This window comes from Centroberyx gerrardi, chromosome 9, assembly GCF_048128805.1.
Source record: "Centroberyx gerrardi isolate f3 chromosome 9, fCenGer3.hap1.cur.20231027, whole genome shotgun sequence".
Lineage (NCBI taxonomy): Eukaryota > Metazoa > Chordata > Actinopteri > Beryciformes > Berycidae > Centroberyx > Centroberyx gerrardi.
Window position 1 is genome coordinate 5,286,430 of NC_136005.1, and position 72,089 is coordinate 5,358,518.

The window sequence follows — 72,089 nt, forward strand, 5'->3', positions numbered from 1 at the left end:
GGCCGAAAACCTAGCAACCGGGTAACATTTTTTTTCACCTTTTCATCAAACCAATTGCCTCAGTTTCCATTTCTAAGCTGAAGAAATGAACTCAGAAGCATCAGTCGACCCAACACTGTCACCTTGGACATAGCCAAATACATTTTTCTGCTATTTAACAGTGCATGGTTTCATTTTATAACTGCAAAGGGGAAATACTGACAAAAGAGATATAATTATCAAAAATGCACAGCACTCCCGATGTGCATCTGTTTTTCCTTTGCTTCACTGGCATCACTCATTTCACACATGCTCTACCATGACATTGTTCTGCTCACAGACCTTGAGGAGGCCATATCTGGAGCTTTTTGACTTTCCCACATTTCATAACAGCAACCCGCTCATTTCTGTGCTTTAGTGAACACGGTGAGCAGGGTGCCAACCGAGTAAAGCCCAAAATAATGAGGAAAGCGTATTCGTAAAACTCGCAAAGCATCTGGGAGTGGTTGTGGAGGACGAGGCATCATCAAGGGGTCTCTGGCACGGCGAGTCTATCTTGGATACGCATTCTTTCCAATATCCCGCACACAAAAACAAAAAACAAGTGCTTCGGCAGGACTGCAGGCTCACTGGGAAACACCACCATAAACAAGGAATTCAAATGGAAAATTACCCCGTCACTGCTCGAAAACTTGCCCAGGACTCCCTTTTTCATGTGGATCAGCGGTGCGCCGTTAAAACCACGACCAGAAAGGCCTCAGGTTTTTACAGGTACAATGGTTTTGATTTGGCAAGTAGCGACTGCAGCAGAGGGGAAATTAACCTTGATCTAGTTCAAATGTTTTGGTAAATTAATTTTTACAGCTTCATGTGGGCTTGCCTCCTCCATCGCCAAAATAACAGACGAATGTGGCTTGAAGGACCCATAATGAAGTGTCTAACTTTTATCACTGTGATAATACCTGCGAGGGATGGAAAGGTTTGAATACTGTTAAAATAGATGATTCCAGGGATTTGGTGGACATTTCTGGGATCAGACAATGTAGTATAAATCCACGTGCACAAAATCACAGAATAACAATAAACTTTATTTGTATAGCACCTTTCTAAAAACGAAGTTTACAAAGTGCTTTACAGAAAACAAGAGAAACAACTCATAAAAGACAGACAGTATAGAAAGCACAGGGTTTAAAACAAGTGTGTCTTCCTCTGTGTGTCTCAAGAAGTCCACTATCTATTTTATAAGTTATGTTAGACAAAAAATATGTACTTATATATGTACTAAACCCTTATTTAAACAGCCATGTTTATACCAGTGGCCGGGGAAAGAGGTTTCAAGGGTAGGGAATGAGAAACACACACACACACACACACACACACACACTCTGAGCTGCACAGTAGAATCACAGTCTTCTACTGTCGGGCTCTACTGCAGCGGCTGGCAGTGCCTTGCTCAGTGGCACCTCGACAGCAGCTGCTGAGGGAGGGGAACCCATGTCTTGTTCACTTCCCCTGCTCAGATTTTCCCAGTTAATCCAAGAATTTGACAAGTGACCTTCCAGCCGAAACCCTCTCTCCTCTAACCATTACGCTTTTGTCTACTACTCACTTTTTCTCTCATTATCTAATGGTCACCCACTGAGCAGAAAAGTCAAGATTTTTCTCTTTCAGTCTCTTACATAACGTACAGTCTGAGCGCTTATTCGAGAAATCAGATTGCTTGGCTGGAACTATCTATTGTATAATCCATAATTAATCACCGAAACTCCTTTTTTTAGACTGCAATAGGTTCCATTCAGTCAGTCGGTTAGCAGATGCTTGATGCTATCTCCTGATGTTAATGTGCATGTGAGTGAGGTTTTTTTTTTTTTTCCAGGCACAATCGTGGATGCAAACATTAGCATTTGTAAAGTTCAATTATAAAATTCTGTATATCCATTTTGGAAAATAACAAACATTCTCCAAGTTTTCCCAAGTTTATTGTTTTGATATCTCAGAAATATAGAGGATTCAAAGTAAAATCCTCTGTGAAAAGGCTTTACTACTGTGAAAGTAGTAAAGCCTTAGTACCACAATTTCTTTTAATTTTGTAACATTTACAGGTGTCACTTTTTTCCTTTTGTCCTCTCATTTTGGAGTAACACTATTAATTTTGACATATGATGGGTTGAGACAGTTAAAAAAATATATTTGTAATTTCCATTTCCATTTCCTTTTTAGGAATCTGAATATGACCACTAATGATTTATCGAAAAAAAAGAAGAAAAATCGAATTGCCTTCAATTAATCAAATGAAATGGCACGGCGTATGCGTCATCACGGGTCCATATAACAATTCTCCGGTCAGAAAATCCCTTTGTCTCGTTACGTGGTTGAAAGCCACGTAACGAGACAAAGAAAGGCCACACGGTCTTGAGGAAGTGGAGTCAGCAGATAACAGACATGCGCCTATTGTGCGTCTGAAAGCTTTGTTCTCTACTCCAGCCCATTCACACCCAGGACCTTCTGACTTTTTGTGCTGAGGATGCACAGATAATGAGTGTGAGGGTGGATCAACTCATTCACCGCCTTTATCATGGCCTGCCATGCTGCAGACTCTTAAAGATACACTTATCAAGGGGGTTGAATAATTGGGGAGAAACCAAATCCCTGTCTCAGTGTCTGCTCTTCATTCTCTTGAAAAAAAAGGCTCTAAAATTGCCAAAGATGGAATAAATGCTTTGCAGTGGAACAATAACTTAATAAAATAAGGTAGACCTATCATGCACTTAACAGTAGAATTATTATAGATAATCTGTAGCAGCATAGTAGCACCTTGCTGTGATTTGGGGTCTACATTTATCTTGTTTTTGTCTTAAGTTTCTAAATGAGAAGGAAAGACAATGATGACAAAACCTCAAAACCATTTCATAGTCCGCCTAGTCTGGACCCAACATGATGAGTCATAATGAACACTAGATTTACAAAAGCTTACATGTATTTGACCTGATTTAGCTCTGGCAAAAAACGGCCTGGGAAATTCGATTTTTTATATTTGGGGGCCTCTTTTCTGTAGTTCGGCCTCATACTATTTATAGAAGCTTTGTTAGGGTCTTCTCCAGTCTCACAACAATCAGGTTTTTTCCATGTGTTTTGCTCAAATTTCCGACACACTTTATGGTTACACTTAATAACCTGATTATTTGTCTTCCCATATCAAAAACAGATTTTGACCCAACAAATTCTTTCCCTTGGATGCCAAAGTGTGATTCCATTAAGGCTGCTTCTAATCTGAGATGGGTTATTAGGAGAGAAAGTGCTGGTATCAATTAAAAAGCACTACAGACTTCACACCAAGGGGAATGTGCTTTGATGTAGTTACTTCACATGGGAAACCTGTAGCTTGTGCACATTCTGCACGCTGTTAAAACATCACATACTCATAGTAAGCTACCCAAGCCTGTAAGTGACCATGTCCTCTATATGTCCACAAAACACAAGTATGGCAGACAATATGCATGCGTATTGGCACTGTTCACCACACAGGCAACAGCAGGATGCAACTCTTATTTCCAGATGCTGCAACCAATTAACCAATAAAGAAGCATGCATTTTCTGAAGTCCTCCATAAAAGACATCAATTAAAAGCATGATTCATTATTTCCTCAATGCCACTGTTGCCCATTAAAGAGAGGGATGGAGACAAAGAGGCCTCCACAGCTGGCATGCAGCAAACTGATAAAACCAACATGGCAACCCTTTCCTGTCTGAAAACCACCAGGCTCGACTCCAGATCGCGCCTCCAGTCAAGGCCCGCTAAAACACCTATCAAAGCCTGCCAAGGTCGATAGCCATTACGAATATATTATTCACTGCTGACAAGAAAATATAAGGAACCCCATATTGGCTCCACCGTGGGCATCCAGGCTCCTCATGTTGCAGAGTTGCTTGAATGAGGTGCAGTGTGCGTTGGGTCGGTGTGCGGACCCCCAAGCCTGTTCTGTGAGTGAGCGTTGCCAAGCTTCAATGACAGAAAATCTTTATGTGTACCTGTACATCATCAGGAAAAGGTCAGTGAGTTCTCTCCAACAAAGATATATTGAGCATTTGCTTGTTGTGGTAACTATGAGAGGAAAACAGTCATTGGCTTAAGTTCTGGGCCCTTTGATTTCCATGCAAATTTCAATTCCTTGCATGCAAATCATGGGCAACCCCTTTCTGGACTGAATTACAGCCATTGTCCAAAGTGTAAACACTCTTAAACAGAAACAGTTTGCAGGGGGAAAAACGGAATCCCCTGTTAAATGAACGAAACTGCTGATTCTGTAATAAACAAATGGCAGGTAAGGGGCCAAACAGTGAGCGGAGGTGCTAGGAAAGAACGCTAACATTTAACAATCTGCAGTGTGTGTATGTTTTTGGGGTTGTTTTTTTTTGCCCCGTCCTTTCCGTATCTAAAGTGCGTGCCACTGGAACAAGCAAACACAGAGCAGTGGAAGCTTCTCAAATGCCACCAGGTCTGGAGAGTGTGCCACATTCTTCCACCCCTTCAAAGTATTCAAGGAGTTGGAAGGGAGGGGTTGTTTTTTCGGCACCAGAAGTGGAAAACCCAACGAGGAGGCGCCCCTCGCCGAGCCCGTAACGAGCAGTTGTTGAAGCTTTTCGGGGGGCTGCTGGGAATGTGCGGCCAAGCGAGGGAATCCCCCGGTGTTTTCAGAATGAGAATACTTCCCAAGACGCTGCTTCAGGGAGAGAGATGACGATGATAATGAAGACAGATAGTCAGGCCTTCTCCAGCTGATCGAAAGGGGACAGCTGCTCACGAAAACGACTGCATGCAGGGAACAGTGTCATTAGGATGAACGGCCTTTCTCATGAATCAAAACTACTGGAGATATGGAGAACAGGTACATTTTGAGTATAAATGGAAGACTTTCATAGTGCAGACACTGTATAAACGACCTATCCATGACCACAGAAAGCAAACATCCCCTCCATATAGCTTGAGGTTGGATCCTGAATCGTAGGAACCCGAGAACTCGACATCACCTTGACATGTCATCACCTGTTCGTTTCCATATATAAAGTACACATTTGGTACAATTTAGATACCTATGGATATGTCTCTCCTTGGATTACGAAGTAGTGAATAGTGAAGTTTCCTTTGTCATCGATTCTGCCTCATGAGTTGGGATCTATTTCCTCATGATAAAGAGCTGAATGTCAGAGAGGGCACGTAATGCGAGGAAAGCCTGGGTACGATTATGATTGAACCTTAAAATAGACCAGTCTCCAGAGAGTGAATGAAATACATATTTAGAAATACGGCAAATCCATATGTGAAGGAAATTGATTTCACATCTGTGCCATGTCAGTTTAATATGTTTCACTTCAGAAAATCTACCTCAGGATCTGATGAAGTATATCTAATCACACTGGTTGGATTGTGGTGGGCTTACTGTACAAATAGAGAATGTCGCCCACGTGAAGAAAAGCGAGCTGAGAGGTTTGATTTCTTGATGACGACTGAAGATGGAGATGAAGTTGTTACTGAGAAATCTGGTGAATCGGATGGAAGGTTTCTCAAAACCTTCTAAAATCATAACTTTATTTTCATACACTGAAGAATTAAGTGCCATTTCTGCCATATCTTTGTGATTCATTTGAGAAAGCATACATTTGTTACTTTTTTTTATACCCCTTTTATAGCCCTATATTTTCCTTTTCCTTTCGATTTTATGTCTTTTGTCTGCAGATAACTGCTATAATACTATTAGTATTTTTTTGAACACAACATATTTTTATGACAACTAAAATATGTTGCATTGAAAACTACCCTAAAAGTGTCTTATCCCACTGAGAAGTAATGACAATGAAACATGCTTTTTGCAAGCGCACTGTACCATATGAAATGGAGTAAAACAGTTAATGTACCGTTGGTATGAAGAGCTCCTCCATGGGACAGGAGTTGTATTGAGGACTTCCAATATGGCTGCCACATGACCTGAAAGCCCTCTATCCTCTTTTGTCTGTCTGATGTCCTCTACTGTCCCCTTCCTGTACATATTGCTGTGAATACTGTGATCATATGTACAGGTAAAGGCAAAGGTGTTGATATGTCTCTGCACCAATGCAGCTAAGAGAATATACAGTATATGTTATGTATGCAGTATATTTTTAATGTTCTTAGCAAATACAGTGATTCTGATTCTGATATAGGGTATTAAAACTCTGAGGATGGACCTGATGTTGATAAAGGTGATAGGAAGATGAAACTTTATTGATCCTCGTGGGGAAATTAGGTTGTGCAGAAATAATAAAATAATAAAAGCAATCAAATAAAATAGAAACAATTGTGGGGTTATGTAAACATGCTGCTGACAATTTCAACACGTTAGGTAGACTGCAAGTGTGGGAAGTATAGATTACTGATATATATCGATTAACTTTCAGTTGTCTTGATATCTTATTTAAATATGGTTTACTAAATATGAAATATGCGTATATAGTAAATAAGTATAATTACACATATGTAAATCTAAGTACATATAATATATTTGCTATATATATGTATAAATCTAAGCATATATAAACACAATGTTGTGAAATATAAAAATATCAACATGTATACAGTATGAAATGGTATACTACAATGAGATAAGCTGATATGAAATCCTCTTGTGTGATTTGAGTGCTGCATAAATCAAACACACACACACACACACACACACACACACACACACACATCTATCAGACCTGCGGTTTCAAGCCTGTTCTCTTCCAAGTGGATCCCAGCCACAGGGAGCACTACCTGAGAATTAAGTGAAGGCAGATTGGAAGCCTGACGAGAGATTTCCTACTTCGGAGGTTGCATGGAACAAATTACAGCGTCTTGTAATGCTTGCAGATCCTAGAAGATATTCTAAGACTCTTTGGCCTGATGAGGCTCTTGGATCAAACACGCTCGCTAACCAGACAAGCATGACGGACTGACCGGCCCGCATGCTGCCTGTGTACTGCTGGTAACCCAACACAAACACAGAACGCACACACACACACACACACACACACACACACACACACACAGAGAGAGACAGAGAGAGAGAGAGAGAGAGAGAGATCACACAAACGGGGGCAGTCGATTTCAGATGATTCATCGTTTGCACAAGTCCATAGGGAAATCTCAGTGAATCAGCACTCATTTTCCTATCAGCTCTAATTCTTCGCTCACCACTAACAGTGCACTCTTACTGATGCTCCCTCGGGGGTAAGTGGCTCAACATGCCTCCAATGTTTTGGTGTCTGAGGTCACATCCTCCAAGGAATTAAAGGCAGGCCTATACTGCTCCCCCCCCCCCCCCCCCCCCCCAAACACACACACACACACACACACATTTAAATGCATTGATCTCACTTCCCCGAAGCCAAACTTACAAGCAGCCCCAGCTTTCAGCGAACAGTGGTAGCTTTGGGGGGGGATCGTTTGGGAGTCTCAGCCGCAGGTGCGACAGTTGCCTGTAAAAGAGGAAGAGACGTAAGAATTCGTTAGATATGGCAGTTGAAACTAGGGTTAGACCTTATGGACTTTAATTAAATATCGGATATCAGATATAAAAAACAAAACAATTCTTTGCACTTTTTATTTGTTCATTTAATTGTGTAATAAAGTATTTTGTAAATTCAAATGTATCCCAGATTTTTCTCTACCACTGAATACGTGGGCTGGGTCATTCTGCCTTGAGAAGCTGCTATATGAGAGTTTTTAGTGTCCCATGATGGTCTAAATGCTGTCAGAGGCTGGAAATAACAAAATTGTGGGGGAAACTACTTGCAATTTTTTGGCATGAAAAAGGTCAAATTTAAGGATATTGAATATCACATTCATAAAATATCAGCTGTTGTGAACTTCAGTTTAAAAATATCAGTAATGGTACTGGCATTCAAAAACCCTTATCGATCAAACCCTAGTATTTCTTAATATATTAGTATTAGTATATTTCTTATACTGGTAGAGGCAGCAGTAGCTTTGTAGTTAGAGAGGTATGCAAATGAACCACAGGGCTGCTGGTTTAAATCCTTTCTGGGAATCTGGGTGGAGGAAATGAGCGAAGCATGTTCTCCCTGACCTCATCAACTACTGTCAAGGCGCCCTTGAGCAAGGCAATTAAACCCCACTTACTCCAGTGGCCAACAGTAAAAGATGGGGCAGCTCCCAGGTGGTAATATTTGTATCTGTAAGTGAATGATAGTGAAACATTACACTGCTAAAAAAAAAAAAGAGCATACATGTTCAGCAAATCTTTCCCAGGTAGATGAAGGTTTAAAGAAATACCTTTTGATGTCGCCTTTCATCTGCTGCAAGGATTTATCTTCAGCACGGACATGGCTGGAGCCTCGCACAGCGTCATCCCCTGCATCTCCTCGTTTCCACTCCTCTCACGGCTGCATTAGACAGACAGTAATTTGTCTGAATTGCTTTGTAATTAGGCCTATCTCTTATACAGCTACAGTCTCCGACAGCTGCATCTCGTTCCAAGCCCGGAGACTGGCATGTCCCTTTGAGACAATCGTTTTTCAAAGCACATAATTAGAGCAATTAGCCACATTGTACCTAACTACCTACTGTCGTTTAGCCTAATGATATTACTTATAAACACCCTTTTAAGGAAGATAGAGCTACTTAGTGTGGCTCCAACTTCGGTGCTTAGGCCAACAAATGAGGCCATACCAGCTGTTAAGCAGACTTTGGTGCTCATGATTTTGAAGAACCTACGCCAGCCTTCTTCAGTTATGATGGCACTAATAGAGGATTTATTGTACGCTTACAAATGTGACGTTGACAGACTTGGCAAAAGAATCATTGCACGCATAGACGAACAGGCTGTTCTGCGGTGCTGCTCAGCCCGCTGCCCATTTCAACTGATGAACAGCCTCCGCGAGTGAAGACAGAGACAAGCCACAGCTTGAGGATTACAGGTATCCTGTCTCTGAAATCTGGCACTGCTGCTTGTTAAGACAGCAGGCAGGAGAGAGAGACAAGTGGCAAACTGACTAAACCACATCGCCAAGGCCTTTAATGTCAAAGGGCGATGTTATTCCATATCGCTAAACAGGCCATATATATTTGATTTTCTGCTGTCTTTCGTCTACCCCAAACGCAGGTAAGCCGTTTATTGTTCTGAGCCAAATGGAAAAGGTTTGAAGTGGCATGTTAGAGTGTTGAAGTTAGGAAAAAGAGGGGATTCAGACTTCGACAGAGCCAGAGTTCTGCCTGGTTGAGATGTGGGCTGTAAACACTGCTTAATTTGCCAGTCACACTGTTATGGAGCAGATCATTATGGCAACGAGCATCATGCCAGGCTCCAGTCTCACTCTCTGACCGTTAACCAAGTGGTAAGAACGAACATCGAGGACGACAGCGGCTTAAAGGATAAAGACGTGGGCTTGTGATGGAAAGGCCACTGGGGTGAACTCCTGGACAAGGTGGGAAAATCTTGGGGAAAAGACAGTGAATGGATAACACACTCCTCCAAAACAACCAGTGAGGCAAATACTTCCTCTAGAGCTGCTCAGTGACCATCATTAGGACAATGTGGTTATTCTGGGCTGCTCTCAGGTGTGAATATTTGAACTTGGTGCAGAAAAGGAGCATGTGTGCTGAGCAAAAGCTTCGACTGGATAAATAAAGGTTAATGAAACAGTCAGTGCATATTGATGCTGTGGTTTCACTGATTTTATTTGCCAGGAGTCTAAAACAAGCCTGATTTGTGACTGATCTTTGTCTTTGGCTCTCCTTTAACTTGTCTTATTTTACTGCAGGACAAACTACTGTATTGTACAACATGAAAACAGATTAAGGAGTTCTCATAAACCTGATTACTGAATGTATGCATTTCTGTGACTTTGAACAGAACCATGCGATCCATCTGCACGATCATAAGAGCATTTCGGCAAGTAATTCAAATATGAAAATGGGGATTATGCAATGGGATTTTCTAGAAGAACTTAGCTAGATAAAGGGCTGTGGAAAACATACACACACACTGTTGTCTGTGCAATGAAAGGGAAAATGTCCTTAGTGTGTATTTTGTTTTGATTTGTATTATGTGTTGCACACTGATGACTGATCCCTGAATCCGTATATATATGTGTATAATTTTTCACCTTGAGTGGACAATAAAGTTCTAGTGAAAGTTCTGCTTATTCATCTTTCATTGTTTCATTCTCTCTGATTATATATTTTGTGGATGAAGATTTCCTGCCAGTTACCATAGACCTCACCAGAATTTCATTTGGGCAAATAGAGCGAATCTGCATGGTGTCAGTTTAGTGGGGATGGGACGCTCTTCTCTGTTGCTGTAGCCCCACATTGTGATTTAGGCTGATAAGACACGTGTATTTTTACATAAATATTTTGCCTAGTGCAGGTTTAAGATTAGACATTTGACACAAAAGTATATTCTAGGTGTAGCAGATGTGCAGGTTTGGCGAGCCTTCACTCATGGTGGCCCCTTTCCCCACTGAGCGACCCTCCACAGTCTCCACGTCGACTGAAATCACCCTCTTCACTCCGATTCCTTCTCTTTACTCCTCTCTTCCATTGCACGCTAATTGCCTGAGAACTGTCGAGTCAGTAGCAAAACAAAAATACAGTCAACCTTTTGATAGAGATTGAAGAAGTCTCTCACACTTGCCAAGACATCAAAGCGCCCCAAGGGTGAAAACAATACCGGGCTTACCGCCAACCCAGGACAGGTTTTTAGCTAATCATTATGAGGCTGCAATTTTGCTCATAATCATTCTTCAATCTAAGGGGGGAACGAGGGGGTTTGGTAGCACAGAGCAAGGAGGTCTTGTTACCATAATCTAGTGAGAAAAGACCCCTGCCAGATTTTCCCTCTTTTCTATCAGGCCTGTAATCTACTCTGAACTCTTGGTACTTGAGAGTGCTGGTCACTACACTCTAAAAATTAAAAAAGCTTCAAGGAACCATAGACTGTAAAAAAAAAGATGGACGTAGTGATGTTACCCATATGAAGGGCCGTTTTGAAGCCTGGAGATTGTATTTATGGTCAGCACCTTGTTGACAATTTTTTGGAGCTGGAGCAGCCGAAGCGAGGCCGAGGGTTGTCCACAGAGCCGCAGCTCCGCCTACTATTGGCCCAGTATTGGCGACCTGTCAAGGGTTAGGGTTAGTTTTATATCCATTATATCCCGTTAATGACACAATTATTTTGAAAATCGCCATAAGGACACACATTAGAAGAAGTGAAATTAGCTACTGAGACCATAACCTCTTGTCGAAAAAATTTTGGGCAGTTTGGAGTCTTTTTGGAGCCAACCTCTGGACGTTAGAGGAACTGCTGCTGCCGCCACTTCAGTATTGGCTTCAAAATTCATCTGTGGCTTTGGGGATTCTTCAGATTGCAATTAAAGGGGAAACCCAGAGTTCCTTGAGGAACCCCTTTGGAGGGGAGTAACATTCTTCAATGAACTCTTTAGAGATATTTTTAGTGAGGAACTCTAAGATGCTTATTTGTTCCCTCTGAAGAAACCCAGCTGAAACCCTCGTTTTTAGAGTGCAGGTTCCCCGCTGACAACAGTGAAAACAGAGGGAGGGAATGGAAGTAATTATTGAGTGTTTTTTTTTTTTTCCAAGTACCTCGCAGTATCACAGCACTTTGAAAGGCTTTATCATACAGAGGTCAGGGGGTTGAAGATTGTTTTTGTGTTGAAGTTTTACTGTCAAACTATTTTTTAAAGCTTTCTTCATCCAGAGATAGTTGACTGAGCAGACATGATCTTTTTCAGCACCGTCCTTCTTCAACCACAGTCAGTTACACACATTTATAATCACAAGTAGATTATCAATACCAGGAATTCCCGGTCGATACCTGTGTCCTTGGGGAGGATGAACTTCTCAAGAACTCAAGAACTGCATCTTCACAGTTTGAGATGGGCTTTGTGCTTGACGTCGCATCATCAGTAAGACGCACAGATGATCATTTTCCCAGCTGCTTCAACCAGCTCTGCACTTTACACTATAGCTCTGTTTACCTGTTCCAGCTAGTTTGGACGTTCTCGCAATGAATCTTGGGGCTTTCCATTCGTTCTCGTCAGCCAAATCGCCGTCCGATGCATCCTTGATATTTTGCAGTTGGCAAGTAAACTTCGGGGATCTTTACCTGTCCTCCGTTCTCCGTGCTTTCTTGTTTTGGAATCGTACTTTGGCCATTAGATATCACGTCAAATGCGTCTGGGATGACAAGAACGGACGCAAGAACGCAGACTGAGCAGGTTGGGGTTAAGTGTCTCTCATCCATCTCATCTACTCATTTCTCACTTTGCTCATTTATCACCATGCTGATGGATTGTACAGGCTCTATCAACTCCCTCAGGTACAAAATAATACAATTTGAGCAATATTCATTCCCTGGAAAAAGGCATTAGAGTGTTAGTGCGACCCAGACATAACGCTGTATGGATGGGAAATTGATTTCACTTTTTGTCCTGAAATGCCTCTTAGCATTAGATATACGCTTATATGTTAACTGACAGTGAGGCCACATGCTGTTTGATCTGTGCTACATGCTATAACTCTGTTTATTTGTTCCAGCAAGTTTGGATGTGATGCGTCGTTCTTGCAATGCATCCTGGGGTTTTCCATTCCTTCTCATCAGCCAAGTCACCATCCGATGCATCCTTCATATTTTGCGGTTGGCAAGTAAACCTTGGGGATCTCTACCAGTCCTCAGTGTTTTAGAATCACATTTTGACCAATTGATTGGGGTTAACTGTCTCTCATTCATCTCATCTATTCATTTCTCACTTTGCTCATTTATCACCATGCTGATGGATTTTGCAGGCCGTATCATCAAAATAATGCATTTTGAACAATATTCATGACCTGACAAAAGACAGACCCTTCTTCAATAATGTGTGTTAGTTCGACCCAGACATAAACCTGTAGGATGGTGAATTTATTTGTTTATTTCTGAAATGCTTTCTTTTTTTTTAGCACATCCAAGTTAATTTTAGCATCCTTTTTTTTTTAGCAATAGCTATATGTTTATAGTATGTTTATTTCTGAAAATGAGGCTACATGTGTGATAGCAGAGTATTCTGTATTAATTCAAAGCCATGATTAATATGATACATTAATTCAGTACATGATGGTTAAGTCATCATATACTGATAACACGGAAAAGATGAAACTGATCCTTTGACAAAGCCAGGCAGGAGAAGTTCCCTTAGTTTCCTTAATGATTAAAGTTTTGCGCACACAGAGATTTCCAGAACATTATCATTATCTCCAACACAAAACACTGCTAACCTCTGTAAATTGCCCATGTCCTAATTTCTCTCTCTTCAGTAACGTCTGAGAGTTGCCGTTGTTGGCTAAGCATAACATCTTTAGACTCATTTGACCTCCCACATGTTTTCCTACTACTTTTCCTCCATTTAACCTCATTTACTTTCTCATGGCCCCAAAAAGACTTCCTTAATTTGGGTTATTAAAAGATGCATCATATGAATGAATATTTCCCAGTTTCCATGGCAGTAAGGATTGGGAATATTGACAATGCGAGAAAATGATGTAGTATTGTTAGAGGGACAAAATGATGCTGTAATAAGCGTGACACCGCATGTCATTACATCTGATGTAAGCTTTTCACATCTGACTTGTTTAGCTTGATGGCAAACTTTTGTTTTGGGCAAATCTGTTGCCTAGCAGAACAACAGGCTCACCTATATTTCATAATGATTTGTTCAAAGACTGTGTACACTAGCTGTCGCGGCTGTTTACAACGGCCAATATGTTATTAGCAAGCCGATGAAATTTGTATTATGACAACATCACAAAGTCTCCATGACCAAGCTACTCAATACACATTAGTTGCCAACTTAAGGTGTGTGTGTGTGCATGTGTGTGTGTGTTTATGTCTGCATGTGTGCATGGAACACCACTGAGAATCCCTGTCAACATCCCACTATAGTTGGCAGATTAACATGTTCGCTAGAAGTATTTAAGTCATTCAGATACTTTATTTCCCAAAAATCTTGAAATGAGAAAAATAAGTGTATTTTTCCTTCTCTAGCCCTTTCCAGTGCATAGATTACATTACAGTACATTCATTTTGGAGTATAGTTATATAACGGCAATTAAGAAATTTCAGCCTATTCAAACATTCATATTAACTAAATGATTTTGACATTTATACATGCTTTCTGGCAATATCTGGTAATAAACTAAATCAAATACTTTTTATTGAATGTCAGATCAATTTCACAACATGCCATGCATTAATAGCCACATGTAAACAGCTTTCTATGAACGCACCTGTTCAATGCCTCCAGGTCTGAGTGACCCCAAAAGACACACTTGCCTTTATTAGGTCCAGATGATAAGGTTTCCATTTCTCTCTGAATTTAGAAATAAAAGTGGTGAGCTGTTGGGTTAGCTAATCCAAACAGATTATTTTTGGAAACCCCACTAAATATTTCTGAGTGCCTTGAGTCAGACTTGGCTCAGTAGAATTGTTAATCTGGCACATACAATACAATCACATCTTTCATCTGCTGTCTTCTCACAATTGTTTCATGTTTTATATCAGCGCTGACACTTTGGCACTGGTTTCAATATTGCGCTGTGCCTGTCGCTACCGATTAATTAATCAAGTGCACAAAGACTGTGCAGAAGGTTTTCTTTCTTCCCTCCCAAGCTTTCTGAAGCAAAGTTAAAAAGTAGCCTAGCTCTCATCAAATGCTTCCAGCTAAACTGATCTCACTTTCTAATTTGACAGCTTTTTAAATAAACAGCTTGCTAATAATAGTGCAGGTGCTTTGTATGGTAAATGCAGCCAGCAGGATGGATGGTTACACTGTAAGAGTGTCATCATTTTGGCTTACATTTGGAGACAACTGAAGTCACTTCACTCTGTCATCAAAAGCTGAATGCCCTCACAGTTTGAGGGCTCGGTTTACTGGTCATGCGTACCGCTGAATAAGCTGTGATAAAGTGTTCCTCGACCGCACACTCACACACACACTTCCCTTTTTAATGAGTGCGGGTCACTAAAAGACGTGGCCCTTTTAGTGCAAAGCTCCAGTCAGTCTTGGAGTATAAATAGCCCTTTAACATTTCTTCCAGTTTTGTGGGGAAGGAAACGGGCAGCGTTCACCTTATGGCAAGCACAGAGGCTGTCGTCATGGGAATAAGAACAGGGAATTTGTGTCACGGTTCCCTTCCTGTTCGCCGGGCCAACGGCAGACCTTAAACCCCGAGATAAGACCTCTAAGCAGCCCCAGCTCCGCTTTATTGCCGCAGCCTAGCTCAAAAACCAAAGCACTTCATGAACTGGAACTTGCTTGCCTGTGCTGCCCAGGCAGCTGGCCATCTCTCCTCTTCCCATCGCATCAACAACAAGAGACAGGAACGGAAGCTTCGAGGGGAATTCCTGGAAAGGTCGGCATGGGGAGAGCCTGGGTCTGTTTTACATTACGGACGTCTGCCATGTTTTGGCGGTTGACAAGAGCCAAAGGAAGATGATACAAATGACTATCTGCGATTCCAAAACAAAGTAGGTCTACCCAAAGCCACACCTCCGAATTGGTTCCATGGTGAGCCGGAGGTTTGATTATCTCATAAGTTTACGTTTGCTGTAGAAGTACGCCGCATCGTGAGCCACATTGGTGAGTCATTAGTTACTCAGTAGATGGCAGGAATGGTAACCATAAACAGAGACGTGCTGTTTGGGTCTGAGGCATTGTTTTCCTTCATCAATGCTCCTAAATAATGGTACACAATCCTTATTCGGATGATCAGTTTAGACACGTCCGATCGCTTTGAGCCAACAACAATGGCCATAGTTTTGGAGTTCTGGTTCGCCGTACTTTTATGAATGTAAACACTGACAATGATGACACTTTGGAAAAATATTTTGAGGTGTACCTTCAAGGCAAGTTGCAACTTATAGACTATTCAAAGCATCACCATGGAGGATGCGGTTGCCAGACAGTACATAGCATCACAGTGGGTCGGTTTAAGGCCTATAGACACATATGAGCCATCCACACTTGCGGGGTAAAGCTAACCTGCTAGTGATGCTACCAGTCTCTCTTTTTAACATCATAAAGTTCTGTTAACTTTATAAAGTTCTTGCCGTTTCAAAGTCTCTTGACAGCGGAGACAGCCAAGCATGTAAATGTCAACATCATGACGAAATAGATGTTTAGATTTGGTTCACTGATGATCTTCTAGCTGTGTAAGCCCCCCACCTTTTATTTTGTCTTTTCTTTGCTTGGACCTGCCTCTCTGTCTGAGATCTATAGGAACTTCTGCCTCCACTCTTGGCTCGTTCCCAGTGGAGCACATTACACCAACAGGCAGAACAAATCTCGACTTCGAGTGACCAGGGTTAACGCCAATTAACTTGCCCCATGTATAATGGAAATCTGGATTTCATATTACAATGGGAGTGTCCATTGGCGACACAAGTCCTGTGTTTTAGTCTCCGACTAGAGATGACAAAAAGTCTAGAGCTAAAGCACATGCCTTCTGAAAGGAAAATCTGATCAGACCCTAAACTTTGATTGGTTGCATAATAAGCATTAAAACATACATGGAATTTTTTTTGGGGGGGATATGCTTAACCGCAGTTGTGAGGCCTCAGGATGTCATACTTTATATTGTGTATTGTGCATTTTAGGGCATTTAGCTGATGCTCTTATGCAGTCATTCAGTGAGTTAGTGAATGCAACAGCAAAATGAGCTTCAATTCGTAGATCACCAATCATTTGAGGCAACCAGTAGTAAAAAGTATTCCTGTCGCCCAATAATAATCATCTAAGAGAGAAGAGCTAGAAAAAGAGATAAGACCTAAGGTGAGAGATAGAAATAATGCAAGTTGATTTTATGGCTCTAAAAAAGACATGAAAGCTAAGTTTTCATACAGATGACTGCTGGTTCTTGACACAAGAGAGTATGAGAACTAAGACTTTAAACTATCTGTGCACTTCAGTGTTAATGGGAACACCAACAAATATTTTACATCAGTTAGATAATATTCCCTCTGAACAAATGAGAGGAGGGAAAAACCAAATAGTTAGCAGTGAGCCTGAGTGAAGTTTTAAGTGGCTGGTGACTATTGCCCAGTGCGGTCTGCCGCATGTGTTTTAACACGGAGCTCTGAGGTCGAGAACAGCACACCTGGGACGCAGCGCACACGGCTGGAGGAAGTGGTCCTCCGCCAAAATAAGCAATAGAAATTTCCAGCTAATTCACCAGTCAACTGAGACCCCCCCTCCTCTTTTTTAACCCCCCCCTCCTTTCTAAAGAGTGAAAATAATATCTCTAATTGGAAGTTTTTATACTGTAGAACAATTTATAGATGCTTTTATCACAATTACCTGTTATTGATAAAGTTCGGACAGCAGGCGAATCTGATTTCAAATCTGATCTTTAAGGCTGATTTTTCACACTGTAATTCACAAGTGACCAGATTGGATTTGTGTGTTTAGACAGTTGCAACACTGGCTAAACTTCAATAGGAAGAACGCACACACAGCGAGGTGCAGACATGATGAAGTGAAATCAAGTCACACACTCTTTTCTTTTAGTTTTGTGTTTTACTGATTCCACCAAACGTAAGTAATGGCCTTGACGAAGGCCATGTAGCTGAAAACGTTTGGTAACTAAAAGAAAGGAGCGTGCAACTTGATTTTTCTTCATATTGCAACACTGGCTGTCATAGTAACGACTCGGCGCATGACTAGTTGTGCCACATTCACGTCATGTCAGATTTACCGTAAATACAGGCTGCCGACTGGGAAAAACAGTTCACTTGAGCCACCTAGTGGTAACTACAAGTAGGACATGTTGGAATTTTGTCAGCAGTCCAAGGTCATAAAATCCAAATGATCAGTTATATTCACACTGATACAATCAACTCTGCTTACAAAAAGCGAGGAATATCTGCTGCAGTTAATGGTTGATTTTAAATTCATGAATAAAAATGATTTTGAATCCTCGTTAAACTCAGAAAATTGGCGGAAACAAGATCCCAACTCGCCGCTCTTCCGCATCCTCCAATATGACGTGAAAGGGCGTTTTCTGGGTGCTGCAACATGCTAGCTTGTCTTTGCTTATTCTGCCGGTTTTATGACACCATTTTCTCATCACGGAGCAATACACAGACTGTGTCAACGACGTGTTCAGGAGGCATGAAACCTCTTAGTTTGACCAGACGGTGGTTTTCTCTTGCTGGCTCTCCTCCATGTTTGTTGTTCTCTGCTCTCCTTCTCGCAACATGTGACATACGTGTTATGGGGAGTGACGAAAAACCCCACTTGAATCTGATTGGTCAGACTGAGTTGCATTTTCAGAGATGTGATTTAAGTCACATTTCAAACCACCTACAATGTGTTTTAAATCGGATTCCATGTGGTTTTCCACTGTCTCTTTCTGCATATATCTCTTGTAAAAGAGAGGTGAGGCATTGTTTAGCAGTGGAGAGTTTACTGAATAGGGTTGGTAATAGGTTACATGTATGAGATTACCATGCTGTATTGTAATGTTTCAAGATAGAAAAAAACGACGCAGCATCTGTGACTTAGATCAAATAATGATGATTATGATGTGATTTGCAAACCCTCCATTTCATCCCTTTTCCAATATTCAATGTCAAGCCACAGACTGAGGGGAAGTAGAATGGCCTCCAAGTGAATATTGGCTGTTTTGCTGCATTCATCAGAGGGGGAGAGGAGGAAAAACGTTATGTCTCCTCAGCTTATCTCATCCAGTCAAAAATCACCACAGGCAGGTTAGAGCGCCCCCCCCTCCCTCCCTCCGATTCCATTAAAGAGACTGCCTCTATATTGAACAGTTCATGTCTTTCTTCCAATACCTGCGCCCATTTCCACATGTAGTGACTGGGCGAGTAATAGTGCTCATCCATCAAAACGCAGACCCACAGGTTGAATTCCGACTGAGTGTCCGATGAAATTACTATTCACATTTTTATAGACTATATCTGTGCAGGCCATTGGTTTTAATGCCAAGCACTTTGTTTTTATGTTGAGCTCTCCCATGGTTGCATTTTGAAGCCTATATAGAACTTTTGAGGATTATATCCTGTAATGTTTCATACTTCACTTTGTTTTTTTCCCCGAGGCTTGGCCAATTTCACAGCGTCGGGTCTCATTTCTCCCTACAAAATTTCTGTAATGGAGAAAGTGCTGATATGGATTTTTATTTCTTTTCAAATGTGGTTTGTGTACAAGACAATTTGTATAACTTTCTCCGCGTTGTGACGTTTAAACACGCAGACAAGCCTGAATATGAAACAGGTTTACTGCACATGGGTGGCTGTTGGGCAGAGACAATTAAACCCTCATCTGGAACAGTTAAGAGTCGTACCTACAACGCTGCAGGTGCTGTAAAAGTCTGTGCGCTCTCTCAGGTTTATTTTGATAGGATTAAATTGACTCTGAACGCAGACGCCGACCCCGACGAGGCCACGGGGGAAAATGTGAAGCAGAAGTTGTCACTGTAACAAATTCTTGTGGTTTCCCTTTGCTAATTGCAAGCTGAGCTTCACAGTGTTTGGTCTCTGGTGTAGTCTAATGTTAATATGTTTGTCTTTTTTTCTTTTTAATACTTGTTGCAAATAGATGGATTTGTTCGATTACAACTTTAGAAATGCTGGATGTTAGATTAGAATTTAAAAGGGGTTTCGGGGGGAAAACTTGATTAATTTTGACTAGAAAATGTTTATTTGGACAAAAATGCAATTGAGTAATGTGCCCAAACCATGCCCAATTTTTCTACATGGCCCAGGACTAAATGTCACACTCTAACTTAACTTATAGCATTGGTGAACATTCAATTCAAAACAACTTACAGTACCATAAGTGCATACATTTCAGCAGGTTCCCAGTGGTTTCCAGTTCCCTAACCCTAACCTTGGCAGTGTTAATGCTATTCCCAACTCCTTGAGTTGTACCACAATGTGTTTTATCAGTGACAGCCTCATACTGAGTCATAGGACCTGTGGTTGACATATAGTAGTAGTAGTAGTGACCTTATGATTGTGCACTTTCCTTTGAGATCAAAATTGCAATAATCGATGATGGAACTGCAGACCTTTTCCTTTTAACTCGCTTCTCTAAATAAAGGGAGTGGGGAAAAACCTCAAGTTCATGCTGCTAAGAAAAGAATGAGTAAGACTGAGTCCAGGAAACACAGTGGCCATTCCTGTTACCAGTTCACCGGATGAAAGTGAGACATGGAGGTGATTAATGTCAAGTATATAATGTCAAGTCTCCATTTAGATCAATGGAATGAGAGAGAAAAATGATGCATTCTGGTGTACCAGACAGCCATAAGATGGATATTTCTTTCCAAAGTTGAGCATCACAGCACAGAGCGAAAACGCTATTCAAAACACTTGATAGACATCAACACTGCTAGTAAAATACATTTTGAAACTTGAGTAAAGAGACATGTGACGAAGCCAGGGAGAAACAAAAAACAAGGTGGGGCGGATCGAGGATAAAGGCCATCCTTCTGGGTGGGAGGAATAAAAAGAGGCACTTGTGTTCCCCACCTCCTCCCTATTGTGAAAGTTCCTGATTTGTAATGATTTGGTGTGAGTTCTTCCTGTTCTGTGTTATCTTTTGGGAAGGGAAACCACGCTGAGTTGCTCTTACTCTGGCGTTACTCAGCAAACTGTGCTGAAGGGCCTCCAGCTGGGGGGCGAGGAACGCCCCGGGTGACTGCAAGGCCAGGATAAAAATATCGGAAGCCCCTGATGCCATGACAACTTTAGGTTTCTAAATCATGAAAAGAAGTGAAATATATGGCCTTCAAAGATGCTTTCTCTCAACATCTCAACAGAATGCAAAGGATTCAGGTACAAAGATGAGGGGCAGAAAATACTGTCACCAACATTTCCTTTTGGTGTTTCCAAGACTAGAATTATCCGTTATTTATAAGGTTTGAAGCTGGTGGGATGCTAAATCATTATAATGTAAATACATGTTAGCAGATAAGGGTCAGCCTGGATTTTTTCCGCAAACACAGCTGTGTCCTGTGAAACACCATGAGCCAAACCTTTAGACGGGACGAGCGTGACAGAATATTTAGCTATAGGGTTTATTGTACAGGAAGCGGCTCATGGTGACATTTCGCTGCCAGTTGGCTCCACTGGTCCCGTCGCTCAAGAGCCGGCAGGAACTCCCTCCAGGTCCTTTGTGTCCCATATCAAATCCTCACCACTCCCACTGGGAAAGCACGCTCTTATCTGAGAGAGAGCAAAATGTTTATGTTGTCATTTTCCCTGAGCGTTTGTGGGAAGAGAAATATGTCATTTCCTCACAACCTTCTGTGACGCAGTTTGCATTAACGGTAAAGCAGGTGCTGGTCATGAACAGATTTTTTCTACATCAAAACGCACCTTTTCATTTCATCTCACACTGTTAAACCACCTAGAGAATATTTCTTAGCCTTATATTATGTGTTTTTCAGATTTCAGGACTTTAAGACTCCAGAGAGACTCATCACATGATGCAGTGACACATTGTGTTCGCTCAGCACACACTGCTGGAGGTGCTGCAGCCCGGCTGGACAGGAGATAAAACATAAATCCCTCTTACATTGTTCCTTCCCTTCAAAAGTTTGCCCACCATCCCATATATTTCTAAGGTTTATCTTTACTCACTTTATTCCTCGGTGCAGCATTTGGTGGCAGGAATTCCTGCTTTTATGATTGTGGAATGGTTTGTAATCAAGAGCATCACCCACTCCGACAACCAAGTGTTCCATATACAAATATCTTCCTTCATATCAGCCTAGGTATCGTTCCATTACATATTGGCAAAGGCCTTAATTCAAGAAAGGCAAAAGCTTCTGACATTGTTTTTTAATGTTTTGTGATCTCATACTGTGCTGGCATCAGTGACACTGCACATGCAGAGAGGTGCCTTCCAGAGATGATAGAGATGATTCTGATGAAAATTAATGATTTTGTCCCAAACCACCAGATATCCATTTTGGAAAAACTTTGCTACCCAAGTCATATTTCCGAAACAAATGCGATTCTAGCCTCAAAATCGAACTATTTTGCAATCAAATGTCTTATTTTGACTAATAGCTTTAATACTAACCCATAATGTGCTTTGCATTCATGCCAGTAATCACTTTGCACGGTTGATGTCACTTTTTCAAGAGGTGGATATCTCATTTTGAAATGAAACTCCTCTAATGGAGTGTGAGGATGCCTTAAAGGGGTAGTAAATAAGATTTGACTGGCCCCATGGCACAAAATGATATTATCTGCAGGAGTTTGATGGTGTTATTCATCAATACCAGTGACTCAACAATTACTTCGCCAGGTGCTGACATTTCTGGCTTTCAAAACTCATTTTCTTATTCTGTTTTGGAACACAAACTCCCCATTCATTGGCATTTCAAGAGCCCCCCCCCCCCCCCCACCCACCTACCCCCAACCTACTTGCATTTTCAGCTGCTCAACAACACAGGACAGTGCTATGAGCAAGCAACTGGCATCGCAAGACATTCAGTTTTCAAGCCACAAAGCAAATGACAAAGCAGTATTATTATTATTATATTATAGCATTATTATTCCAGTGTTTTGCATAGTGATATATTATCTCTTCACCAGACGTTTCTGCTGGATCTCTGCTCTAATTAGCTAGTCTACTTGTCTCTATTGTGACATTATTGTTGAATGAGGCTCTCTTCAGTCTCTGCTGAAGACACACAGTGGGTCCTAGCATGATCCCCCCCCACACACACACACACACACACACACTCACATACACCCCACACCCCACTCCATGTAGTGGTGGTATTACTGATACACGATGCTGTGGCGGGAGGCTGTGTGTGTGTGTGTGTGTGTGTGTTGGGGGGGAGAGGGGTTGGCTTGAACACATGCAGCATAATTGGAGTTGATCACAGCTCTCTGAAGCACATTAGCACAGAGCCACACTGTACCAGGTCCAGAGAGGGCAACACAGCTGCACGTCAAGTACCACAAAAACAGGTATATGGAAAACTGAGCTGATACAAAGCAGAGCCGTCTGAACAGAACAACAAGGGAGGTGTGTGTGTGTGTGTGTGTGTGTGTGTGTGTCGGGGGGGTAGTCTCCATCCGTGAGCAGGGAGCGGGGACCACCTCGAAAGGGACCTGGGGAATCCAGCGGGAGGAAAAGTTGATCTATGCCAAGGGATTTGTACACTGTGCATGCTAGAATTAAAAAGATCTTGACTCAGCTTTTTTTTAAATCAGACAAGTGACAGACTGATCTTTTAGTTTTCTTCGCCTGAAGGATGTGCAGAGCGTCGCCATGTAAATCGGTTTGATTTGACTTTGATTGGGTGCTGAGTGTTAAAAGAAAGATTGATAGGCTTTGGTAATGATAATAGCTTCCTGAAAGCAAACAACTGTGCACATTAATCATTTAAGCTTAATCTTTCAGACCTGTGGTAATTGTAAGCATTCAGAGTTACAGATCAGTGTGAATGACTCTGCTTTGATTACCGAGGAACTCAAAGCTTCCTGTAACTCCAATAATGCCATGTCAATTCTCAGCCGGCCTCCAGTTTTGCCTTGGTTAAAGTAATAATGTGTCATTTTCATATAAATAAATGTTTTCCTACTTTCTATCTCTGATTGATATAACACTCCTAATAGTGATTCAGCCTATAGCTAGTTCAGGAAAAGCTTTAACATTTGCTGTTCTAAACACAAGGTGTAAGTCTTTCCTGGGAACACACACAGGAAGTGATGCGTTTTTGTTTATTTGTTTGGAATAAACAGAAGAAGAAGAACTGGGTAGTTAGCATGAGCAGCGATAGCCACCATGACTGAACAGACAAAGAAAACAGCGCCACCTACAGAAACTCAAACTTCACCAACAGAAAATCCAAGGAAAAAGATGCCACAGTCCCGCCCACACTGTTTGATTGACAGGTGATCTCTGGGAAGTGCAGTGCAGAAACACCACCTTGTGGATCACCACTTTAACTTTGAACCAGATGAGCACAGACAGACATAAAAAACCAAATGAAGTGCATTTCTTTCAGCGTGTTATATCATCACCGCTGTCATAACCATATGCTCATGAAACCAGAGTGCAGTTACACGTTCTGTGATTACACACATATGGTAGCGATTAAGCTCATGCCAGTCGGGGTTGGCTCTTTGTGGCTAGACCCTGTGGTAGTCACACCAATTTGACTGAAGTCATAGTGCCAAGTATGGTTAGTGTCACAGCGGATGATTTGAACCTGACGCAGCCATGTCTTCACTTCAGAACGAGCGCCGTAGCTGTCTGGGCCGGACGGTTATGTGCCGGATGACTCTGAAGTCGGATCGGTCTAATATCGCTGTCTGAGAAACAGTTTCCAAAGATGTTAAGAGCAGTTTGATGAGCTTTTTCCTGCTGTCCTAAGGGGACGTTTTCCTGCCTCAAGGTTTGTGGTTGACCGAGGAGGGCGGGACCAGAGACACCGATTTCCTCGCGACAAAACACTGAGTCAAGTGAAGTGATGCAGGCTGGCCCGTTCATCCAGAGGGCGGTGACTGCATACGTGCTGAAGTGCAGAGGCGCTCGTGCTTTTCCTTTCCTAAAATAGTCTCTTTCCTGAATTAGAGATCACATGACGTTTATAGTCAGTCCTCCTCAATCAATTCAACATGAGCTGTTAGAGGGGAGCACAACCGTTGAAAACCCGTGTAAATATAACACCGTCCGTAGTTATCTATAGCTGTTACCTGCATCGTTTTGTGAAATCGGGACTTAAAGGAATAGTTCACCCCAAAATGAAAATTCAGTCATCATCTGCTCACACTCATGTCAGCTGAAACTCCACTGAAGTTTGTAGGGTCACCAAACACAAAGTGAGTTAAGCCCCTGTGTCTTGTCCCAAACTATTGAAGATAATGAGGGAATCCAAAATAGCATAAAATGTCCATCCACTTTCTCCAAACAGCTCATGCAGCGTAATCCAAGTGTTTTGTAGTCAAACAAAGTTAGTAGCAAATATTCAACTTTTGGACCCACAGAGCAATCGCCTTCACCGGCCACGACCACCACTTGTGACAAAATAAATAAAAAACAAAATAAAGACATAGTACATTCATGTTTTTTTTTAATCCAGGCTATTCTTCCAGTTGTGGAAGTTTTGAGCCTTTTGCCCTAGTTTGTCTTTCTTTGCTTGTTTTGAATTATACACATCCAGCCTCGATTTGTAAAACCAGAAGTGCAGAATTTTATGAGGCCTGCAGCAAAGCGGCTCCAACTATCTATCATTCACTACCTGATCAGCTATTTGATCGACTATTGTTTTTTGCTGCTGTTGCCTTTGATTTGTATGCCATGGACTTCTTTTGTCATTTCTAATGTGTCTGAACTGAATTGATTTTAATTGAATTGTTCACTCTCTCTCTCACTCACTGATTACATCTTGTATAAGAAAATCATCCATCCAGCGTTCAATTTGCAATATTGTTTGGTGGAGAAGGAGGATGTCTCATGACGTAGAACAGCAATAACTGTAACTGCCATTGCTCTGCATTGTGATATTCTTTGACAACAACCTCTGGGATTTTGTCTTTTTATTATCTGATCCCTGTTCCCCTCCAGCAGGCAACACCTTAGAGATTTTGTGAGATTCTTACCTCGTTGCCTAAATTGTTGCTGTTTCTGTTCACTCAAATGAGTATGGAAAATTACCAAATTACCATTCTCGGAATATGGACGCAGAAGAGTTTATAAGGATGTGTATCCTACAAACAGGAAAATGTGGCACCCTCATTAAAGATAACCAGATTTACTGTGACTCATTTTAAAAACAGCAGGAGCATGAGTGCCTAAGCGCTTACCTAAAGGCCACATCTACAGCTCAGGTAGTCTCCATTACCCGATCCCCAGCAGTTGAAAAAAAAGAAATGGAAAAGGCCAGGAAAAATTAAAGGTAATTAAGACCCAGTAACTGACTACAAACAAACCGCTAGGAAGGAAGTTACTTCTTTACGACTGGGAGAGAAGGTCTTTTTCCTATATCCAAGCCTATCTTTCAACTCCCCGCCACAAAGTGCTAAACAGAATCAGCTGGTGAAATAGAAAGTTTGTTTTGATGCTCTCCGGTCTAATTGGTCTGTTTGACTCACGCCTCGACTCCTCAGCTGAAAAGAACGCCACCATGCCCTCAGATCCCCCCTCCGTATTTGTTTGATTTTGTTTTTGTGGAAAAACGATGGTGATCGAATTTCCACTCTCGCACTTCGAAGAATATGTGAAGAGATTTGTTCCAAAATTAGATATCCACCATTTGAACTTACTCTTTCCTCTAACACTTACCATGTTCCTTGCTTAAAGTAACTAAAGTCCTTGGTTGAGAAAACGATAACACATGCACTGACCGTGTCCTTTACATTTTAAAGATAGTGAATGATAAATCACTGAGCGAGCAAGATCACTTTAAGAAGTGATTTTCCCCTAAAATTGATATAGAGAGTTTTGGAGATGTCTGTCTCTCTGTGTCTATGTCTGCCATCTTATACTCTTTTTTTCTTTTGGAGTGAGATGTTTTTATAAGTCCCTTGGGGTTTGTTTGTTTCATCTGAACAGTGTGTCTTTCTTCTTTCCTTTTTTCAGTTATCATTTTAAAACCTCTTCAAGCGTTGTATTCTAACACACACACACACACACACACACACCACACACTTGGGCTGGTTTCATGGATGCCAATCTGTTTCTGCCTCTTTCAACAATTGCAACAAATGAAATTTCTGTGGCAAGTCAAAGCACCGACGATACATGTGTTCATCTGCTAAAGGACATCGTTATAGAGACAAACTGTGCAGTGAACTCCTTCACCCGCTATGCGCTGATATCAATCCAAACTCTGGCAATGATAATTTCCTCTTTAACAATGCTCTTCAGATTGCTGTTTATGCAGAGCAGTCCAAAAATACATTATCTAAACTAATAGTCTCGCTTTTAATGACACCAAGCCTTTTATTCTGCGCCAAATTGCGCTAGTCAGACGCCTTTCGGGTGTTTCTTCCTACTCAAGGCACCCCTATTGGGTTTCCAGCCCTTTATTTAGTTCAAATCAACATCCCCACCCAGAACAAATGGTCTACCTCAGATGACTCTCCAAACAGATCACACAGGATGAGCCCAGGTCTCCAACAGTGTTCCCTCTAACCCTCGGTCGCTCTCACAAGAGCCTCTCCTCATCAAGTGTTCCAGCACATCAAAGCCAGAGCAAAACTTTTGCTGTTTTTCTTTGCTGAGTGTTCCCTGTCCACAGAGTTGACCAAATGACTGCAAATGAGCAAAATGATGGAAAATTGCTGCTAAATGACAATGAGTTTGAACAATGAGTTCAAAAGTAAGGAAACAGCCAATGGCCCTTAATTTTCTAAAGGATAGATATAATACATCTGCCCACTGAATCATACCCCCTCTCCAATATCTTCCTCTGTACTCACTCTAATGCTTTTATTGGTTTATCGTTTTTATTGATTGAGTTAAACCTCAATGGGCGGAGCCAAAGAACCACTAGCTAACTGGCAAACTTGAATGGCAAAGAAGGAGCTCTGGTCAAAATATAAATAGAAAATATGACTGCCATTGACTTGTTTTTTCGTTCATTCATGACCATGGCATTCATGATCTTGGAAGGTCAGCAGCTAGCTAACTAGCTAACATAGATAACTTAGTATGGCTATATTGCCTTTTTTTAAGTTAGTAGCAGAGCGCTAGGCTTCATAGCCTAATATTAGCTTCCTCCTCTCTTACCTCTTGCCTTTTTCACTTGGCTTCATGTGTTACTTAGCCAGAAAAACTGTGGTTCTTTGGCTCCACCCATTGAGGTTTAACTCAATCAATGAGATTATTTCTGCCTCAAGAGCAGCTCTGCCTCTGAGAAATGTTTGTATAACTAAAACACCAATCTGCGGGGAAGGGTTGGTGGTGTTTGAGCAGTTTTGACACTGAACAATGATGATGTTGCAGAATGTTAAGAAATGAGCCGCCTGAGGGTCTGTCAGTCAGAGAGAGGAAGAGGAGAGGAGAGGAGAGGAGGAGGATCTCCCTCAGGGAGGATACAGCGGGGCAGGAGACAACACGGCAGAGGCAGCAGGAGCCTCGGAGAACATGGCCGGCCGCCAAGAGCAGTTTGGCGGACCTCGGCTGACACAGCGCTTCGCTGCCGCGGCCACACAAGATCTCTTTGGTTAAGGCTTACGGGGCTTTGCGCTGGAACAAGCTCCCCTGGCCTCATGCGTATAAACAGCGCGCACGCACAAACACCGGATCTACTCAGACATGACAATACTCTTACGAAACCATTTATAGATGTGAACACTTAAGAGGCGTATGTTAAGCATGCAAAGTGGCATGCAAACACAAGGCATGCTGCCATATAAACAAAAACTCTGCCAGAACAGACTGTATTAGCCAGACCACACAAAAATACACACAGTACACGCCCACCGCAGGCACCGCAAATCACACACACACACGTTTTTATTACTATACTTGTCAGGACCATCATCGACTACATTCAGTCCCTAAACTCTTACCTTAACCCTTACCCTGACCTGATCCTAATTCTAACCTTAACCCTAAACCCAAGTCCTATAGCCCCTTAAAGAAGTGAGGACCACCCAAAATGTCCTCACTTTGGAAGATTTTCCTCATCTTTATGTCGTTGTGAGGACATTGGGTCCTCGTAAGTATAGAAATACAAGAACAAACACATACACAGATGCACACACACACACACACACACACACACACGTGCATGCTATTGCTACACTCAGTACATGTACACCCCCAGCCACAAAAACACATATGCTCACTGCAGCCGTATCCCTGACAGACAAGATAAATAGATTGATTATGTAAGTGGAGCCTTAATCTCCCGGCTTCTGGAAAGCGCCGTTTGAGGCCTGACAGTTTTATGCAGCGGTGTGTTAATAAATGGTGCTCTCAAGTAGTATGTGTCTACTTTAAAACAACACAGACTCCAACCTGTCAATGGGGAATATTTATGAGGATAGCAGTATTTCCTCTGCTGCAAGTGGTTATTGACAGGTACTTTTACAAGGAATCCAGGCGCTAATTGCTGTGTCACTTCCCACACTTTCCTAAAAGTACTTTTCATGTTTTGCGATATGGTGAAGGGGACACTAACATGGTAAAACAGTGAAGTAAGGTCACAGCTCTCCTCAGGTCTTAGTTTATGTCCTTACACTCCTTACTTTTGGTTTCTCGTAATGTTGGTGATCTAGGAATTTAAGTTTATTCTGCTCTTGAACTCATTGTAAAACACTTAGGTAAACACAAAGTAACCTTGTCAGCAAAATGGCTAAAATACATTGTAAATGTATTGTCTTGTATATGAGAAAATCACTGTACTCGATGTTACTTCACTCTATGTTCTTTGTATGACCTGATCTGACCACGGCTGACTGCACAATGTGATGAAAACAGCAAGGATGAGTTCTCAAATTATAGCTCACTGTGTATTATTTTAGCAATCAGTCCACTGAACCTGAGTCAAAAAGTGCTTCCACATAAATGTTTACCTTGAAAACATTAAACGCATGTTTGACTGAATCGACCTCTGAGATTTAGGAAACTCTATTGTAAACACTAGAGTTTAACATTAATTATCACTGAGGCGACGGCGCTGACATAAGTTTTAAAAGAGCTGCCAAAAACACATCCTGCGTTTCCAAATGAGTTGTCCTTGGCCTTTGAGAAAAATAACATTTTATGTAATGTTTTCATTTCTTTTATTATCCTTTTTTTTCCACTTCTTAATTGGGACATTTGTAGCTGCGAGGCAGAAGCTACGAGATAGTACAGCTTCTCGGCAGCGGAGGTTGAGGAGGTCGGGTTGCTGTACGCGGGCCAAACTGTCTGAGCGCTACTCAGACTGTTTCTCAGTCAGTGTTACAACCTGGCTCAAGGAAGTAACAATGAGGGAGCCATACGCCAAAGTAAAAGTTAAAACAATGATTTATTAACTAAAACTATGGGGTAAACAAACACAAACTACATCAAACCAAAAGAACAGAACAAAAGGTGTGCATAGGTGAGGAGGGAGAGAGACACTGATAGTCCGACAGTCCACTTTCAACAAGTGATCAGCAGTACAATCATGCTATGTAACTCCAAAATTAACTGTAACACTTTGAAAAAGAAAGAATTTTCACTGGTACAACTATTTGAACTTTGAAGACTTAGTTTTGGTTTTTTTAAAGATCATTTTTTTGGAGCATTTTGCCTTTATTTTGGATAGTTGACAGTAGAGATAGATAGGAAGGCGGGGATGACATGTGACAAAGGTCCCAGGCTGGATTCGAACCCAGGACGCGTGCTTTTACTTGTTTTTATTGATTTTATTTTATTTTATTTTATACTGTTCTTACAGTTGTCATTGCTTCCATTTACTGTTGTTGTTTTATTGACGCTGTTTTGTCTTGTTTGATTTTATGCTGGTCTGTAAAGCACTTTTTTAGCACCATTTTTAGAAAAGTGCTATAAAAAAAGTTATTATAAATGTATTATTATGGTTTATTCGCTTTAGCCAACTGAGCTACCAGGATGCCCCAAAGACTTAATTATTTGTTATCCAGCGCAATGAGTGAGCAGGTAGGGGTTCAGTGTCTTGCTCAAGGGACACTTTGACAGGACACATGGTTCTGTTGCAGGGATCAAACCTGTGACCTTTTGGTTACAGGACAGTCTCTCTACCCGCTACAGACGAGCCTGATCCCAACTTCAATTCAAGAAAAGAGCTAACATCCCTCGCTGGCCAGTTAAGCTGTGAGGTAAGGTAAGCTATTATTAGCTCAGGGTGACAGAGGAGCAGCGCTGTCACCGGCGTCACCAAAACTGCCAAAGGAGCCTGACCGCTCCGGTGCTTGACCCCGCCGTCCGGTGCTGCGCTGTTTTAGGAAACAAACGTCCACTTCCCAGCCCCGCTGCCAGCTGCTAGTGTAGTGACAAATGACGGCAATAATTTGGGGGAAAAGCTCCTCCCAGATGTGAGGGCAGCTTCAGGTCTTGTAAAGCGAAGGACTCTCGCTTTTTACAGCCGCCCACTCGCCCGGCCGCTGAAAGGTCTCCCTTCCGTTCCGCAAGTATATGACTTCCCTGGAGAACCTAATAACGTTGGTGCAGGGCGGCAGGGTGGCCCGGTGGTTAGAGCGAGCGTCCAATCACGGAAAGGACACGAGTTCAATCGCAGTAACAGCCGTGCGTCCTGGAAAAATGCCCTCGAGCAAGGCAACTGAAACCCCTACCTGCGCACTCACTCACTGGATGAGACTGTAAGCTACATGTCTAAAATGTAAACATACTCTGAAGCCAGCAGAGTGATGTTTCTTTTTTTTATTAAACCTAGAATGAGGTCGTCATGCCCCCAAAAAAACGTTGTGACTCATGGAGCAGATGAACATGCAAAAAAGAATTTATCAAACCGCATGCGGTCACCACAGATTAATACCACATCTCATTGATGAGAAAGACACATTCTCAGGACGTAAGGGTGGAATCGCCGTTCAGATGTGAACTAGGTGAAGGAATAAGAAAAACAATGTATCGTAGTAGGAGTGTGTTTGGATAGAAAAAGATAATGTCTTTTTAATATGTGGCATAGCTCAATGTCACTCTGAAACAAAAATAGGGAACGCAGACGCGGTCTCGTCTTACCCTTTATGTAAATTCTCCTAATATATGTGGGAAATCGAAACAGAATCCAAATGAACTTTCCTCAGAGTGCTTCAGTACCATTTCACACAATATGAACACACACTAGGCATCAACTTTGCTGCCAATAGATATCTAGGGTGATTACTCTGTGCACTGCAATAAATTATGACAACTTACTCCACTGATATCCACAGGTTTATCCTGTAGCAGGTTATGATTTATGTATCTTTAATAAGACCTGGAGCCGCATTTACCAACAAAGAAGATCTAATTTTACCATCCCTTTTGCTATTTAGGGTAAATGCCTATGTAGAAAAGTGGCTTATAAAGGAGAGGGCAGGTATGTAATTGGGGTTATTAAGTGAGCACCTCCCATCTGAGTCTGTTCTCATTTAACACTTTGTCTTTTAACTTGTCTATCCATGTCTTTGCTAACTGTTTGTACATACTGTTTCCTACTAATCAAGGTCTGGGTGCTTAGTAAATGTCCTGTGGCTTTTCACTAATGTGCATCATGCCTTTATACTTATGACTTATCTTCTTAAGTGCTGTGCTGTGACCGATACCAAAACTACATGTCGTCTTGTCCTCTGATTGCATTTTAATATTTGCTTTTAATCCAAGGAAGGCGTTAATGACATCTGGCCTGGGACTACAGATGGAAACTAGCCTTTTTGTCTAACTCTGACACATTTGCAGAAATGTTAATTAACACTAAGCTTTCAAAATGTCCCTCTGCTCTCTGTACAAAACAGAGCTGTTAGATTTTCAAAATCATCCAAGGAAATAGTTTTATATTTCTCCCCTTCAATTGACAGTCTCACACTCCCAAAATCCATTGGCCCTCCTAGTGTTAGTGTGCATTTTCCCTGTCAAATAAACTAATAAAGTCAAATAAATACCTGACTCAATAATTTCCAACCATAAACAATGAAGCTTTGAGAACTGTTACTGTGTGAATCTCTTATTGTTACTGTGTGAATCTCTTATTGAGTGATACGTGTAATGTCTTGGAGGCATCTGGAAGAATGAACATTAGACTGACTGCAGCATAAGCATTGGCACACTGCTGGTGCTGTAATGCCTTTAGGAAGGCATGTAAACTGGGCAATCAGAGCAGAGATTGGTAAATACTGACTCAGCTGTAGCAAACAGAGATCGTATCGGTTAAGGCATTTACATATTTCCAAGTGAATTCTGCAAGTCACAATACGCGAGAACCGAAACTTGATTGATAGGTGTTGAGCAACGAGGTAATCATTACAGGGCTGATCTTACACATCAAAAGCCAAGCACAGAGCTGTGGCATACACTTTCAGAAACACAAGATTGATATCTACCTGCTATCGCTGTGCCAGACAAAAGCCACAATCTAATTTCAAAGCCTAGGGGTCTGCTAGAGAAGAAAAAAATAACATGAGTGCCTCCAATATTTCACAAGTAGGAGTCTGGGAGCTTTTCAAAATTGGTTGCTGGCTCTTTTTAATAATCTATATTTGAAGCGAACAATAATTCAGTGTTCATATCCCCACTGGAGAGGGTAAATGAGGATAAAGCTAACCAAACAACAGCAACAGTCAACAGTTAGTAAGCCAGTGTATGGTAGCTACTGTTTACACATTTAAGTAGTTTATAATGTTCCCAGATTGTGATAAAGATCATCTGTCAAGTGCCTATAACCACAGTTATTATAAGAAAAGCAAGTGAATGCAGAGAACATTGGGAGTTTAGTTACAGACTCTTTGAAGTGGCTAAGCCCTCTGGGATTCCCGAATCTCGTCTCTAAGTAAAAGAAAACCTAAAAAAAAAGAACAGAACAGAGCAGAACGTGTACCTGGAATCACAGTGCTGTTATGGGACATTATTGCACTTTATAAACAACTGCAAAGCATGGGGCCCACTCATGGAAGAATGCGCATGATGTATGAGTTGGCCAATTATGAACATGCACTTGATTTGTGGAACATCACTCTCTCCCATTGATTTCAGTCTTTTTTTATCTGTTTGTTGTTTTAGTTACAAATCCTCCAGATTAGCTGGTAATGAAAAAAAGCTGACAATCCCGCTCCGAAACAGGGACGAAAGGAAATGCGGATGGGAAATGTGAGGCGGGCCCACGCCCTTGAGTATAATGCCTCAGACATGGACTTTATGGCCATTACCAGTCCCTAATTTGATTCCGCCGTACGATCCGGAACAATCAGGACCAGGCTTGTCTTTAAGGACGACTGGTAAAACCCAGCCAACGGAAAAGTCAGTTTGCATAGCAACACGGAGACGATGCAAAAACAAGCTCGCTCAGACCCCTCATAGGTCAGCTCAAACATCAGGGGGAAACAGACCTGACAATGACACACACCTGTAGCCTCTGGAATGGAAAAAAAGACAGAACAAAACAATGTAGACCAAATTCTAACTGCCCACTAAATGCCTGCTGCATCACAATTTACAGGGCTATAGCAGTGCAATATGTGAATCTCCATAGCTGGTTAGAACCTGATGGAAACTCGTTCCTCATCCTCGCTACCGTGGCCAGTTTAACAGCTTTTCCATGGGAACGCTCCCCAGTATACCCCAGCTGCCGGACGGGAGCCAAGAGATGCAGGGTTTGAACGCAGGCCCAGGCGAGCCTCCATTAAACTGGTGATCCCAGCATGGCGGTAAACCTCGGCGTGCTTCACTCCTTCCTACTGTAAAAGCCTGGTTAAGGCGTCAGGCCTGGCTAGGCACAGAAATGTCCTATGCCCCTCCCTGGCTAATACGTACCTCCAACCCAATGCTAATGCTAGAGACAAATACTGCACCTCCAACCCAATGCTAATGCTACATCCAAATGCTCTGTTTGCAGCAGGTAAAGAAAATTAATGAGTATGATGCCAAAGCTCCATTAGGAATGCTCCATTTGCGCAGCATATCTACGTTGTGTGTCGCACGCTTTCATTGATTACAATGATGAGCAGCCATGTTGCATTGTTCAGGTGCCTGATGGAGCAGCCACGTAAGAGAAGTGTGTACTTGCAGTTTACCTATACTTTAGTACACTTTTAGTATTTGTGTGAGTCAACCTCAGGTATACTAAAGGTATGCAGAAATTAAGTTAAATGAGCTGTCCCATCAAGAACAAAATTAATACTAAGCATTACCAGTACCAATATTCCAATATAGCCTAGTGGGCAGGCCACACCAAGCTCAAAGCTGCATGGCTTGGTGTGGGCTGCCCACTAGGGCCCCAACATCTATATCTAGCTAGCCAGCTACAGCACTGTTTGTAAATGTGTGAATTAATACCAAATTTGATTTGAAAGCTTGTCAGTTCGCCTAGCAGTGGGTGTTAGCTTATTTATCTAGCTAGCTACATAGCTTAATGCTTTGAACATGATAAATGCTTAATGCAATTATAAATCAATACTTTCACTTGCAATACATTCCCCTGAATGCAAACAATTTTGGATAGGACTGGTGGTGTTTGTTGAAGCCCAAATCGAACTTAGCAGCAAACTAGCCAGCGGCGATTGCTAACGTTAGCGCGCTAGCTAACGATTAGCTTGTGAAGTGTAATTTTAGTAACGTTAGTCTTATTCCAGCACTTGAAGCTAATGATAGCTAAGTAGCCTCAGGCTGAAACAACTAATGTTCACATAAGACAGAGTGACATGAAAAACAGTCAGCTAACGTTACCAATTGTTTACTTACCTGAAGTTGGCAAGCTATACAAAATTCAGTTGTTAGGTTAATACTTTATTTGGTTAGCCAACTAGCTAACAAATATTTGCATTTCAGCTACTGAAAACTGGTCTCTTTGGTTAACTGTAGGATATTAGATGCAGACTAAATCATTTGGCCTGTAATTATGCTCTCAATATTTTTGGGGGGACAATATGACAAAAATAGCAATACTCACAGCACACTGGTGTCCACCCTGGAGTCATGTGATGGTTGTTGAGGCTTAGTAATTAGTAAAAAAAAAAAAAACTAGTACCTATTAAAAATAAATTAATTAAATAAAAAAAAACGAAAATAAAAAATAAAGTTTTGATATTTCACTTGCTGGTAAAAAACAAAACAAAAAAAAAGGATGTATGTATGGGTTTATTGTGGGCTTCCCACACCTAGGAAAGCCCACAGAAAACCCATAAGGGGCCCAGGTGGCAAAAGACTGTGGGCCCCGCATGGGCAAAGCCAGAGTGGGCCCTTGTGGGCTTAGAGCGGGTTTGCCCCAGCCCACACTGCCCACAAAAACCCCACAGTGGCCCCATAGGGGCTTGTTTGTTGGGTAGTTTGCCATAACTAGTACATTTCTTATACTGAAGTAGGACTTTAAAAATACACTTCAAGTTTACTACTTTTTTGTAAGGGAATAGCACAAATTGGACATGCCATTTTCATGTGTTCATCACATGAAAATGTTAGCTAACGGTTAAGTAACTGGTTAAGATTAGGCAAGTAAAACAATTTGGTTAAGGTTTGGCTAAGGTTTTCGGTCATGGTTAAAAATGCAAAACTTTCACTGAAAATTGAAACTTCACTCACTAGTAGAAAACTTACTGAACCCAGGTCATCTGAGTTACAGGAAAATATTTACATCCATCCACCACTCCAACCTCCGGGCTCTTACTTTCCACCACACTATTTCATGTCAAACTACTTCCTGTTTCTAGTCAAGCCTGTTTCTATCATGTTATTTGCAATTGAAGACTTTGTGCTCATTTCACAAAGTCATGTCCAGTTGTTTACTTGGTCTTTACCATGGCAACATCACAGCTCATGGTCTCAAACAGAAAAAAGGGGTTTACGTAGGAGAGGGTTAATAGGGTTCAGGTCCCGCCTTCTTGTTCATCAAGCCACTCATGGTGACTCCCAGCCCCACCCCAGCCTGCCACACTGGCCATGATCTGCAATCGGAGATGACCTCACATGCTGGTTCGAGGCATGTTTGGGGTTTTAGGCTATAAATGGTTAACGTCAAGATCTGGGTGGGGAAAACTGATCGCAGACAAGTGATTCAGTGTGTGCCAGTCAGATAAAATAACATGGAAGAAAACTGACCATTCTGTCTGTGACTATCTTTGACCTTTTGAATTAGAATACGGAGGAAGAGTTCGCCCAGAGGTTACGGTGCGATACGTTCACAGCCAAGTTTATAGTATGTGACATGAGGAGTTTATGAGAGCAGCTCTTAACGCTGCTTGACAGAGGCTTGAATTTGCCTCTAATGTGGCGAGTCAGACGCCCTTTCATAGCACTTGGGTTACTGTCTCCTTTCCTCTCTGCTTTGAGGCTCCGGTGTTGAAGCATACCGGGTGAAAAAAGAGCTTTATTGAATTAGCTCCTGACTGTAAACGTAACTGCCACCACGCTGAGGATTTTTTTTTTTTTTTTTTTTTAGTCCAAGCAGGGAAAAAGATTAAAGGAGCCAACAGGTTAGGATCCCAGACTTCTGCCTTGTCACACAGAGGTAAATGAGCCATTCATTCACATAAATCATACAATTAAACAGAATAAACAAGATTAAACAATATTAAATAAGCAAGATTACACGAGATTAAATCCACGCATGTGAAATGAAACCTGAGGCAAAATGAGTTTACGAGTCAAATCCAGACTCCAAAACACTTTGAATATGTTGTATTCCCCAACACAAACACCCCCAACTCCAAAACACATACAAGTAATACAAGAATCACTGGATATGCAAATCACACACATACTATAAATAAAAAGGGTCCTTGTTTTTCTCTGCGTTAACTGGCTCATTATATACCTGTGTGGCCTTTGCGCAGGTCGGCCGAACTTGACGTCACAGTTCGGCCGCTAAATAAGAGGCACATGGGAGTTTAGTATTTTGAAAACCTCAAAGCCAGACGAGCTCGGTTTTTTCCGATTTGGGTTAGACCTCACATGGTCGCCACGCCACTTGTCAAACGTCTCATCTGGTTTGAAATTGCTCTGGTGTGCAAGTGCCTATCACAGATCCAAGTGGCAGCTCCAGTCCTAAATGCCGGGTTCAGTGAAACGCAAAGTCGTAATGGTCTCTAATTTCCAGTCGGCCAGAACCTTCTCTCACTTTTCCAACAAAGCTTTTTCAGTTAGAGAAACTGGCGAATGCAGGCAATGTAGGTTACAGTGACATACAAAACTATTTCGAAGTTGTTGTCAACAACTTAGACCGTACTATTCCTACAGCTCTGTGCAGGCTTCAGCTCTGGACTGACCAATTATCAATGTTATCCTTCAACCAGGGGCGGACTTAGTGATTTGAGGGCCCTAGGCAAAAGGCAAGCACGGGCCCCCTGAATCCCAACATTCACCCTTTTCAATCCATCCTTTCTATAAATGACCTTCAAGTTGAGGCTGAGCTTGGAGGCAGTGGTAATATTACTAGCAGCAGCGCTAGCAACAATTGATTCTTTGATGAAAAAAGGTTAACAGCAAAACTTCTATTTTCCCTCTGTCTTTTTTCTGCACCACTTTGGTGGCTTTGCACAACTTTCTTGACATCTCTTGCAGAAAATGGGCCTATGGCAAGAAAAAAGGATAAAGTCAAGAGGCAATATTGTGCTATAAGTTAAGTGGAATGGCTCACTGTGCACTACCACATGAATCAAGATTGAAATTTTGTTATAGTAACAAAAAGAGGGGTGTTTTTAAGTTGGTCCATTTTTTTTAAACTGATGAAAAATATGTTCATATTAGTTCTATTCTTGTCTTTTGTGGGGCCCTCTGGCTGCTAGGGCCTAAGGCAGTCACCTACCTTTGCCTAATGGTAAGAACGCCCCTGCCTTCAATATGAGTGTACAGTGGGATATTTTCTTAGAAATTTAGAGCACACAACAACCATTTTATACACATTTTATTTTATTTTACCTTTATTTAAACAGGGAACATTGATCAAGCACACATGGTCTTCTTCAGCTCCTCAGTACAACCACAGTCTTCTACTGTAGACAACTGAGCAACTCTCCTGTAGACTTTGGGGGTTAAATGCTTTGCTCATGGGCACCTCAACTGTCTATTGAGGGAGGAGAGCGTTTTTCATTCACAGTCACTACACAGATTTTCTCAGTCCATCCAGTATTCATCTCAGGATGCTTCTCTAATCTTTGGCCATCTTTCCTCTGACTCACACATATAGCACATGAATGCATGTTAGCAGAGACCATCCATCTGTAGGAGCAGGTAGCGTCTTGCTCAAGGATATCTCAGCAGAGATGGCTGCTTGGATCTGCTTAGGTGATCAAACATGCAATGACTTGGTTACTGGACAGTCTTTCAGTCCTACAGGCCACCTGTCCACTGGGAAAACATGTCAACTGAAACTTATTATAGAGAAATAGGGCTCAGATGAAGTTTTCAGTGACCATCAGTCACTGAAAAGTGTGGTGTTAACTTCATTTCTCGAACAGATACGGAACAGATATTGCACTTTTGAAATTTGCTACCTAATACAATTCTGAAAGTACATTCCTGGATTTTAAAGCTATCAGCCTGAATCAGAAAGTGGGGCTGCAAAAGAGAAGAGCGTCCCATCCCCACTAATTGAGATGTGGTAGATTTGCCCTTTTTGCCCAAATGAAATTCTGGTGCAAGTATGGACACTTCTCCGCCCACAGAAAGTGATAAAATCTAAACTTTAGAGCAAAATCCAAAGTGTCTCCTAAACAGCAGCAAACAAGCGGCCCATCCAGATCAGACTCACCAACGTTAGATCTTTTTCCTTTGAGTTTCCTTTGGTATAAAGCATCACAGACCGGCCGGGTTGGTAAACATGAGCGAGCTGTGTGCAGTTTACTGACGTCACGGGACTCGTTTTCTATCGTTTTCTCCCAAGTGTTTTCAACATGAGTTTTGCAAACAGTAACGGCGACACTGGCACTTCCTCTGAGAGCAGGAGGTGCTCATGGTTTCTCAACAAGTGGGTCTGCAGGACAGCGTCATCTCATGGTGTAGCGTTCAGAGAAGAAAAAATTCTTTCTTCTCCTACACATAAAGCAAAAGATGAAAATGAAAACCATCACGCATATTTCTATTTTATTTTAATTCGTTTTACAAGTAGACAAGACAATTTAGTTCAATTTTAGTTTTTTCACAAGGTCTAGTTTTTATTTTTATTTCAGTTTGTGACATTTTTAACACCTAGTTTTGGATTATTCGATAATAGCGTTGGTAAACTGTCCCATCCAAGTGTGTTTGCTTGCTCTCTCGGTATAAGTGGCTCCTGGATAAGAGCATCAGCTAGATGCGTAAAGACTGAAAATTGCCATATTAAGTTTATCAAGCCTTTGAATTCCCTTTGATGTCGTCCTGAAACACTTTGTTGTTTTGCAGATGGAGTGAAGTGGTTTCCCCACGTGAAGCGTCTGCAGCTTGCAGCTCAGATGATGTTGGGTTACATCACTCCCTGCGTGCAGCTTGTCCTCAGACGTTACGGCAAGCGTTTTATAAGTAGTAAAAAGTTGTTGTGTTTTTTAACCTTAGGTCAAGCCGTTATATTACACCTCTGTCTCTTTGCTATATTTAGAAGCAGTTAAAAAGATTGTGATACTGTAGAATAGTGTGCAATAGAGTGCAACAGCAACAGACGTCATTCTGTTGAGCACTGATAAATTGACTGTTAAGAAGTGCACAGCCAAGAATTACACATATTACATCTTGGTGACTCACTGCAAGTTTTAAAAGCAGTTACTCATAAATTATAAGTTTAGAGATATTGGGGAAATACTGTTTCCAGGCAAAAAATAATAATTAGGGAGACTCCGAGGAATTTCCCAGAAGTTCCAGCGTGTGTGTGATGGCAGATAGAAGTGACATTTGTCTAGAAACAGGACACTTCGTTTACAGTGAAGCGCATTATTTGGACCCTTGATCCAAGATTATATATCTGCGACGAAATGTTCTGTTTCCATGTGGTTTTGTCACAGCTTGTGCCACCCAAACCCCAAAACATGTGTTTTTCCACATGGTTTGAAAAACACAAGTGACACACCATTTCTGGGCTTTGAAAAACATTTCTGCCACCAAATATTTGTGGCGATGCTGTGAACGCTGGAATACACGCTCCTAAAATGCTGATGATTTTAATAGTAATGTTAACATTGGCAATGACAATGATGATCATGAGGGTGATTTTTAAAAATCAGAATAATTACTATGATGATTATAACCATTATTAACATGATGCCATGAGGAGTGTCCTGCTGGCACGCTGATATCATTGGCTCAGTAATTGGGAATGTTAGCAATTTGTGCATGTGCAGTTACAGTCATTCCAACTACTAAACACAAACCACAGCCAAATAAGAGCCAGACGACATCTCTTGTGGTCCAGAAAACAAATTAATATCTGTGCGAGAATAGCTTTTGACCTAAGAGCGTCTTTCATATGCTCTTTGCTCATGTGTTTTCAGCAGCCGGCCCCCAGTTTGGAATTGGTTTTTCCGACTGAGGCAATCTGCCATGAGAGCATAAATTACACGCGGGAAACAGGATCTGTGGAGTATTTGTGGAACGAGTGTTAAATATATGAACAGTAGGCTAAATAGTAGGCGGTGTCATGCCGTTAAAAGTGGTGCAAAGCGTTCACACGGACAGACATCACTGAAAACAATGTGTTCGCTTCACCTTTTTGACGCCTTCTGCCACGCTTGGAATTGAAAGCATTCGGTCCTCGTTTTAAATTGCATTGCCATAGCCGCTTTGATGATATCATGTGATGTTAAATCTCACAGACAATTTGAATTGTTTGTAGATGACTGAACTGTTTCCATCATTTTTTTTTGCCTTCTCGATGTCTGCTCAAATATCATGAGGATAATTGGGTTATGGAATTACCATAAAGCAAAAACACAAAGTGCATGTTTTGGAACGGGGCAATAAAACTCTTGTTCATATGAGCATATTCCACTTGCGGCTTCTCCGTCCTCCGTATTTCTTTGGCTTTCATGCAGAACCGTCCCTGAACATCATTTCAGATGGATTCCACTGTATAAAGAAAACTCATTAATCTGTCAGGCTGTGACATATAATTGATTGGTCTTTTGAAGAGTTATTATAGGATTTATTTAAATATTAATTAAATATTTATTTTATTCCTATCATCCATTAAAACACACAAGTGATATTAGGACTTTCTATTAGGGATTCCGATGTTATAATTAAGAGCAGTAATTCTCAACATCCGGGTACCTCCAGGGGTCTTTGGGGGCAGTTTCCTCAACTAAATGCGGAAGTTTAATTTCACTACAATTAAATTCACTAGAAATTAGTCCAGTTGGACAATGTAGAAGAATGGCTATTCTAATCAAAGGTTTCATTTTCACCACTTTGATTTCTACAAGTACAGTGTAGACACTTCAATAGTAAATCAACAACAGCAAAAATTTTCTGGAACATGAAAATGTTTGAGAACCGTGATACAGTATATAAGAATAGTTGAGTATACAGTAGTAGTATATCAAAGCTTCCTAAACCAGACCGCCACGACCACAAGACATGTCAAGACAAATTTAGGTGCTTTTAACAAACAGGCAACGTCAATAAGAGCCTTACAGTGAAGAAAGGACAGAAGTACTGATCAGAGCAAGAGGTAAGAAGAAGAACGTGTAGATACAATACAAGTTTTTAGATGTGTGTGTGTGTGTGTGTGTGTGTGTGTGTGTGTGTGTGTGCCAGAGAGACAGAAAGAAAGCAAGAGAGACACTCAGACTGTGTGTCTGTGAGTGTCTCTGTGTATGTACATGTGCGTGTCCCTGTGCACATGCATGTGTTTATTAGGAGTACCCTGTTTAAATTTCTGCCTGTTCACTTTTTGTTTCATTGAGTTGTCAAATATTCAAGTGTGAATGCAACTTGTTCCCTGCGGGCCACCGTAGGTGATTCGTGGGACTCTATGACCAGGTGACTCTCTCCACTGTGTCCTGGGTGAGAAAACTCAAGCAGTTTTAGATCAGAGAACAACTGAGTACGCAGCCTGAAGCAGTAGAACATGTTGGCACCATGCAGCCAGCAGTAGAAAAAAATGTCGACCTCACACAAACCACTGCGTCAACAAAAAATAAAACAATTTATATTGTAAAAACTCAACAATGGAGGATGGAAGATGGACTGGTTGGGGACAGAGAGGGGTACCATGCTCTTCTGTAAGGCCTGCTGCCAGTTTACAATGCCAGTTAACAGTGGGAAAGAAGTGAGGGATGTGGTATACTAGGATTTAAAAAAACAAATATATGCAATGCAAATGTATTATTTCATAGTTCAGTTGCCTCCAAAAAGGACCAAAATGCCCCAAATAATCAGATCACGGGGGCAGTTAATTTCTTTCCCTGGTATGTGTGTATGTACGTGCACGCCTTGTGCACATGCGCACTCGCTCAACCCTGTGTATCAATCCCCTGCACCGCTGCCATCAGAAACAAGCCTGCTGCTGGCACATGCAAAAGCCTTCAGAGCGCTTGTGCAAAAGGCATTAAAAATCCCCACGCAATAAAACCGTTATTTATAGGACCGTAACAGCCTTGTAGTTTGTCTTACACAAACCCCAGAGGAGGAACCAAGACACTCAATCCTGCCATACACACTCACTGCGAAGGCCACTGCAAGCACACGGCCCTCCCCCCCCCCCCCCAACCGCCTATGCATAGCTTCCTGATGCGAACCAGCGAAGTTGCTTCATTTTCTTTTTCGGCCACATGAAAGCTGAAAAACGTATTAAAAATTAAGCGGATAACAATTTGTGGTTAAAGGCAGAGCAAACGAGGGGGGAAAAAAAGGACAAAGCAAAATAGGTGCTCTCAGTAACCCTTGTGATGTCATCGGGAAAAATGTGTAACATTGTTAAAATGTACAAAAAAAAAAAAAAAAAAAACTAACTTGTGACACCACACTTGCGGCATGGCGAAAAAATGTGTCCCTCACTTGTTAAAATTCAAAATAAAGGAATAAGCAAGCGGGGAAAAATGTTCTGCTGGGCGAAACCCAGAAAGCTGGTCATGGACGTGAGGTGAGCAGGGTTCAGAAAAACAAGCTGCTGCAGAGTGTTGCTGTTGTGAATGTGAAGCTGGCTGTTGATAAGCCTGATAAAGTGGCTCCTCCATGAGAACCGGTGTCCTCCGCTCACTCTCACAACAGGAACCCCGGAGAGTGTGAGTGGGATTTTCCAGTCGAAAGCCACTAAAAAAGGGGTAAACCCTCCATTAGTTCAGAGGAAGGACTGGATGAGGCCTCCGTCCGTCCGAAGCGTGGGAAACAAAAGCATCCCTCCTGCCGCTAGCTAGCACCGCGGCGCCCCGCTGCCTCGAAAAGCTGCAAGAGAGCGTGGAGTGTGTAGTTTTTGGACGGGGTCTTACGACGGGGCGAGCCCAGGTCTGGAAACTGATCTGGAAACTTGTGCTTGATCGTATCAGGACTTTGTACTTTGTATGGGCCTATGCATCCAACTTTCCCAGCTCACCACACAAATGTCAATATGAGCATCGCCAAGTACATTAAATGTACAGGGATGGAACTTGGGGACTTTTGACATATTGATAACTGATACATTTTCACAGTATTGATACACAAGGGCAACAGTCTCTCATATTGCTGCTGTCCTGTGAAAACCGTTTTAGTCCAATTTTGGTGATTTTGTTGTTTTAACTTCAGTTGAAGGATCACATGCTCCTCTATGGGTTGAGATAAACTCTGTGATCCTTTTGTTTATGAAATCCTGTCAAATCCCATTGGATAAACCAGAGGTAGGGACTCGAGTCACATGACTTGGACTTGAATCAGACGTTAGTCACAATTTTAATTGCTTGATACTTGACTTGACTTGGGCTCTGCTGACTTGGGACTTGACTCTGACTTGTACTTTGATGACTTGAAAAGGTTTCTAAAGTCTTGACTTGAGAGCTTGTGTTTGTGTAAATGACTTAGATTGAAAGTGATGAGATTTGCTCCAGCAGACGACTGAATTTAAATTCTGTTTTCTGAATTTGTATGGAATGATTGAATTTATTGAAGTTGAAACTGATTATAGAAATCAAACTCATGATGCTCTTATCAAGTTTTTATCCTATTAAAACCATATTGCATTGAAAAGTCCTAGATATTTAGTTTTCTTTAAGATATTAAATTGACACTGGACTCTTGATTTGTTCTGACTTGACTTGCTGTTCTACATTTAGACTTGAGACTTGACTTGAGACTCGAGCAATGTTGACTTGGTCAGCCCTCTGGGATAAACTCAAACATGATGGTCAAGCTAAAATCAAAGCTGTTTTCCCTAGTTCCCTAGTAGTAGTTGACATTTTGGAGATACAAGGTTTTCACCCGACAGGAGCAATATGCAGGTCCTGTACATTGCAAAACACAATTATGTCTGTATGTTAAGTGGCAGGGTGACCTCATAACTAAAATGTCACGTTTGATCCCTGCAACAGCCGTGTGTCCTGTTGAAGTGTCCTCGAGCCAGACACTGAACCCCTACCTGCTCATTCACTGCATAAGGACAAAAGCTGGATAGAGCATCAGCTAAATGCCCAAAATGCAAATGTAATGTGGTGTAAATGTGTGTGACAACAAATGGGTAAGTCACTGAAAGTAGCGGCGTTGCGGTGTTACACCAGAGTGTGTCAGAGGGAAATTGGTACGTATGACTCATGTCAGAAAAGTCCATGTTGATGGTGTTCGAGGAAACATTTGTCTTTTAATGAGTTTTTATATGGTTTCACAGAAAGCAAATCACCATCTGTCTGGGCGTCTGTTGCACATCCGTCCACAACGGTCGCATAAAGTCATCGATAAGGCATTGACGCTGTGGCATGTGTGACGCTGGTTCAGTTTAGTGTAGTTTAGCGGACTATTTTTAAAGTACATGATAAAAATTCAAATGCATTCCCAAACTATCAAGGACAACACAAACAGACGGTCACACTCATTTCTGATTAACTCTGAAAGAGTTATTCATACCTCCCTACTGACACCTGACTTGTCTTTAGACTGTGGGAGGAAAGACGTGCAACCAAAGGAAACCCAACCAAACACAGGAAGAACACGCAAACTCTGCACAGAAAGGACCAGGAATCAAACCCGGGTCCTTCTAGCTTTACCCAAAAGTTCTAAACAGCCGGTGTCTGGTCGCTCTTTACTGGGAAAAATCCTCCGGTGTACAGGAAGTGATGTGTGTTACGTTTTCAGTTTGTTTGGAATACACAGAAGAAGAACTGAGTAGTTAGCATGAGCAGCGATAGCCACCATGGCTGAACAGACAAAGAAAAGAGAAACTCAAACTGCATCAACAGAAAATTCAAGGAAAAAAAGACACCACAGTCCCGCCCACACTGTTTGATTGACAGGTGATCTCTGAGAAGTGCAGTGCAGAAACACCACAGCAACGAGCGCTGAGCAACAAATATGGAGACTAAATTAAAAAAAACTAGGATCTTGTCTTTGACCCATATGCCCTTGAAACCTGCTAAAGCCCCATTGCAGAGAAACACGGGTGTGAATGAGAGATTAACAATCTTTTCTGCGTACCTGAAAAAGTAACTTTTTGCAGATGTGTGGTTTCTCCCAACAACAGTGTTTTACCCTGGCAGACTTCAGTTTGCGGACAGTTGAGGCAGAGTGTGGCGGTGTGGCCAGCAGCACTGTCTGAATCCATCAGCGTCCACCTTCCAAAGCCAGTCTGCAGATTTTCCTCAGAACGACGGGCTTTAGTTTGACCCTGCTGGATGTAATTGGTGACAGCTTTTGCAATATGTGGGGCCGAATGACGGGGGTGCAGACTGCAGAGCTTTACTTTTGTATTTTGCATGTGTATGTGTGTGTGTGTAATAGGGTTAGACCAATATATTGATTGATGAGCCGATATTGGCCTTTCAGCAAACATCAGATATTGCCCACTTTTTGTCATCCACCTCTGATATGATGGAGGTTCCTCCCTGACCACAGCTACATAAAAACAGTCTGGAAAACCGGCAATGAAATGTTATTTTCTTTGCACATTTGAATTTTTCCAATTCATTGCGCTAAAGAATTTCATTAGTCTGGGTTTCAATGGAGAGTTTTAGTCTCCCATGATGGTCTGAATGCGGTTTCATCTAAATTTCAGTAGGAAGAACGCACACCCAGCAAGGTGCAGGCTTGAGGCTTTTATAATACTTCCGCTAATAAAGAAGAAAGTCACTCACTCTTCTCTTTTCTTTTAGTTTAGTGCAATAAGAGAAGAGTGTGCGACTTGAATTTTCTTTATAACTAAATGCTGTTTCACGCTTTTCCACAGTTTTTTGTTGATGTTGTATATTGGCACAAAATATTGGCTATTGGCAGCTTCAACACAAAAATATTAGTATCTGCCTTCAAAAACCCATATCAGTCGAACCCTTGTGCGTAACCAATAAAGAGAGTGTGTGTTGGAATAGGGAATAACTTTATAATCACAAGTGTGACTGTCGACTGTGATGACGCTGCCATCATCCAAACATCACCAAAGAGACATTTGATCGATTGCAATAATTTACCTTCCCTCGTTGATATAAAATGCAAAACTGGCACAGAAATCACACAGAAAATTGGGCATTTATTGATTCCCCCTCATCATTTCTCACACACTGCCTGATCTGCTTCGTGCAGTCTTTGTGTGATTTTCTTAAGCTGAGGAATGAGTAACGACTTGTCACAGAACACACACAGTACAGTATCGATCCAGTAAACATGAGGCTGTGAGGGGCACGGGCTTTTCGGCACAGCAAATACTGCCACTCTGTGTTCCAAAACAGACAGTGCTGCCTCAGAATGCAGCTCATGTCTCCAGAGTCGTTCACCACGCTGCAAGAAATACCCACTTTAACAAGGCATTTCACCTAACACTCAGTCTTATAAACTCATTTTTCTTAAAACAAGTGAACAAATCTCCCAGTGGGGTGAGATCATGTCACTTGTTTGAGGAATTTTCTTGAATCAAGTGTCATTTTCTGGAGTGATCTGCCACATTCTGCCTTATTTTAAGATATTGAAACTTCTAGAAAACCCCAGAAACAAGTGAAATGGGAAACATTGTAAACAAGTGGAATTATCGCATCCAATTGCAAAATTTTAAGACAAAAAAACAAAGATTTAACACTGAATAGGAGACTAAATGGACATTTTTTGCAGTGTGTCCATTAGTCACACTGAACCGATTGAAAAGCAGTTGTCACCATATAACTCAGTATCTCCTGATCCACATCTACTACCTATTTCAAACACATTTCGGCAAAAAGACTTCTATGCAGTACCAGAAAATGGTTCTCAAGGCTTGAACCATAGCAGAACCCTTTTTGGTGCCTTAGAGAAACCTTTTAGAAAGGTTCTTTACAGCTCGAATGCTTCCACATAGGAGCTTTTTGCTATAAAGTCTCTTTCTAAAAGGGTTCTTTATAGCACCAAAGGGGATTTGCTCTGGTACAATCTCAAAGAACCCTGTTTGGTGCTATAGAAAAACTTACAGAAAGATTCTTTATAGTGGGCTACCAAAAAACCTTTTTAGAAAGATTTTTAGACCACCAGGCTGAAATGGTTCTACATAGGATCTTTTTGGTGCTATAAAGAACCCTTTATATATTCTGGATTCTGACAGTTGTGTTTTTTAAACAAATTAGAAGGTTCTTGGAGTCATTATGGTCCTGTATAGAACCACTACCCTAACCAAGGAACCCTTAATGAACCCTCTTTTCTCTGAGCGTGGGCAGGTGTCTGTCTGGACAGAGGAGCTCTGATTGACAGATTGTTTCCACACTGTAATTTTCCTCCCAATCATATCAATGTTTTTTGCCCGTGCAAGCACTGTGGTGCTGTGATGACGGTGACCAATGACACCCCCACTCCTAACACACACACACACACACACACACACACACACACACACACACACACACACAGGGGAATTTGGTGTGCAGATGCCCTCATTAAAGCAGTGATGCTGTGAGGCCACGTACAGTAGACTCAAGGGATTTGAGACAGAAAGCATTTATCGGTTTTGTTCCAGGCTTTGAGTAGCTGATGTTTCCACAGATTTCACTGTTCATACACCGAAACCTCAAAGTACATGATTATCTCCAAGAGCCACTAAACCCCGAGAAGTCACATCTCAGTTGCTGATGCGGAATCTCAGTCCCATATAGAGTATCACCAGGACACATTTATAACTCCTTCATGAGGCTGCGTGCTTCATTTGAAATTATTCTGTTTTGCGAACATTCAAATCCATTTCACTCTGGATGTACAGTGGTGGCGGATGTATCCGTTGTGCGTTAAGTCAATTTTCCAATACGCTCTCTGCGCACAGGTGCTTAATGCATCAATTGGTTGCTGATGTAGTGAATGGATAGATCTAACTCTTATAACGGGGATGGGAGTCGTCACGGACTGTTCCCTGGAGAAGCCAATGTACTTGTACCACACATGAACTCCAGCTAAAGATTCCCGATGTCTTTGCGACGCAAAATCCAATCCTGTTACTTCGCATCTCACCGCAAAAAGTTGCCCATCTTAACCAGTCACTTAGTCTCATGTTCATTCTTAAAATCTTACTTTTCTTGAAACAAATGAAGGATTTTGTCGATGGGGATAGATAATTCACTTCTTTCCACTGCAGTTTGTTTCAGAAATGTTCCAGAAACAAAAAGCGTCAATATCTTGAAACAAAGACAGGTAGGATCAAGAAGAAGACACTTGATTTTAGAGAAATCCTGAAACAAGTGAAACTGCATTGGAAATAAGTGTAATTACTTCACCCCATTGACAGAATTTTCAGTTGTTTTGGGGGAAAAAATACGATTTTAAGACTCATACATACTCACATACTAGAATAAATGACTTATTAAGATGGATATGTTTTGCAGCGCGGGCGTTTAGATGTCTTAGATGTCATTATGTCTCCGCCAATGTCCCTCAGCTCTTAAAAAACACAAGGCGTTTGATTCCACGTCCAGTTTCAGCGACTGCATCTCAGCCAGAGGTCCGTGGTGAAAAAAAAACAAAAAAAAAAACAGACAGTGTGTTTGGATAGCCCATATCTCATTTCCCCCAAACCCACTATGACCGGAGCTTGTATCATCTAATTAATCACTGACATGACGCGCTCAGACGCAGGTAGAGAGAAAACAGGGAGTTGGCGAGGTATCTGGGAGAAGGAGGACCATTACGCAGGTTATCATGACATCACCACGGCTGGCTATAAAGCGGTGAGGACTAATACACTGAGTTAGAGAAGCACTTGAGGAGCTTTGGAGTAAAGGACGGACTGAGCTAAATAAGCCTGTGGGTTTACCAGCTGATAGGCTGCTGCTGCCGTTCCTCTTTCTGAACTTCACCGCAGAGGAATCCCTTCCACAGAAAAAAAAAAAAAAAAAACTTGTCAAAATGAACTTGTCGCACTTGGTAGCTTGTGGACTTATGATCACCCTGCTTTCAGCAAGGACGGGGGCGAAACCTTTAAGTCAGGCGCAGCAGAAGGTAAGGAGAAGTTCAGTTGATATCCTTGTTATTAGAAACTCAATCAGCTTATTTGCTTCACAGTTTTACGCAGCTGTTGGCGGATGGCTGTTTCAGGAGTGATCAGTGCTGCTTTGGTCCAGGCGCTGAAGACTGCTGTTTTACGCATCAGAGTTCGTGACTTCAGTCATGTTTAGCAATTGGACACTGGCAATATGTTTCAATTGGCTCCGCACTCTGAATCTAGAACAGTCTAGTAAGATTTTTTTCATTTACAGTATTTGGAAAGAGACAGAGTCTGTTTTGCATGACATGATTTCCAAATATATTTCAACAATATGGATTTCAAATCTACTGTATTCTGCTCCTCCGCATCATCTCCCTCCTTGTTGCATCTAAGCGCACGACGGAGTCATCTGACAAGCGCTCCTAAGAAATAACTAAAACCAATGGCTTTAGGCGAAACCACTCGCCTCAACATAAGTTTTATCTCAGAAACGATTTTGCATGATGAAGATATTCGGGCTCAACGTGGAATACATATTTTCCCGTTATTAGTCAAAATCAAAGTAACCCAAACCAAACATTTCCGTGCGTAAAATAATCATTACGCATGGAATTTATCAAAGTGGAATCATCAACTTGTGAAAATCAAGATATCAGAAAGAAGATTTAACTTTTAAACCTGGGGTTTTTACCTCTTATATGACTGAATTTAGGTTCACTGCACGTTGATGGCACGGGCTGCAGTTCAGACCGGAGCAGCAGGCTGAAGGCACCTGCCTTTCTGCTCCCAGGACTTCCACTGCAGGCGACAGCAGCGGTGTCTTAGTTCTTTGAGCTAAATTGTCACATAGTCGCAATGTAAATACAGAAAACTCGCGGGAAATAACTGCAAAAAGCATTTCCTCTGACGCTTGCACTGAATAAATGCAGCATCCTGGGAGCGTGTTCGGAAGTTGGGCGTTAGTCCCAACCTGTTATTTTATTTCCGCCGATGTGAGGCAAGTGCAGACAGGAACAGCATTTATTATCTACATTTCAATTATAGTGCCGTGCGTAAAAGTTGGCGATGTTGACTTAAGTTTGTTTATCTCTCAGTCCAATGCAAGGGATGTTTGAAAATGCTTAAATATGGAGCAAGATGAAGTTTTATTTGAAATCAAGTGTTATGCAAACGGCTGATGTGCTCAAACAAGCACTGAACATGCCGCGTTCACTTGTCTCTTGTTGCGTAAAAGATGTCTTATCTATCTCGTTGCAGAATATGTTTATCTAACGGAGGCCTTTTTAATAAATGTCATTTCATCTTTGTTCCAGTCTCTTAGAAGTTTGCTGGGCGAGGAGCTGGCGGACTTTCTGGAGTCGGAGGAGAGGGAGAGGAGGCTGGACACCGTGCGCTCTCGGATACGCTTATTGCGAGATTTACGCATGGACACCCGGGCCAGGGGGATGTGGGCGCGTCTCCTGAACGACCAGCCCACCCCAAGGAGACACAAATCGGGCACCAAGAAAGGAGGCTCCACGGCGCGGAGCGGCTGCTTCGGACACAAGATGGACAGGATAGGAACCATCAGCGGCATGGGCTGCTAGAGCTGGAGCAGCGAAACTGTGCTGGTGAGTGGCCTCTTATCACTCCCATATGAGCTGAATGTAGGCCACTGTAAACATGGAGGTGGACAGCGACAAGAAAGAAAAGAAAGAAAGAAAGAGCAGTGACACAAAGTAAAGAAAGAAGCAAGCAAAGATCGAAAGAAGGAAAGATAGAAAAGAGTTGGAGTTTTCTGTTTTGTTGATGGTGCCAGAAGCATCTCATGTACAGAGGGAAGGAAGGAAGGACAGAAGGGAAGACGAAAGAAAGGGGGGGAAGATGATAGGGAGAAAGAAAGCAAGAAAGAAAAAAGATAGAAAAGCAAGCAAAAAATAAACTATCCTCTAAGGGTTTCATGTATAGCAACAGAAATGAAGAAGGGAAGGAAGGAAGGAAGGAAGGAAGAGAGGAGAGAAGGGGTTGAGGGAGGAAGAAAGACTTTAAGTTAGTGTCTGTTTTATCACGCTCCTCTAAGGATCTCATGTAGGCTACAGTGACAGAAAGGAAGGAAGGAAAGAAGGAAGGGAGGAATAGAAGAAATAAGAAAGAAAGAAATTTGTTGAAGCTGCTTTGTGTTTTGTCGATGGTCCTTTAAGAATCTCATGTACAGTGGTAGGGAGGAAGGAAGGAAGGAAGGAAGAAAGGAAGGAAGGGAGGGAGAAAGAAAGCAAACAAGAAAGAAACAAAGAAAGAGAAGATGTTAAAGTCAGATTATGGTTTTGTTGATGGTCCTCTCAGGATACTGCCTGCTTCACATCCACAGTTAGGCCAGACCAGAATCAAAATCAGGTCTTACTGGCAGCGATACACCAAGTTGAGAGCGATGACCATGCATGGTCTGATTCTGTCAGGTGATGAAGTCACAGTCTGGGTCAAAGGTCAAAGAAATCACATTAAGCATCTGACTATCTGCCATTGACCTCTGCTGTCTGACTTCAATCCTCTTTATCATAAAAGCCGATGCTTGAGACGATGTTGAGCTGCGGTTTAGGACAGAACAGGATGTCCCAGACTTGTGATGTCATCACACCTCGACCCGTAGCCTCGCAGTCTGCGATCTGAGGACACGAGCCGCCTTATGAGAGCAGGAAAGCCCACTTAAACTGACGTATGGGAGGCATTCCAGCGGGTGTTTAGGAAGTCCGTGCTTGTGTCTGTATGCATCATGCTGAACGATCCCATCTGCTGGAGCCAGGCCGAACGCTGCTGCTAACAACAAAGATCATCCATCAAAAAACAAGGAGATCATAAGTCAAGTTTGAGAAAGAGAGAGAGAGAGAGAGAGATGGAGGAGGGAGGTGGGGATGCAGACAGGCAGACACACACACACACATACACACACACAAATGCACACACAGGCGCATACCATGTAATTGGTATTGCGACATTTTGAGTTTGAATCCGGCCCAGGACTTTTGTCGCATGTCTTTCCTGTCTCTCTCTTTAAACTCTCTAATAAAAGCAAAAAAATGCCCCCAAAAACAAATTTGCACACACACACACAGCGCACCATGAGCAGCAAGGTAATTATTCCGGGAAACCCTTTCTCTTCAGTCAGTAAAAACAAAGAAACCTTAAAAGGGCGATGAATGAAGCAGTGAGGAAACCAGGTGACACATAACTCGCCCTGCAGCTCGAGGCTTTTTTGTGGTTGTGCGGCTACCAGTGAAATCCTGATGGGGGACTGTGACTCACCCAAGTGTTTGTGTGTGACTAAGTTAGTGTGTGTGTGTGTTTCATCAGTTGACACCTCTGTTTCCTCCCATGGGCCAGTGCATTATGTGGCTTTGGGAGCTTGTTTTGGACTTTCAGAGGCAAAACAGTCACTGAAGAGTTAGGGCGGCTGCTGAGGCATGAGGATAAAGCTGAGAGATAACGCAGAAAGTTTGACTGAACAAACTTAAGTGTGAATAAAGTTGTTTGTGACAGCTCAGTCTAACCTTGTTTTTCCTCTCTCCTCTCTCTAGAGCTCTGGACGATGGGTTTGGACAACATGGATTCAGTTTGTTCTCGCCCGAGGGAAAAAAAAAACTTGCGAAGTGACGGATTTTCGGTACGAAAAGTCACCATGACCAGCATAAACGAGGACTGAGATGACAACGCTACAAAACCCTTATATATATAAATATATATAACATACAAACGGTCAACACATACAAACACAGACCCATACTACAAGATGGCGGACAATGGTGTAAAAACTACAAACCGCAAAGCTGTATATTGTTGCTGCTGCTGCTGCTGCTGTACATTCATGTACTTCATCCTCCCCTGCATAAATGTATTTATGTTTAAAAAAAAAACTATTTATATGTTTATAAAAAGAGATATTTATAAATATGAGTTTTATTTATGTAACATTTTGAAAATGGATGCAAACTGCAGGTCAATTCTGTTTGTAACTTTTTTTTTTCTTTTGTCTCAAATACTTGTAAATGTTTTCAAAATGATAAAAGAACATTCCATGTGCACTTACAAGTCTCCTCTCAGGTGTTTGTTGTATATAAGACGCTGTTTTAAGTTCTGTTATAACTGAATATGTGAGAGCTGAGACACTTGCCCGGGGAACGACATATACTGTGTTTGCAGTAGTGAGGGAAAAATTAATGGCGGTATCATTTATATTGACAAAAAGAAATTTTGCAAACCTAAAAGTCTTTTAGTGACAGGTGTGTAGGACAAAAACCAAAAAGGTAGATACTGAAAAAGAAATATAATCCTGCACACTGTCTACACTTGCATAATACTTTATTGAGACGTTTTGGTGACCAAAACGCTGCAATAAAGTATTATGGATTATATTTCTTTCTCAGTATTATTTAACTTGAAACCAGTTGGTGCAGAGCAACTGTCTTACCTTAGCTGACAAAGGAAAAGGAGGGTAAAGTTAGCGTAAAGTTTTAAGCTGCTTTGAACAAAACGCACAATGTGGACTGACTTATAAGCAAAGATCACAGGGGAAATCTCACTTTCTATCATTACATTTTACAGTCACGTTTTAGCATTTAGCAGATGCTGTAATGCAAAGTGCAGCAGTAGAATAAACTTAAATTACCAGATCGCCAATATTACAAAACAACCAATATTAAGGACTGGAAGCCAATGGTCAAAGCTACAGAGATTTACCAAATATCCCTGTGATCCTACAGTGATCATGTATAATAAGCTTATTAATTACCATGTATGGTAGAGAAGAGCTTTATTCATTTCATCATTCCAATGTAATTAGAGGAAGATATGGAAAAAGAGGATGTTGGATGGCTTATAGGGGAGAGGAGGTGAAGTGTGTTGTGATGGAGGATTCGGGAGTGACTCTGCTGTTCTTAAACTTGCTAAATTTGGAACCAAGTCAAGCTCTTACTTTCCACTACAGAGAGTTTTATGGTGTTGGTGATAACTTTATTTATATGGCACTTATCTAAAAGCAGAGTTTACAAAATGGTTTACAAAAAAAATGCATAAAGCATAAAAAAATAGTAAAATATACAAAAATAAGGATGTAAAAATGGCAGACATTCAAAGAAACAGTGGGGGTTAGAAATAAAAGACCATAAAGTGGGGGGAGTTATAAATATAACATAAAAGCAAGTCTATAAAAGGGTGTTTTATGAAGAAGGAGGAAGGAAAAGATGATAATGAATTAGCTTAAGTTCCTCAGCCAGGTTGTTCCACAGTCTGAGGGCCTGATGGCAAAATCCCCTTTAGTCCTGAGTCTAGACTGACTGGCAGAGGATCTCAGGCTGTTTTATCTTTCCAGGGAAGAAGTGTTTAATGTGACAATGTTTAAACAGGATCAGTAAAATCTTAAAATCATGATCATCATGAATGTCACATGCTGAGAGGATCATCTTTTTAAGGATGCCAGTTATTTTTTTGTTTTACAAAGGAGGCTGAAAACCGGGCTTGAGACCAGAAGGCTGCTGGTTTGAGTCCCTGGACTAGCTGAGAAACTTGAATGAATAACACTCCAGTAGTCCAGTAGAGCTGCTCAGTATGCTCAATATGGGAGCGGTCGGTGGATCAGTGGTTAGACGGACCCGGGTTCGATTCCCGGACTCGCCTGGGTTTACTTTCTGAGTTTCCTCCACAGTCCACAGACATGCAAGTCAGGTGGACTGGAGACTCTAAATTGACTCTAATAGGTTATGAATGTAAGTGTCTGTCTATCTGTGTTAGATCTGTGATGGATTCCTCCCTGCCTTCTGCCCAATGCATGCTGGGACAGGCTGCAGCTCCCTGTGACCCTGAACAGGAACAAGCTGGCAGAGAAAATGAATGAATGTATGAAAATGAGGCAGAGCGGTGCTGAAAAACAAAGCAAAACGTCAAGAACTGACAAAAAAGCAAAATGACAACAACTTTGAGAGTAAGCTCAAATTGAAGGTAAAGGTAATACCAATTCAACTTGTGCACTACCAGCATAGCATCACAGTATGAACACAAGTGACACGGATGGTCAAGACTTGCAGTAAGGTGCTCACACACTAGAGGGCAGCGTCACGCTGAGGAGAAGGAACTGTTCAGAGAAGCAGAGACACCTGTTGCACACACACACAGTTCATTATACTGGACCATATCATTCAGTAATATTCAGTAATAGTGAAATATATTACATCTTTCAAATCATGACTGCCTTGTCCAAAAGCTGCTTAGTGTTAGCATAATATTTACTGCATTACATAAGAAAAGGATAATCTGCATGATATTGTTTCAGTTTTGAGACAACAAGGCCACTTGAATTCATGTATGAATGAATAATTGAATATGAATCTAATAACTTTCTGTTGTCATGGGCTGACTGACAAATACCATGCTAGTATCAGTGGATGGGGAGCAGAGGCACACACACACACACACACACACACGCACACACTGCAGCATTCATTGCTTCTCGCATAATCAGAAACCAGAACCACACTGGTGGCTACGTAAACAGCTGACTTCATAGATAATGCAATGCAATCCATCATACCAGACTGCAATATGTGTTATTGTTATAAACTTATCTCTGCCTCTGAAAACATGACATTTTGTTTAAAATCTCTAAGTAAAGGGCCTGTGGAGGCAAATAATGTCAGTAACATTGAAGAGTGAGTTTTACCTTCATGCCAGTGATCATTTTGTCAAAGTCGGTGTCTCATTTTGGAATGGCACTCTAATACATCAAGGTTTCATGTGTCTGTTGTCCAACACAGACTACCCACTGTGACGGAGAGGTTTAGTGCTACATTTACACTGATAAGGCTCAGGGGTGAACAAAATAACAGATACACCACATGAAAAAGGACGTTAACTTTGAAGTAACTATCACAATTACAGTGGCAGCTACACAGGTGAGTCGTGTTAAGCTGAATGCAAATTAGCAGTATGTATCAGCGTTGAAAAAGTCTGACAATCACCACTTTTATTTGCGGGTTTTCAAAGCAACACGAGGCAACTAACAGCACTCCAAAGAGGCTACATAGCTGGTGTCCAAATTAGAGGACAATTTGTCACAAAAACTGTTAAATTACTTAATGTTGCAAAGGGAACAGTCTGGAAAATCATGACAACATGCCAAACATGGACAAACTGTATTGGTAAAGAGGAACGGTGGCTGTAAACTGAAGCTCACCATCAGGGATAGACGGACACACAGGATAGTTAGTAAAAAAACACCAAAATATGGCCTCTAAAATTTCCACAAAATTGTATCAACACCTCTGTGACAACAAAAACTATACGTTGTGAGCTTCACAAAGTATTAATGGCGGGGCTGCCATTCATAAACTGCTTGTATCCAAAGCCAATGCCACAGTATGGTCTGGTGATTCGTCTTGCACCATATTTCCCTCCATCCAGACCGATACTGTATATATATATATGTACTGTATATATATATACATACTGTATTATGTGCACTTTTTTAAACATTACTTATTCTGTTCTTGTGTGCCTTTATGATGTTAGTTATCTTTCTGTTATTGGCCGTCTTTTTCACGGCCCTGAACTGTTTTGAATCATGCTTGTGAAGTATTTTGGGTTACATTGTTGTATGAAATGTGCCATGTAACTTAAATTTTAGTTGATTTTTGATTTGATTTCAACATCATTGAACTTAATAGGAAGTTCTGGGGTGCAGATTATGAAGCAGATTTCAACTCCTTCATTCCTCAAAAGACTGGAGGCTTTCATCCTTGAAGGGGAAAGGTCCAACATAATTATTAGTTACTTACTTTGGTATATTATGTGCTTCTGTTATTTTTGTTATTTTGTCCATCCCTTGTATATCAACCTATCTGCTGTATCTGCAGGCAGGTTGAATATGCCCGGCTGTAACAGTAACCATCTCCCCCTGTTCAGTGATGGTAAATCTGCTGCAGTCAGTAGGTACTTACACAGCTCACAGGGTTTTTAGTCTTATTAATAAGGATGCAGCCATAGGCAAAAAATATCAAGCCAACAATTTAAGAAACATTCTCAATGATTTGCCAGATTCACCCAGAATTTACAGCAGAGTTTAATTCTTACTATGAATGAACCATTTTGGGCGGCTGCCCAGAAATAAATGCACATTTCCTCATGATAAAGGGCATTCCTCCTGAACTAAAAGCACAGGATGCATCTACTTCACTCTCTGCAGTTCAGTTTGCTGCTGCTGGAGTTTCTGTTTGTTGGATTTACTCAGTCTAATCCATTTCCCTAACAGCGCTGATTAACAGGTGCAGACACAGGGGAGGAGGGGGTGGGAGGGGTGGGGTGGGGGAGGATTGCATTGCTCAACTTCTGAATTTACTGCGCTGAATCTGAAAGACCAAGACAGTAATTAACGCGTGAAGGTGACAGGACTCAAAACCAGATGTTGTGTTACATAGCCAGGAGGGATTTAACCCAAACACCTACTATTAGAATGAGGTTGTTTGTTTTTCTCTTAAACACCTGGGGGAATTCAAATGTCAAACAGAAGTACTGATGTTGAATATTTGGCTCCAAATCACCTTTGCGCCTGTGAATCTAAGAGATTTACTAAATGTTGAGAGACATCCCTTTGAGCAGACTGCCTTATTTTGTGCCTCCAGTCGCAGTGGCTGATGGATTCCCAAATTCACCACCTACTTTCACTATCTGATAAGCCAAATATGATTTTGGAATAGAAAAGCCTTTTCAGGTGATGGTTGGTTACCTGCCAAAGTGCTGGAAGAGGAGACAAAATTTATTAGACTGATGAAATCTACTAAATCGCTTACAAAACACTGCTATGTTTGTACATCAGCTACTGTATATCAAGAACACTTTCCTAATTTCCACACAGACATGCTCAGGCAGACGTTAATTACATGGAAATGATGTTGAAATGAAGGGTTTCATTCCAAAACACTTGATACTGATTGCTCAATGTTTAAAAAAAAATACAGATCCTCAAAAATGTTACTATTCTATAAGTAAGTAATGAAGCTCCAGACAGCAAATGACATCAGTAACATTCAGTAGTGAAGTTTGCATTTTATGCCAGTAATCACTTTGTCAAAGTGAGTGTCACAGTTATCAGATGGTGTGTGTGTGTTGATTGGACTGAAACTCTTCAGTTCCTCTGCACAGCAGTGTGAAGTAAATGAGGGGACGACCATGTGGATGTGAAATGCAATGCTGCCTCTGTGTGGTTTTGAGGGTTAATTACTCAGACGCCCCCTGGGGATGACTGATACTCCCAGGCTGCTATGGGCTTTTTCCTCTTGGATGAAATATGAATTAGGCTAACAGATATTTATTTTTCAAATACTGCTGCAGCAATTAAAGAGCAAGATAGGAGCACTTTCACAGGAGCTTCTAAGCAATATACACCCAGACAGTCCAGCAAACTACTGCTACTACTACTGTTACTAGTAAGCTACTGCTACTACTACTACTACTACTACTACTACTACTACTACTACTACTACTACTACTACCACTACTACTACTACTACCACTACTACTACTACTACTACAGCTACTACTACCACTACTGCCTCTACTACTACTACTGCTATTACTAATGAATAGGCTAATAACCTAATAACTATGTGAGGATGATCAGCAATTAAGAAAAACTAAGTATGAATACAAGGAATCAATACTCCCATACTAAGTTACTACAACTACTAGCCTACTACTATTACTGCTACTAAGCCTACTACTATTAGGCTACTACTGATAATAATACTACTATGGCTATTACTGCAAATAACAACAACAATAATAATTTATAGACCTAGTCACCAAAAAAAATCACTATTCCCCAACACATACCAAATTCTACTTTTTTCAAGTATAACTCAGATTGACCCCAATGGAAAAGTGTGTCTGGTGAGTTTATCCAACTTTATGTTTTTTCAAACTCATTTTCAAACACTCCTATCTTATTACATGACTATAGGGTCTTGCTCGGATATTTTCAATGATCCTATACATGTATTATAGGATTAGTAGTTACTTTTTCAGGTTTATCCTAGTCTCGCTTGGCCATACCTTTCTCCAAAACGTTATCCCAGCGGACGGGTTTGATATTCAGTGGACAGCCTATCGATCCGCGCACACTCTTGGTACACGTGGTTGATGGTTGATAGGGGCTGACTGCGACCACGTGGTCCATATAAACAGCTGTCCGCCATGGGGCATAAAGACGCTTATTATTGAACACATAACAACTTTAATAAAAACTGCAGCTGTTATGACATTAGCGACAGTTTACTACTTTACTACAAACGTTCAATAACTACCAATAATTCGTTTTGAAATAATTTGAGACCATGCATTTCAGTATTTCAACAGGTTAAATCCAGTGTTTGGATGCAATACCTCATTTAATCATTTTGCATTCATAGATTATGGTAACATGTATGCATTGGTGTATTTATGCAGTTGTTTTTGTTGATAAACTGCAGTTAAACAATGAGTCGTTTGTTTCTGTAATGCAATAAATGCTATTTCGCGTGTCAGTGTAGGCGATGGATGAAGATGTGGGATGCGCGAGCACTATGCAAATACCGTCATAATATTCTGACGTGTGATTGGCGGAGAAGGCCGTGTGGGCGGGACGCCGTGAACGCGCAGAGCACGAAAGTAACCAGCGCGTCTCCGTCATATCTGTCTTTCTTTCTCAATGTCCCACGGAGTAGGCTGAGCCACGTGCATGCATCCGTGATCTCTTTACCTCTTTATATACGTCCAATTTCTGCGTTTCATTGAAATACGCAGCAAAATCATGGTGAAGTTAGCAAAGGTAAGACGCATGCCGTTTATTTTAATTTTAATGTGTACTTTTGTGATATGGAGCTGTGTTTACGCATGAGGCCTTTTTACGGAGAAGTTACTGCGTTGCTAGTGACGGGAAAATGGCACCTGGGCAAAATGTCTGCGCATGTTCCGGGGTTTATGTACATTCATTCGACCGTTTATGTACGAGTGCGGCTGTTGAAATGCACGGTGTTGCTGAATATACTACCACGATTAGTAATTATTTAACGTTATATCTCACTAAACGTTTCTTCTAGACTCAGAATTGTCAGCCATGTTTGCCCCTTGCAGTTGGTTACTAGGCCTACTAGCTGCTACTAGCCAACTACTCAAAATGGCATGCAGGCGCGTGCACGACATAAGCGTGTGGTTTACAGGTAGAAAACTGACATGTCATTTGACGGTTTGTCGACTAATGGCGACATTTTAAATATAAAATTGAAAATGGGACATCTGAAGCAGACGGTATGTTAATGTCTAGCTAGCTGGCTAACTGGCTAGCGTTAGCACGACCGTAAAACAGTCTCAACTGCCCAGCAGCAGAGCAGCTTATTCCCTCCGGGCAGCTTTAATATTAACGGCTTCGTGTGAGTTTAATTCGTGGTAGTGTTTGTGTCAGTGCGCATTGCGTTTCTTCCATTTTGCTCGACGCTCGCCAGCAAGTGGCTGTAAACGTGCGTGTAGCCTGTAAATGTGACTGGCTGGCGAATGGGTGAAGCTAGCCGACATGCTAGCTTCCCGTCCCCCTGAGCTCCACGTGGGTTTTGCGCCTGCTCCGACTGGCACGAGGCGAGGCGCAAAATCAAAACCCAGAAACCTGCTGCCATCTCAGACAAACGAAAAGCTAAAAACGGTCTGATCTCAAGTCTCACCACATGTTACTTATTATCTGATTAAATCTCTAACGGTTATCTTTTGGGAGGAGGGTGGCCTAGTGGTTAAAGAGACCGTCCTTCCACCGGACCGCATGGTTTAAGCAAACATGATGCCGAAGTGTCCTTGAGCAAGATAAATTAATCAAACACCGAATCCCTAACTTACCAGCTCCACGAGTGCTATTCTGTAGCTGGATTTGTGCTGATTTATTTCCTTATGATAATCAAAAAATGCTGTTTTTTATGCTTTATCCTTGTTCTTGCAGGCAGCAAATAAACAAGCGACCCAGAAGAAAAAGGCGCCTCCGCCCCCTAAGGAAGTGGAGGAGGAATCAAGTGAAGAAGACAGCAGTGATGAGGAGGAGGAAGAGGTATATTTGAGGCTTTGTTGCAGCTTTAAAATATTCCTATTTATGGATTTTTGTGGAAATTATAAAATTAAATGTTTTCTTTTTAGGCTCCACCAGCGAAAGTGGTGAAGAAGGCCACTCCAGCTAAAGCTGCCCCAGCTGTAAAGAACGGCAAAGCAGCCAAGAAAGCAGAAAGTGAAGATGATGATGATGACGAGGAGGATGATTCTGGTAAGTGATGCATTTGAAGTGTTAGATGTTGTGATTATATTAATATGGTCGCATAATTTACACGTCATTCTAAGGTATAGATCACTCAATAAGATTTGAGTGTTGACTTTTATTGTAGAGTTTTAAAACAATCAAGCCGCTTCTATGATTTCTAATGGAAATGGGCCGAAGCCCCTAAACAGACACAAATGGGAGATTTGCCCATGTGTTCTCTGTCAGAAAAAATAAAGAGAAAATTGATTAATTTGCATTAGGGACCAAATGGGGATCTGGAGCAGAAGTAACTTAATGTAACCACCCTTTACTTTTATGTATAATTGGTAGGGATGGGACAATATATCAAAATTTAACATCACAATAAAAAAAAAAATGTGACTATGCATATTGTGGGGCAGAAAAAAAAGAATTGTGACAATGTATACATCGTTGTTTACATTGTAGCAAGCCAATTCCATTGCTAGAAAGGTCTGTGGCTCAGAAATTACATAATTCTGCACAGTCAATTTGTTGTCATTGCACTTTCATTTATTACATTGTATCGTGAACCCCATATTGCATATCGTGAGATAAACATATTGTCCAGTCCATAGTAATTAGCTCTTTATTAGCCGTCTGCCTGTTGTCCTGTGATCTGTAATATGGTGTGATGAGGTCTAATGCTTTGTCAATCCAACCTGCAGAGGAGGAGTCTGAAGAAGAAGCCGCCCCACCAAAGAAAGCCCCTGCAAAGGCTACACCAGCTAAAGCCACACCGGCCAAGGCGGCCCCTGCAAAGGCTGAGGAGTCGGATGACGATGATGACGATGATGATGGTAGGGCTCGCAACATTGCAAAACAGTGTGAAGGTCCCCATGAAATAAAAATGGACTTAAGTTGTGTTTCTGGTGTTAAAATATTAGCAAGACATTTGATTTGATAATCTGTTAGTTTTTTCCAGAACTGGTATTTTATTTTGTAGTATAGCTATTTTGTAGTTTTGTAACAGCTTCCATAAAATTTATTCTGAACTGAATCATTAAATTATTATTTTTTATACAGATTGTAAGCATTTCAGAAAACATTTGTTCTACAGGCAATATTTTTTTGTAGCTTCAGTTACAATAATTCAAAATGACAACTTCCCCTTGTGCAATTGTGTTGTAGTTAGGCTGGCATCAGTGCCATGACAACACAATGTACCTAACCATAAGGTAATCCAATTAGTTGAGACAATTCCCACCCCTATGTTTTCATCAGAGCTAAATGTAATCAACTGAGCTCTTGGTTTCCTTTTCCTTGGTGGTTTTGACAATACCACAGTCCCACGCTGCACACCCTCCATTTCTTGGCATGCATGTTGGTGCTCAGTACTCATGTGTGTAATGTACGGAGGTAGAGAAAAGCCAGTGCTATGTCTTCGGTACCGGTGTGTGTTATCGTCTGCCGGTTCTATCCTCAATCGCTGGCACACTCCCGCCTTTTTAGTGACTTCTGTCCAAATTGATCTTTCCTCTGTAAATCTTTTCCCAAGACAAACTGCTATACATTGATTGTTCTTTTGAAATTCATGATTCTCGTTTTTATATTGTCTCCAGATGAAGAATCGGAAGAGGAGGCCCCACCACCCAAGAAGGCTACTCCAGCTGCCAAGGCTGCTGCCAAGCCCGCAGTGAAGGCCCAGCCTGCTAAAGAAGAGTCAGATGATGATGATGACGATGATGAGGAAGGTGAGACGAAGCCCTTCATTTTCTTCTTAATCTTTAATTAGAGGAGCAGCAGTGCCTCATTTTTATCTTAAGTGATGCAGAGTCAGTGTAGAGCGGCCTGCTTTGATACCACAGTTGTAATCATGCATATGATGACCAACAAGGGACTTAATACTGAGTGTGTGTGATGTCACCTTTTTTTATGGATCTGATGCAAGTCAATGGAGGGTCAGTGGATTGAATGCGAGCATGTTGACTCTGATATTAATGCGTCACTTGTGGATTTCAGACTCTGAGGAGGAGATGGACACCGCTCCCGCCCCAGCAGCCGCTAAGGCAAAGAAGGCAGGCATGGTCAAGGCCAAAGAGGAGTCAGAGGAGGAGGAGGATGACGATGACGATGAAGATGACGACGATGATGAGGAGGAAGAGGGTAAGTTAGGATGATGGAATAGTGGAAGGCGACCTACATCAATTTATCCGCCAAGACAAACTGTACCAGCATTTTGCCGCTTGGCGGGTGTTAATTTTGAATGAACAAAAGGCAAATCAAAATGATTTACACAAGGTATATAAGACATTAATTAATAAAAAAAACCAAATGGAGATAAAAGTATATAAGAGAATGAAAGAAAGAGCTCATTCATTTAGAGACAGCCAGCAGTTGTAGTTTTTGCAAGCCTTTGGCACCTCACTATGATGTCGAACACCTTGCCTCTTGCGTATTTTCTTTCTTCCTTGTCTTGGCTGGATGGGTGTCTATGAATTGAATTTTATTGAACAAAACGGTCTTTTACTCCACAGAAGCCCCAGTGACTCCTGGGAAGAGGAAGGCGGAGGGAAAGAAGGACACGCCCCCTGCCAAAAAGGCCAAAGCAGAAGGCGAAGGTAGGATTTGACTCAGCTGACCCATCAGTAAAATTTCAACATTGCTCATTATGATGATCAACAAGGGACTTAATACTGATGTGTGATGTCACCTTTTTAATGTTCTGAATCGGTCTGGCATCATTATTCACATAACACCCTACATGAAATGAAACTCAGTGGAAATTTAATCTCCCCCCCTCCCAGGTTTCTGTCTGTTTGTTGGAAACTTGAACTCCAACAAGGACTTTGATGAAATCAAAGAAGCCCTGAGGAAATTCTTCTCCAAGAAGAGCCTTGAGGTGGTAGACGTCAGGCTCGGCGGATCCAAGTATGTCATTTTTTATTATTACGATGAGTGCACCACTGCCCCTTGAGGATAATTGGGTGAATGTTGTTACCCCCTCCATTTCTTGGCATGCATGTGGTGCTCAGTACTCATGTGTGTAATGTACGGAGGTAGAGAAAAGCCAGTGCTATGTCTTCGGTACCGGTGTGTGTTATCGTCTGCCGGTTCTATCCTCAATCGCTGGCACATCTTCAGGCGTTCCTACACGACTCTACGAGACCTGGAAATGAGCAGATTCATATTCCTTAACTTCCCCTACTTCTCAAAGTACACAAGTTAAAAGTATGGGGGAAAATATTGTCGCAATATATGTGATTACACATTCAAAAATTGAGGTAATTTCCAGGTCTTGAAGAGTTTGGGAAAGTATGGGGAAAATATTGCTTTCATGTCCCGATAATGCATAGGACAGTGCCTATTCTGTTGTCATCATCTCACATATTCTGATGTTTGTTGCTGTGATGAATGATCGTCATCTTTAGAGTGCAATGACATAGCTATAGGGGCAGATTGCCCATCAGTGTAAATCATACTGATCACCAACCAAAATCTTAAACAAGAAAGTCAGGTCTGGAACAAGTATCAGATTTTGACATTGAAACTGTAGAAACCCTGATTTTAATGTAGTTGTAAACCCACTGTGCCCTGACATGTTATATTTGTTGAGAATAATCATCTGCATACATAAGATCCAGATAAAGACATTTTGAGATGCTGTAAACAAACTCTTGGCTTCCTTTTTGCAGTTTGACTGTAACGTCTCTTATCTGGCTTGTCCCAACAGGAAATTCGGCTACGTGGACTTTGCATCCGAGGAGGACATGCAGAAGGCTTTGGAGCTCAACGGCAAGAAGTTCATGGGCCAGGATGTGAAGCTGGACAGGGCCCGAAGCAAAGAGAGCTCACAGGAGGGCAAGAAAGGTAAAAGATGCTCTCCGAGACCCCATGAAACGGCATCTTTACTTCCTTGATTTGATGCATTTCCTAGATTCTTGTAAATGCTGTTAAGTTGGGCTCACAGTGACGTTTGTCCAACAGAGAGGGACGCACGGACGCTGTTTGTGAAGAACCTTCCCTTCTCCGCCACGCCCGACGACCTGAAGGAAGTCTTCGAGGATGCGGTCGACGTTAGGGTGCCGCCAGGCCAGAACGGCGCAAACAGAGGGTAAGAACTAGTCGCCGCCAATCGGTGAAATGATCACGTTTCACAATTTGTTTTCCCGTAACCCAGATGAGGACCCTAGTCAGAATAAGGCATGTGAGCAGCTGAGGATCCTAGACATGACAGTAAATTGTCCTTTCCCACAACTATGACTTATAAACAAGTCAAAGTGAACCATCCATTTTTCACTATTTTACAAGCCAAGTGTCTTTGTAAAATATAACAGGACATCCAGCTTTTTTTGTTACCAGCATTTGGTTTGTAATTTCAAGTTCTAGACAAAAATAAGGAATTTGAGGAGCTGTAGGTGTGTCAGACGAGGTAACCTTCCTTCTTCCTTTCCACAGCATTGCCTACGTCGAGTTCAAATCTGAGGCTGAAGCAGAGAAGATGCTGGAGCAGGCCCAGGGAGCCGACGTACAGGGGAGGTCAATCATGGTCGACTTTGTAGGAGAAAAGAGCCAGAAAGGAGCCAAGGTGGCAGGTAAACTCATGTCATTTTTTGAAACTGTAAAGCTTCAGTAATACTCCAGCCTGTGGACTCCTCAGTTCTGTAATTTAATCAAAGGTAGGGTATGGATTCTTGTAAGCCTGTCCTGTTGATCTCTAAGCCCCTCTTAAGTCATTCTTCTTCAAAGGTCTTTTTATTGAATTTTCCATCAAATTACAGTTACAATGATCACGTAAAAGGTGTACAAATAAGGTCATCCCAATCCTCATTATTCCTTAAGACATTCAAATGCTATCGTGCGATAGTCACATCTGCAATATTGACACATTTTATTTAGTAGGCCAGCTGTGGCTAAACAATCAAGATGTTAATGGATGCAAAAAAGTGCAGTAAAATTATTTTGTACCTCAAATGAAGACTAATCTTGATCACAATATCCAGCAAAAGAATCAGGATTATCATTTTTATTTTGCAGCCCTGTGTCTTAGCAATCATGGTCTTGAGTTGATTGGGTTTGACACTTGCATGTAAAATTGCTTACAAGTCCTTTTGCTTACAACTTCCTTCTTTTTTTTTTTTTTTTAAACTGCTCTGTTACATATGCTTGATATTACAGCTGCATGGAATAGCTTGCATGAATTGTAATTTATAGCCTTTTGTAGTTTAGATATATGCATGAATTTCTTTTGATGTAATCATAAGGCACTTGGTCTGGCTTGGCATCTGAATAGAGGGAGATTTGAATTAATTCTCTGGGAAATGAAAAGGGTTCCTGTGTCTGAGCATGGCCAGATATGATGCAAACTCTCCTTCCTGAACCTCTGTGACGATTTCAAAGATAGTCAAGTACTGATCTGGTCCATGACTAGATTTTAAGACGATCCTCCGCCACCTTCGTCCGATCTCACTCGTCTTTTCTCCTTCCCTTCTGCAGGGGCAGGAGCTGCCAGTAAAACCCTGGTAGTGAATAACCTCGCCTTCAGCGCCACAGAGGAAGCTCTACAAGCCACATTTGAGAAAGCCGTCTCCATCCGGATTCCACAGAACAACGGCAGAGCCAAAGGGTGTGTGTGGTGTATGGCAGCTGCATTTGCTGATAAAGCATCCAGTGTCGATATGCCCTTTCACTTGAGTCACTTTCGCGCTCAGGATTGATCTGGGGTGTGATTATTTCAGATTGCATCATTTATGAACTCGCATGCAGGCGTAATGGAGTTTCCTGTTATGAACTTCTGTCTCGTTTTTTGTGTCATCCTAAACCATCCATAAATAAATCATTATTGGCAGTATCTCTCAAAATGTAATGCTACTGTAGTATCTGCCAGACCACAGCAACATCCCTTCTCATGAGCTCCTCTTGATCTCATCAGTGATTTTGCATGGATTCGCACGAGAAGCAGAGCCAATGCAGTCAGAACGAGCTCCCCTAGTTTCAAGTGGGGGTTGCCCATGTCTGCTGTACAACACGTAGGAGCATCTGACAGTTGAATTATTCTTGTCATCAACATAATAAGGAATATAAGCAGTGTAGGAAATTGCTACCAGCCACCAGACTAATTCTGATGAGTTTTGAGGTTTGTTTTTTCTAATCTTAAACCCATTTGGCTGATAAAATAGCGAGTCGCTAGAAAAATCTGGGCTCCATGCGTCACCATGATTAGTGGACAAATAAGTTAACTTCCTACCTTGATGGTACGAATAATCTGAAGATACAATACATAATATACAACTCCTTAACCCTTGTTGTCTTGTTTCTCCCTGTACAGTTTTGCCTTTGTAGAGTTCGAGAACACAGATGACTCCAAGGAGGCCCTGGAAAACCTCAACAACACAGATATCGATGGCCGGTCGATCAGACTGGAGTACAGCCAGAACAGCAGTGGTGGGAGAGACGGGGGCAGAGGAAACTCCGGTACGTCTTCAAACCTCACAACGGCCACACTGGAGGCAAAATGTGGCTAAAATGACATACAGACAATCCCATAACCAAAATGGGTCACATTTGATCACCGCAAGAGCGGTGTGTCCTTGAGCAAGACGCTGAACCCCCTGGTCACACATTGTAAGCTGTTCTGGATAAGCACTTCAGCTAAGTGCGTAAAATGTAAATAAACGTAATTGAAACTGTTAATGTAAGCTGCATCAAGCTTTCCTTTCACTGGACTTGATGCGAGTGCCCAGGCTCAGGAATGTTCCCCCACTCAAGTGCAGAAACTCGTAAATCCAGTTTAATGATGGTTCACATCATAAGGGTTGTATTTGTCCTTTAATTGAGAGTACTTCATTAACTGAGGTGTATATAAAAAGTTAACATTAACTGATACAATTCCTAATGTTTTCATAATGCAACTTAAAAGCTGTACAATGTCTTTTGGTCTGATTGTTCTAACTTAATTTTTTTCCCTTTGCCACCAGGTCCTACAAAAACCCTGTTCGTCAAAGGTCTCAATGAAGACACAACAGATCAGACCCTCAAGGATTCATTTGACAGTGCCGTCGCAGCCAGAATAGTCACAGACAGAGACACAGGCTCATCTAAAGGGTAAGACTGGACATATTTGACCTATTCCCTCTTGCCCGCCCAGTCTTCTCATGAGCTCCTCTCTGTCTATCAGTGACGGTGTATGGATTCGCACGAGAAGTAGAGAAAACTCGCAGTTAAACAGGCAGCTACCTCAACTGAGTGGGAGTTGCCCATGTCTGATGTGAAACAAAATCGACAGGACACTTTGATATAGGCCTTCAACCTCATTTATGATTTAATTTTTTATTTAATTACTTTTTTGCCTCTTGTCTCTACAGACTGTTGCCTTGTAGGGGGAACATAGTTTATTTAGGTTTTCAGGGCCCATCCATTATTAGAGTAAAACACTGAAATAGTAAATTGTTTTGTGAAGGTAATAGTTTTTTGCACTATAGTTTTTCAGTTCACTAAATGCTTTAATGTCTCCCCACCCCGGTTTTCATCTTGGGTTTTCGTGAGCCAATAATTCACCCAATTGAATAATCCATTTCTTTTTCCTTCCTCTGCAGCTTTGGCTTTGTGGACTTTGACAACGAGCAGGACTGCAAGGCAGCCAAGGAGGCCATGGAGGACGGAGAGATCGACGGCAACAGAGTGACCCTGGACTACGCCAAGCCCAAGGGTGAAGGTGGCGGATTCCGCGGGGGCCGGGGTGGCGGCGGATTTGGCGGCGGCTTCGGTGGTCGCGGCGGTGGCAGAGGAGGAGGTCGCGGCGGTTTTGGCGGACGCGGCGGTGGCGGCAGAGGAGGAAGAGGAGGCGGCGGCCATCGTGGAGGCGGACGTGGCGGCTTTGGAGGTAAAGGAGTGGGAAATTTCTCATGGGCTTAGTGGGGAAATCAGACCAGCTAGTATATTTTGGCTGGACTCGCCACAGGTAGCCAATCATTATTTGGAGGTTGTATTCTAAAACTCCTCCTTCCTGCTCCAACTCTGTTAGAGCTGTAAAAATAAAGGAGATTTCCTTTCATTGGATGACAGATTGTGTAAAAACTGGTTTTGCTCTCTGAGCCCATAAAAACCATGACAACATAAGTTAATGTTTAACTTTACAGTGTCCTCATGGCATTAGTTTTTGTTTATTAGATCACAATTTTTGCCCAAAATGCCACTTGTGACCTTCTGGATCCTCATCATAAAGAAAGTGGATATTCTGATTTGGTCAGTTGCAGATGAGGCTGTCGATTGGTAAACTAAGATGTTTCTTCTTCTTCTTCTAGGTGGAAGAGGCGGCGGTGGATTTGGAGCCAAACCCCAGGGGAAGAAAATCAAGTTTGATGACTAAATCCTTAGTCTGTTTTACTCTTTGAATGGACTCTGGTTTCATCGCTTTTCAGAGCCGTTGGACATTCCAGAAAGCGTCATTGATTATATATTTAACTGTTAACGGGCATTTTAGCCCCTCTTTAGACCCCTAAAACCTTCCCTCCCTCGCCAAAAAGGTCCTCTTCGGCTTGAGGGCTGCTTGTGAGTTCTGAATGTCCCGACTGCAACCTGCACCCTTCATCCATATGAGTTTAATTTTGTTTTTGTCCGAAGGAGTAAAATGGAATGCGTCTGGCAAACCAGTTTGCTGTGAAAACTACGGCCGTTGTTTCAGATACACCGTGTACATTTAAACAATTTGTATGATTTCATTTTACCTTTTTGTAAAAAAAAGTGTTGTATCCATACGTTTTTGTTTTTATTTTGTTTGTCATTTAGTTTGCTTTAGGTGCAAAAGTTTTACTGTAATGTTCAAGACATATTTTGATGGATAGTGGATGGAGTCAGGGCCCAAATCAGTTGGGTGTTAAGAATTTGATAAAGGTGTTCTGTCTTGTTTCTTGGGTGGGGCACAGTCAATGTCTTAGAAGTCGCAGAGGACTAGAGGCCTCAAATAATCAAGATATGTAACATAAAAACGATATTTGTAGTGCATTGACTAATTTTCCCATCTGAGAATCTAAAGGTTTTCATGTGATTGAATAAAACCTTGTAGGTGGTGATTTTTAAATGTCTTTGTCCTCATTGTGCCTTGTCACTCTGCAGCATTGAATCAAGTGTATCAACAGGTTCCTACAGGCTTGAAATATTCTTGAAAGAGCAGCTATGACAGAATTGCAATGTACATTTATATTTTTAAATTAAGGGCTCTGGAATGGACAAAATTGCATTTATTAGGTTGGTTTGTAATGAGTAGGAGTAACAAATGATGCTTTCAAGTTGAAAGACGGGTGTTTATTTCCACCCTGATTCACCTGCTGCAACCCTGGTTGTGATTTGTAAAGATGATGCATCACTTTGAGATCAACCGGAGCTTAAACACAAATAAATGGGATGATCAGGGAGTCCTTAAAGTTACTGCTAGGTGGGAACCTTGTGTTGCCACCAGGTGGCAGTGTCCAACAGGTGGTCATAGGTATGTCACCTGGAGGGCAATGGCATAATATTCCCTCAATGTGGAGCTGCAGATAATAAACACTGACATGTAGGTTATTGCGTATTTGCTTTTGACAGCTATTAAGATTGATTTGATTATTTGTGGCACGGTTAACACACTGACATTCAGAGCTACAGAGGCTGAAGTATTATTCACTC

General features: G+C 41.6%; 2 protein-coding genes and 4 non-coding genes across 7 annotated transcripts; all 6 read left to right on the forward strand.

Moving 5' to 3' along the window:
• The first annotated feature begins 49,934 nt into the window (after window positions 1-49,934).
• Window positions 49,935-54,228, forward strand: nppc (natriuretic peptide C). The gene is made up of 3 exons (XM_071925589.2): window positions 49,935-50,193; window positions 51,493-51,789; window positions 53,731-54,228. Exons 1-2 carry the CDS (start codon window positions 50,101-50,103, stop codon window positions 51,763-51,765), a joined length of 366 nt encoding a protein of 121 aa, XP_071781690.1. The 5' UTR covers window positions 49,935-50,100; the 3' UTR covers window positions 51,766-51,789; window positions 53,731-54,228.
• A 6,647-nt stretch (window positions 54,229-60,875) lies between these two features.
• On the forward strand, window positions 60,876-71,505 carry ncl (nucleolin). Of its 2 annotated transcripts, none has more exons than XM_078285546.1 (16): window positions 60,876-61,004; window positions 62,160-62,264; window positions 62,351-62,474; window positions 63,155-63,286; window positions 64,049-64,180; window positions 64,449-64,592; window positions 64,964-65,047; window positions 65,234-65,357; window positions 66,160-66,296; window positions 66,414-66,540; window positions 66,885-67,021; window positions 67,923-68,052; window positions 68,755-68,900; window positions 69,404-69,530; window positions 70,022-70,308; window positions 70,730-71,505. In XM_078285546.1, the coding sequence occupies exons 1-16, from the start codon at window positions 60,987-60,989 to the stop codon at window positions 70,792-70,794; spliced, it is 2,019 nt and encodes a 672-aa protein (XP_078141672.1). In that variant the 5' UTR covers window positions 60,876-60,986; the 3' UTR covers window positions 70,795-71,505. The 2 variants fall into 2 exon arrangements, with proteins under 2 accessions (XP_078141672.1, XP_078141673.1); XM_078285547.1 differs by having other exon boundaries at window positions 64,967-65,047.
• LOC139931946 (small nucleolar RNA SNORA57) lies at window positions 63,789-63,926 on the forward strand. Its single transcript, XR_011785532.1, has one exon. It is a non-coding gene; the product is annotated as a small nucleolar RNA SNORA57 (small nucleolar RNA).
• Window positions 65,098-65,155, forward strand: LOC139931944 (small nucleolar RNA SNORD82). Its single transcript, XR_011785530.1, has one exon. It is a non-coding gene; the product is annotated as a small nucleolar RNA SNORD82 (small nucleolar RNA).
• LOC139931945 (small nucleolar RNA SNORA57) lies at window positions 65,430-65,566 on the forward strand. The gene has a single exon (XR_011785531.1). It is a non-coding gene; the product is annotated as a small nucleolar RNA SNORA57 (small nucleolar RNA).
• Window positions 69,573-69,704, forward strand: LOC139931943 (small nucleolar RNA SNORA75). The gene has a single exon (XR_011785529.1). It is a non-coding gene; the product is annotated as a small nucleolar RNA SNORA75 (small nucleolar RNA).
• Window positions 71,506-72,089: the final 584 nt, after the last annotated feature.

What these genes read in the sequence shown, in the direction of transcription:
- nppc (XM_071925589.2), top strand. Translation starts at nt 50,101, where the DNA reads ATGAACTTGTCGCACTTGGTAGCTTGTGGACTTATGATCACCCTGCTT. An exon ending in TAAGTCAGGCGCAGCAGAAG is followed by an intron (nt 50,194 to 51,492) that starts GTAAGGAGAAGT and finishes TCTTTGTTCCAG; the next exon opens with TCTCTTAGAAGTTTGCTGGG.
- ncl (XM_078285546.1), top strand. An exon ending in TGACGAGGAGGATGATTCTG is followed by an intron (nt 62,475 to 63,154) that starts GTAAGTGATGCA and finishes TCCAACCTGCAG; the next exon opens with AGGAGGAGTCTGAAGAAGAA. An exon ending in CGATGATGAGGAGGAAGAGG is followed by an intron (nt 64,593 to 64,963) that starts GTAAGTTAGGAT and finishes TTTACTCCACAG; the next exon opens with AAGCCCCAGTGACTCCTGGG.